Source organism: Camelus ferus, chromosome 35 (assembly GCF_009834535.1).
Source record: "Camelus ferus isolate YT-003-E chromosome 35, BCGSAC_Cfer_1.0, whole genome shotgun sequence".
Lineage (NCBI taxonomy): Eukaryota > Metazoa > Chordata > Mammalia > Artiodactyla > Camelidae > Camelus > Camelus ferus.
This window is the reverse complement of record NC_045730.1, coordinates 5,407,871-5,479,959: the sequence shown is the minus strand read 5'-3', so window position 1 is coordinate 5,479,959 and position 72,089 is coordinate 5,407,871. Positions and strand designations below refer to the sequence as shown.

The following is a 72,089-nucleotide window of genomic DNA, read 5'->3' as shown; positions in this document are numbered from 1 at the left end:
GGGCATGGGTATGGCCCCGTGCATTTAGGCCCCTCTGAAGGGGTAGCTCTCTATTTCAACTTACAGATGGTTAAATGGAGGTTTGGAGACCATATGTTTAATGAAGAGCAGAAACCAAACCAGATCCAAAAATGTTTGGACTCTGAGGCTGTCATGACTATTCCATGCTAATAATAGTTCAATATTCCCTGTAGGGCCAAATGATGTTGATCATTATATTTGTGAAATTACACTCTGTTTCAAAATTCATCTGTTTGAGTCCTGGCTCTGAGGTACCCCAGGATCCACCAATCAGAGTCCTTGACCGTATTCTGTTCTAATTTTCCAAAGTTTTGTGACTAATTAGGGCTGTGTAGACGGCTCTTCAGTATGTGAACATCCAGCGCTGAGGTTAAATGTGTCAAAGTGTGACAGCCCTCTCTCTTTCCCCAGGATTGCGAGGTTTAAGCAGTAAATACCTCAATATGAGAGAATGTTGATGTCTTCAAATAATCTTTTGAGTTTCCCTTGCAGGATATATCTCAAAACTGCCAAAAATGAGACAGTGTGAAGAACAGAAACCAACGCCATGAGCGGCCCCGGATGTATCCCGTGATGGCTTGTCTGTGAGCGGAAAGATGAAGGTTACTCTCCTGAGCCCTGCACGTGCAAGGCTGGCCCAAATCCTTCCCGATAAGCATCAAACGGAGACAACCAGCTACAAGAAATCCCTCCAGCAACAGAATAACTATTGGCAAGCCAAGAAATAATCCATCGATGGGAAGAGAGGCACTGAAAATCATCCCGTGGGTAGTCAACCCCAAGTTCAGCAGCAAATCCTCATCCTGACACAGTCAGGAAGATGTCAAAGCACATATGATTCCAGTCAATATAAAAACAATTACCCCTGGGCTTTGCCTCCTGTTGGCAGTTCTGTGCTTTTTCATTCATTGCACCAGAGTTGTTCTTGCCACATATTTACTCTGGTACTAAAGTTGCTTGAACTGGGTTATTTAACTGAGTCACTGGGTATTTTCTGACTGGCCAGTGGAATAGTTTGCATAGCCCCACCCCAAGATTGCCTGGAGAAGTTGTTTTGCAGGGGCCACAGTCCGCTGTCGGGTAGGAGGCATGACTTTTCTCTGTGGAATGAAGCATCGTAGTGCAGCAAAAATAGACCGACTAGAAGTCAGGAACCCCCAAGCCCTGTCTCAGCATCTTCACAGTGTTGTGTGGAAATGAATTTTGCTTTGCCAAACTCAGGCTGCTAATGTGGGTAGAACATGGTATCTTGGGGGGAACCGCTTTCAAGATGATAAACTCATATGAAAATGGGCATTGGTATTAAATGTACATGCTTCATGAAAGCTATTTTTATGAGACTGTTGGCGTCATTTCTCTCTGAAACAGACAGTATCATTTAAATGGTTTTGTATTCACGAAGACAGACGGGTAAAGAGCTTGGCCATTCCCTCACAATAATCCCATGGACACTTGCAGGTACTGAGCAATGACATTTTTTAGCCGTTTCCTCTTGTTTGCAGGCCTCTCCATGTTTTTGGGCCGCTTTTACGTTTGCAGCCAATGTGATTGAGAAACTTACACCACAGAGCTAGCTTAGACTTTGCCCCCGGACAATAGGGACAACAATGGAATGTGAACAACCTCAGTCTTTTCTTTGAAGCTGTAACTATTATTCAGGTAAATAAAATAGTTTAATGTCTTGGCCAAGACAAAAATGACATTTGTGCCTCCCCATCTTATACTAAATCCGACTGATTTATGGTAAGCATTTAAATATAGTCTTTTAAATATTATTTTATTGGCTGTGGATAAACACTGCTCTTATTTCCGTGCCCATGGGCCTTGTGTCATTTAAGGTCCATGATTCCTCGTCTTCACTAAAATTAACATGCCAGCCAGCAACTAAGAGGCAGAGCTGGGACAGGCACCCAAACCCAAAGTTTTCCCAATATGCCGTCTTCCCCTTGTAAAAATGCTTGTTAGAATCATGCCATCCTCAGTGATGGCAGTGAGACGCCCTAAGAACTAACCTTTTTTCCTATCACATGTCATTTTGACTCATTTTCCATTAAATAGTAAACACTGATCACACACAGTGAGGGAGTGGCCTAATTCATGTCACTTCTGCTCAGAATGTTATTTTGTCACCAACCAGCTGGGAACAAAACAGGGCTCCACCTTTCCAGTGAGTTGTACGTAGACAGACTAAATAGAAACACACGTCGGCAGTAAGTTAAGCTTCAGGAGCAGCTGTGTTCTCATCCGCTGTATCTGTAAGGACCCATAAGGATGCCTTTTAAAAGGTAATTTGCTAGAAATGAACTGTTAAGAGTAGGAAGCTGACTGGGATTACTCAAGGTTTAGTGTGGAGGACGGTGTGGAATAATCGTATTGTAAAGATCATTGACCACACAGAACACAAATTCTTCCAACAAATTTTAGAAGGAACGCTAACCAACCTTCAGCTCACTATGAATCTTGAAAATTTCACTCAGCATGTTTTAAGTACCCTGCTCTTCTTGAAGGTTTTGAAACAATAATTTCTCTCTCGGTCTCCTGTCTCTGTCTCTGTCTCTCTCTCAGCTGCTCCCTCCCAAACAGAATCTTACAATGTCACCCACCCAGTTTCTGTCAAAGTCAGAGATATCTGTGGATCCGAGGAATGTTCTTTTTTACCTTTTTTAATATCAGTGTATATATCTCAAATAAGAACTTAGCCTGCTAGAATATCCAAGTAGTTCTATTAGAAGAACTATGTTTTGCTCATGAAATGTTTTAGTAAGTATGCATAACCACCTGCTGTGCATCAGCAAATTCCCTGAGAATAAACTCTGTCAGTACTTCAAATTTTGTTGCATCAAAAATAGGGAAATCATTTCAAAATTGTAGAATAGATAAACAAGATTATACTGTAGAGCACAGGGAAATATACACAAGATCTTCTGGTAGCTCACAGAGAAAAGAATGTGACAATGAATATATATATGTTCACATATAACTGAAAAATTGTGCTCTACACTGGAATTTGACACAACATTGTAAAATGATTATAAATCAATAAAAAAGTGTTAAAAAATAGGGAAATCAGCAAGGTGGATGTGGAGGCTGAAGAGGTACCAAGTGTCAGGTATAAAATAAGCTACAAGGATGTGCTGTGCAATGTGGGGACTAGAGCCAATAGTTTATGTAATAACCATACCCTGACCTTTAAAAATTGTGAATCACTGTATTGTATGCCTGTAACATATATTGTACATCAGCTATACTTCAGCTTAAAAAATATGATATTATAAAATAAATGCATAAAGTTAAAAAATAAAACAAAAAATTAGGGAAATCTGGTAAGCATTCCACTTTTCCACTTCATGGCACCTTATGCTAGAATCATCTACCCTTCCGGAACTGTCCATATGGAGCGTCACATCAGCTTTGCCTGTATTGTTTGTAAACTGTCACTTCATCTGTGATCTACTCTGTCTAATTTCCTTTGCTTTGCTGTGGATATTCACTCCCACAGCTCAGCACCCTAAGTCCTTCTATCCCATAAGACATGCAGAAATCTGGGTTTGCATTTACTGTGACCTTGGTCATATTAAACACCATTGCCAACCAACAGAGAAGAAAGTGGAGAAAATCAGTATTTAATATTAACTGAGCATTTTAGGAAGTTGACCTGAATAACCAGTAGAGGTCTCTGCTGCTCTATGTAAATGTCCCTTAAGGGCAAAGCAAAATGCCTTCAAAAAAAAAAAAAAAAAAAAAAGGAGAAGAAAAAAAGATAAGCCTTTAAAAGAAGCACAGGACCAAGCTGTAGGGTGGTCACCTGGAGTGTATTAGAAGAGGAAAATGTATTGTTTTAATGGTGGGAAGAGGAGAATAAAAGTGAAAGCAGAGCTCATGCCAGATTTTGGGGGGAGGGAGTGGCAGCTTCTGATGAGGAAGTGTCTGTAAGGCGAGGTGGGAGCTTGAAGCAAATTTTATGGGAGGATTTAAATGCCAGGCTCTGAGTGGGGAATGTCATTAACTCAAGGAAGTCCAGCCGAGATCACATCAGGGCGGTGGGGATTCAGTGCTGGAAATAGCCCGGGAGGCCGCTGTGGGAAAGCCTGGTGCCTGGTTTGCAGACGGCCAGCTACCATGTTGTCCAGCTTCAGTAATTCTGTCCCCGGGAACAGCGACGTGGAGCACGCAGCACAGCAATTCTGAAGGAACTAGGGCGCCACTGTGTATCGAAGCAGGACTTAGACACACAGGAACAAATCAGGGACTTAACTATGGCCCTTGTTCTATAAAATTAGGATCCTGTTATAGAAAGAAACGCCGACATCAGTTGTTAGATTTGAGTGTAAGATCAGAGCCGCACTGGCTAAGATCCACCAGAAGCTGAATCACCCGAATGACATATCTGTAAACTCCCTCCGCGTGGGAGTAAGACTGAATCCTGGGCGTGTGGGAAGTCTAAACCTGCGTGGGTGCATGGAGTCGCTCCAGCTGTACCAGATTAGGCCCCGAGGCAGACCAGTACAGGCCGGACTTAAATCTGGTTGTAGTGGTTCCTCTATGATTTTTCTTTAATCTTAACTGTGAATTGAAATAATCTGCAAGATATTTATTTGGGATCAGCACCCATGAAAAGGAGAAGAGGAAGCGGGACTGGGCAAAAAGAGAAGCTGAACTAAGATGTAGACTCAACAAAGTCTTGGCAAGCCCAGCGGGGAGCCCAGCGGGCTGGTCTTGCCCTCTCCCTGCCATTCAGTCACCGTATGCAAGTTGCCCAGTAGGGGCACAGCTCTAGGTCTTTCCGATGGAAAATGACAAGCTGTTCTTTAAAGGCCATTGTTATTCTAGGAAGACAGAGGACAAGGCTGTGAAGGGATTCAACCAATGAATTTGACAAGGAAACATTGAGAATCTTGGTGAAAGTAATTGTTCTAGATTAACGAAGTCCAAGTCAGGATAAAACAGGTTGTACAAATACTGTCTGTGGAATGAAAAGCTTTGTTAACATTAGGATACAATCTTTTTGGCATCCAAGGACTTGTTAGAGTGTGTGGATATTTTCTGATTCTCAGTGAGCCAGCACAAAGAGACTTTGGCATCTGTTTATAACACTTCCAAGTGTCCTAAGGGAGCGATCAATAACCAGTGGGTCAGTTCCTTTGGAATTTTGTTTTGTTTTGATTGGTGGCATGGGGAGTGGGTGTTATTGAGAAAAATAGGCAGACAGCAAAAATAATATGTGTGTTTTCTAAACACATGAAGCCTCAATTAACAGCCTCCTCACAAAAACAAAATTCATGAATGTTCAGTCTTCCCTTTTACATTCCTCCGATCTCTACTTAGGCTGAGCCACCTTCCATGGGAGTCACCACCAGTGAATTAGAAATGGAAGTTTTTATCAGTTTTAGTTAAAAGTGGTCAGAAATCTTTGATCTCTAGCTGTGAAGAAAAGGGAACCCTCCTACACTGCTGGTGGGAATGCAGTTTGGTGCAGCCACTGTGGAAAACAGCATGGAGATTCCTCAAAAGACTAGGAACAGACTTACCATATGACCCAGGAATCCCACTCCTGGGCATATATCCAGAAGGAAGACTACTTCAAAATGACACCTGCGCCCCAATATTCATAGCAGCACTATTTACAATAGTCAAGACATGGGAACAGACTAAATGTCCATCAACAGATGACTGGATAAAGAAGAGGTGGTTTATTTATACAATGGAATACTATTCAGCCATAAAACCCGACAACATAATGCCATTTGCAGCAACATGGATGTTCCTGGAGAATGTCACTCTAAGTGAAGTAGGCCAGAAAGAGAAAGAAAAATACCATATGAGATCGCTCATATGTGGAATCTAAAAACAATACAAAACAAAACAAAAAACCAAAACTTAAATACAAAACAGAAACAGACTCATAGACATAGAATACAAACTTGCAGTTGCCAAGGGGGTGGGGGTGGGAAGGGACAGACTGGGATTTCAAAATGTAGAATAGATAAACAAGATTATACTGTATAGCACAGGAAAATATATACAAGATCTTGTGGTAGCTCACAGGGAAAAAAATGTGGCAATGAATATATGTATGTTCATGTATAACTGAAAAATTGTGCTCTACACTGGAATTTGACACAACATTGTAAAATGACTATAACTCAATTAAAATAATGTTAAAAAAATCTTTGATCCTTCTACTCAAGATGAAGAGTCAGAAAAGACTAAGGGTACATATTCTTAACATTATGCTTTGAAACTTTGATTTCTTATCTTCAAAGAAGCATTGCTATCTGTGCAGGATACTCTGGGACATATGATTCAGGCGGTAGGATGTGGTCAAAAGAATCTGAGATATTCACTCTAGCCTTAAATGATTACCCTACAGCCCTGACTGTTGTGAAGTTACCTAATCCCCTGGGGCCTCAGTTTCCTCATCTGTAATCATCTGTAACATGGTTAGTCTGGAATAGTTCTGTCCAGTGCCATTCAGCTCTAAGACTCCATAATTAAGGTTTTTGAAAGTAAACTACATTTCAAAATCTCTTTGCAAGTTAGTTAGGATTTTGTGTTTGCCTTGGAATTTAACCTCCATATACATTATTTCTGTGTGCACAAAGTATCCCCAATCCCAAATAACCAACTTAAAAAGATAGTGTTAACCTAATATATTTACATGGTAAACTTGTACTTAAAAGCGTTTTTTAGAAAACCTTATTAAACTTATAATCGTTTCATCCACCAGATGTCACTGTCTGCCACGATTTGTTTTAAATTGGTGCGCTTGCTTTTTCCCTAGTGCTTAATGGTAGCATGCCCCACATTCAGTAGAGTTAAGAACGTTAAGAACTAAATCCTTTATGACAATTTCTGTACAATTAGTGTATGTCAGAGTTAAATATACATATTTCATGACCGTCTGTTCTGAAAAAAGTGCTCTTAACCGTATCTACTGATTTTTAATGTAAAATGTTTCTGATATATAACTTTATAAAAGAATCATGGGAAAAGAATCATGTCAAACACAGAATATTTAAGAGGGTGAAGATAATTCTTGTAGCAAAACACACTGTCTTCAAGGAAAATTAGAAGGGATGTTTGTTGTACCTTGCAATGGGTCTAAAATGACAAGGCAGAAGGTTTTGGCCTAATGCAGAATGCTTTTTGCAGTAGCGTTTGCTGTCACCGTGGTACACAGAAGGCACCTGCCATTTCTATATATTTATATAAGACTGACGGTGCTGCAGACTTGGCTTTTCCCAAAGCTTTTATGCGATGCCTGTGCCTTGGTATAGGAGGCTTTTCTCATCACCTGTGCCTCATTAACAACACCAGACCTCAGTTGCACCATCCCTTCTGGTTGAGGAACCTGAATGACAGTGCTGCAACCTCGCTGGAATCGTTCATGTCGCCTGTCACCGCAGAGGGGAACCTGTGAACACCACTGTATGACAATTGTGCTTGTAAAGCACTCCGTTGGCATAGGCTTTGAGGATAGTGTCGGTAAAAGGTCCTTACTTTTAATTGCCTGGATAAACCCAGATCCCAATTATCCATATGATCCGACTCTTAGATTAGAGATTCAACACGTTCATCTTTATGATCGCTAATGACTGTGGTCAGATTCTACAAAAGGTTTCCTAATCAAATGTGGAGAATTTCCTAATCATTGTGGAGACTGACATAACAATCAAGTTAAAAAAAAAATCTCTATTTTCAGATAAACATGTAATATTTCAAGAGGCCACAGGATGTCAGGCTTCACTCTAAAGCCATTAAATGAATTCAAAGCCATATTTGTTTAACTCACATTTCCCTAGATTTGAAGTTATAATAGGCAGTTTTTATATTCTACTATCTTTTGGAGGGTTATTGATTTTCATCTGAGTCTAATATTTTTCAATGAATGTATAGGTGATTTTAAAACAAAGCATACATTTAATTTTCTTGTTTGATATGCCCACATCTTTCTTGGTTTAGATTACTTTTCTATTAATGCAAATAGTTCTACATTAAAGAGAATGAGTGAAATATTCAGCCCCTCCTCCCTCTTCCCATGTGAATTTTGTTATTTGACATGTTACTTGTCTCAACAATAGTGTCAGCCTAAAGAGAACTGAATTTCTCTACTGTTCTCAAGTTCTTTCTGTGGCTTGCGCTCTATCAGCCTTGCTAAATCTATGTCCAGTAATTTGTCTGGGCTGAATCATAAGCGGTCGGACAGAAGCAGTAACAGTGGGACATACTAGAAACAAGAGGGAACCAGACTGAAGAGACCTGGATTCAAATCCTTGTTCCACCACTTGCTAGCTGATTGATGTTAAGAAAGCCTGTTTAGTCTCTCTCGGCTTCAGATCTGAATTTTACAAAATTAACATCATATTGACTGATCTCACAGAACTTTCATGAGGGCAGTAGTATCTTCTTATTGCCAGTTGATAGCCAGCATCTCAGAGCGGTGTTAACATTTCAGGAACAGCAGTTTCCATTTTTCCGTCAGCTAGATTCCCAGCTCCAGCCCGGAGAAGCTTCATCCACTGACCGTCTCCTTTACCAACAGGATGTTTTTGCTGCTTGATGAGGGACAGAGATGAAACTGCCTGAAAAACTGGCCGTAAGCCATTCGCTGGGCCCAACTCACTCAACCGGATAGAAAGTTGGGCACCAGCACAGCAGCCTAGAGCACGAGTGTGGCGTACAGCTTGTTGCCTCCTTGGCCCGGAGTCCTCTCGCAGCCTGCTTCGGCACGTACTGGCTGTATTGTGTCACTGTTCCTTGCCGTGGGCACTCGGAACATCCTTGGTTAATGTGCTGCCGGGCCAACAGAAGGCGCACTGTTCTGTTCCTGGTACCACTGCTGTCCATTTTTGGTGCCACGAGGATTTGCACCGGGGTAGTTGGTTATGTGCTGTTGGTCCTCTTGGTCCTCAGCATCAGTCCATAAGCAGGTAATGGCTGTGGGAAACAGTGATGTCCCTGGCTCACGTATCCTTAAAGAACCTAGACACCAACAGACGGCAACTTCTGCATTTCTTTAGGTTTCCCAGAAATCTTAGGACATAGTCTTAACATGGACCTTGAGCATGCTTTTTTTTTCTTCTCATTTTCTAATCTTGTTTCAGAAATCAAATCAAAATGAATCTTGCTCTACTGCCCTGGTGAGGCAGATAGTTTTAACTTTAAAATACTTATCAGCTAACCACATCTTACCAGTTGATCGTGGAGGAAAATAGGAATGTAGTGACCTTTTTCTTCATGACCAAACTCTGTTGGCTTGGAGCCATCAAAGCCCCTCTACGTGATAAACCTAACTTCTAAGTATTGTGGTTTCTCTGGACCTTCTGCTCTTGCCTCACCTAAAAGATCCCACTCACCTCTGTGTCCCTGTCATCCTGGGTGTGTCCAGCCATGAAGAAACTGAGACTGCTAATGTATATACAGAGTCTATAGAGAGTTTTTTGGATGGCCAAAAATGTGGCTGTAATTCAAGTTATTGTGAAAAGCGATGGAGAGGCGTGTTGTAAAGATTGCTGTCTGTCATTAACAAAGATATCCATCTTTATTGAGAGATGGAGATGTGTGTTGTAAAGATTGCTGTCCATCATCCAAAAAGTATACAATAAAAAGATTATTTAAGAGATCATGAGCAGGCATGTTATTTTAATTATTTTACCAAGCAATAACTAACCCTGTGTAGAGTGTAAGCATAACCTTGCAATATGGCAGTATTATAATTCCTTCAGTATATTTCAGCCAAACATTTGATTGGAGAGATACATTTTAATTGTTAAAGATTGCTGGCAGGGACGGTATTTTCTTTCTGCTTGTCTTCTGTCTACTATGTTAACATGTGCTTTATAGCCAGGCTGGGATTCATTTATTGATCTGGGTTCACAAAACCAATTTTAATTCATTACATTTCAGTTCTTCATCTGTTGAGCTAATAGTCCACGCACTCTAAAGAAATTAAAAGGAAAAAATCTGCAAGGCTGCAGTATGAAGTATCAAGAAAGAATCTTCCTCCCCATAATTGTTCAAGGCAGTGTTTACTCATCTGCTCAGAGCCTTGGTCCTGGGAGCCCATTGTTCTGTGCTGCCCCATCCCTGTTCACCAGTGGCAGACTCCACCTGTGGTATTTTTATTTGTCTGATGAGCTAAAGAAAATCACGGAATCAGTTTACTTGGTTAAAGGAACACAGTGATGAAATAGTTCATGTCACTCGAACTCAAATCCAAACCTTTACTTTCAAAAATATTCAAGTCATTAGAAAAAGAAAGAATAGCTTTTTATATATGAAAATTTCAGAAAAAAGATATATTCAGACAGTATATAATTCTCTGGCAACTGTCTGACATGTATCATTATTTAAATTCAAATCAAGCTTCCACCTTGGGTTTGTGAACAGTTGTCATCCACCTGCTAGTTAACCTCTTGTCATCAACCCATGGTGGTTTTATCAGGTTAAAAGACCATAAATCAACCCTTTGCATGTAAATTTCCATCCTTTTCTTTTTGTTTGTTTGTTTCTTTTTTTTTTTTTTGGTTGGGGGTGGAGTTTTACTTGTGTAAGGATTGCTGGAGTTAGCCTTTTAACAGCTGGAGATGAAATGGGAATAAACTTTGGCCAATAAACAGTGAACGGTGACTTAAGGCATCAAATTAGAATTAAATTCATGGTACTGTAAAACAGTAACCTCACTGAGGATCAAAGTCATGCTTTTTTATCCAGCGCTTCTTTGTGACAAACACATTATGTCAGCTCCACTAGCTCATTTGTCTGCTGCAGTTCCACTTTATCAGGCTGGAGTAAAAAGAATTGATGTGTCTGGATAGATAAAGTAAATGGAAACTCAGGACTCATTCCAATATGCTGTACTTTGATATATTTTGCAAACCTGAGAGCAGCTGGTGTAACACTAGTTACTGTTTGTATTTAAATATTGTGCATTAGAAGACCTTTGAAAAGGTGTTTTATAATGTTCTCTTTTTTCTCCTTTTTAGCACCTCTTGGCTTTCAGATTGTTCTTTTCTCTTTCATTTCCTTATTGTGTTCACAAATATTTTCAGAGCCTGCTGTTTCAGAAACGTTTGTCTCATTACCAAGTCAGAAAGAACAAGATTCTTTACAAAGTGCTAATGGAAATATAATTTTAAATTGTAATAGTCACTTCCCTTTGCCATATAGCCTCATTCTTTACTGTATTAGATTGGGGCTTTTTTGAACTGGTAAGATTTATTTCCCCAAATTTCCTGGTTTCAAATCTCAGTCCTTCTGATTGAACTCCAAAGTGCTACCAAATTTAGCATAACAAATGTATCTTTTAAAATTCTATATCAAGAATTGATAATGAATACAATAAATGTATTTTCATATAAAATTATATTTAGACATTAAATATTTACATCAAAAGAAAAATCTTTAATATGTTTTAATGAAACCAAAAGAGCTACCAAATATTATAAATACTAGGACCACAATTCATTACAAATTATTAGACCCAAGCAAGTATTAAAATGTGGATATTGACACTAAAGTTGCTGATGTTTTATGGGTTTGGATGGCAGACAGGTTTAAGATTATAGATCAAGGTGCAATGGAGAAAAATAATAATTTTTGATAATGAATAAATTACTGAAAATTAATTATTCATATACTTTGTCCTTTATTTTCTTTAAAGCTTTTGTGCCATCAAATTAAAATGAATTATTTGGAATATGACTTGGATAATTTAAACCCAAATATTTCTGTTTCATTATTTGGCTGCTTTGTGTATTTTTTTTGGGGAGGGACAGTTTTGTTTTTATTTATCTTAATAAATACTCTGCTCTTTTATTCTGAACTCAGTCACACATGGTTAAAATCTTGGTTTAGAATTAGGAGCAGGAGCACAATTGTGAAACCTCTCAATGAGGTTGAACTGGTACAGATACTGCGCCTGCTAAGTACATTAGTAGAGAGAGATGGGGGCGGCTGCTGAGACAGGGAGGTATCAGGAGTGAGTGGCTAAAATGACCCGCAGATATTTCTTTTACCAATACATTTAGGATGAGCTAAATCAGCTACTGATAACTCTGCTGATTATGGGCTTTCTCAGGCTGCCTTTATGAAGCACAGGGAGACAAGATGAGCCACTCTTATCCCTGAAGAGGAACTTGATCCTGATGGAAACATCCTAATGGAAAATGTGGTGTTGGGATGAGAGTCTGCGACGGAGTGGCAGCTTGGCCATGCCACAAGTCACTCAGTATCATCTGTGTGCCTCCTAACTCGAAATTTTCAGACATGGGAAAAATACAGTGATATAAAACAGCTAACAGAGGGCCTACATTTTTCTTAATCCCTCAATCACATATCAATTAACATTTGTCTTTAGAATACAATAGAACTTTTGAGAACATGAATGAGAAAAGGAAGGTATATTCATTGTTCTTCTTAAAAATATGCATGGTTATGTGTTTGATTTTTATTGCAGATGTGATTGTCGGAACATTTTAATCCGGGGGAGGGGGGCAGTGTGAAAGAAGGCAGAACAAGCAAATTGATATGTAAAATATATCCATGTAAAAATAAATGAATTTAAAAAGTATGCCTTAACATTAGCCATTTCAAACATGGATGCTGAATTTTACAAGTTTGATTAAATGGAGTTTTTTTTTAACTAATAAGAAAATGTACAGACTCAACATTTTTGAAAAAAATTATACTTCTAAAAACTAATTTACAGAGATGGCCCTTGGCACGTACACAAGATCTATAATAAGCATTTGGGATACATTGACAAGGACAAGAATGTCATATGTGACAAATACACACACACCTCTACACTTTCACGCTCAAACAAAAACAATAAAGATTCTAATCCTAGCAAACAAGAAGGTCTTTCTTTGTTTGGAAGATTATTTGAAGAGCATCTGGATTCCTAGCTGTCTGTTTATGTGAAAAGTAACAATGAAAAAAGAGAAGCAAAATAGAAAGAAAGTGTTCAAATGCTGTAAAGAGCATGAGGATTTCATGTTAGTAACTCTCTCGGTGAGTTGAGCTGATGAAGGGACAAAATGTAGAACTGAGTCAGCAGAAGAAGTAAGGATGCTTGAGCGCAAGCAGGAGAGGGGAGGGCAGGACAGGGGTGTTACTTAGGACGTGTGTAGTGTAGCTACACACGAGTGGCTTGCTCTCAGCAGCTCAAAATGTCACGCCATTGTTCTGTGTGTTCAAAATGCCACGTATGCCGCATGGTCTGTGCAATGACATTTTCTAAGTTCTATCAGTGGGGAAGAATGGTGTGTAGAGTGTCCTGGGCCCTCCAGGATGCGGTCCCATGAAATCCAAGTGCACACGTTCAGTGATGTCACCGAAACCCTACCTCCAGCAATAGATGTCAGCCAGTCTATCTTCTAAGTGCCTCACCTGATACGGCGGGGGTGCAGTCAGTATCCTCCCCTTTTATTGAGCTCCCTTCTCTGCAGTTGGCTAGAGCCCATTCCTTTGCAATACAAATAGGTTAAATAATTCTGCACTTGCCAACTCTGACACGTATCACCAGGTGGCCCAAAGAGTGCAGGACAGGCTTCGAGCCTTACTTGGTGTGGAAACCAGTGAAGTGGGGTGGCTGTGAGCAAGCTGGAGCGAGAGTCCTGAGCACGGAGGCCTGGTCTGAACCCTTCCCCGAGTCTCTGAGTTGCTCCGAGTGTGTCATTTAATCTCTAGGAGTCTGGGTTTCTTTACCTGTAAGGTGATAATGATGGGCTGATCTTGACCGTGGTTTTAGTTCTAAAGTTCTATGAGATGTGAGGAAGAAGATGTCTTAATTTCTCTCCCATGGAACCTGATTTCTAGCAAAAGACCAGTTGAGAATTCCAAAATCTGCTGCTGCTGCTGCTGCTCTGCTGCTGAGATATAATAAAGTTGATATACTTGCCATTTGGGAAATAAAGATTTTGGACAGGACTTTGAAATGGAAATCCTCAGGGAGAGTTTATTTTGTTTATATGTATGTGTGTGTGTGTGTGTGTGTGTGTGCATAGAAGTGTAGTCAGTTTACAGTGTGTCAGTTTCTGGTGTATAGCATAATGTTTCAGTCAGTCATACATATACATACATATGTTAATTTTCATATTCTTTTTCATGATAGGTTACTACAAGATACTGAATGTAGTTCCCTGTGCTAGACAGAAGAAACCTGTTGTATACCTATTTTATATATAGTAGTTAGTATCTGCAAATCTCAAATTCCCAATTTATCCCTTCCTACCCTTCAAGAAGAGTTTAAAATAGTTTTTTTTTTTTTAACTATAGCTTCTCTGAGCAGAAATGTTGGAAGCTTTGTCACACTTAGGTTTCATAAGAGTCCCATATGGTGACAAAAGATGGTTCCATTTTACAGATCTGAACCTCAGAGAATTGCATAGCTAATTGGTGCCAGAACTTGAACAGTCTTGTGGACTCAAGCTCATGTGATTTCTGCTACATTACCGCTGCTGGTACCACTGCTGGGAAGGGAAGAAAGGCATGTCTTGCGTGTCTACGATGTGTCAGATACTGTTACATCATTATTTAATTCTTATTCCTAAAAGAAAGGCAAATTAGTCTCATCAATATTTGAAGTGTTAAAGATCCAGCCCACCTCCTGTTTTTGTAAATAAAGTTTTATTAGAACCACAACATACCGCTTCATTTACATGTAGCCTCTGACTGATTTCAAGGTAAAACAGGTGAGTTGTGTAATTGTGGCCAGAAACAGATGGCCCACGAAACCTGAAGTATTTATTATCTAGACCTGCACAGATAAAGTTGTTTGATCATTGAGTGAAATAAATTCTTTGGGAACAAAAGAGATCATTGATTACAGGAGAAAAGACATTAGATTGGTAGCCTTAAAGGAAACAGAAAACTTCAAAAGAGATAAGCCAACTGATTAATAAAAAATGCAGTGAAATAATTAGGTAGTTATTAAATTAACACTACTGATTTCTTCTTGTAGCTCAAAATTGACTCAAAGCAATTCAAGAAAAAAAGTTCTAAGAATAGCTTGAGCAATGGCTGCATTACTGGAATAACTGAATAAGTTATTTATTATGTTTCATATTTATTATGAGTTTATAGAAAATTTTTATTTGGCTATTATAATTGAATGGAGATGTTTACTTTGAAGAAAAACTTACATTTATGTGTGCAATTTCTGGTGAGTTATTTTTTTTTTAATGCATATCATTTTCAAGCTTCTTTTGTAAAAATTATTCCTGGTAGGATGGGGTAAGCGAAAACGTGACACAAGGAGATAAATATACATGTAAGGTGTTGAAATTCTTTTAATCTCTAAAAACTTCCTCGTTACGTCCTCATGCGTCTTCTGTTGCACGTGAGGACACAGGAAGCGGACTGTGAGGCCTCTGCAGGCCCAGCAGTTCAGTGTGTGCCTCCTGTCAGTCCTCTCCGATTGCCACCATCCTCCAAATCCGCCTTCTCTTTTCTGAATTATTTTCTTGTTGTTTTCTGAGACCCAGAGCTCCCCATGATAAAACTTTACCGAGATCTGCTTCTCATGCTTTCAAGTTGGAAGGTCCATTTTCTTCAAACTCGCTCCATCTAAATTTACAAGGATTGATTCATCTTCACAGGGGGCTGTGACTCGCTAGCCATCGTAAGGTCTCCTACGTAATTGCTACATTTTCAGCGTCCCAAGTGTGCTCACTCAGTAGCGGCCAGCAGATTCGTTGTGCTCGCTGTGTGCTAGTCGCTGCTCTGAGCGCCCCACGCATATTCTGTGTCTCTCATAGTCACCTATGCACAGTTAGTTACTGTCGTTATTTCTGCTTTGCTGGTGAGGTGCCTGAACACAGAGAGGTTGCCAGTCAGCACTCAGAGCCTCGGTGGAACTGGAACGCAGGGACGCTTGGTCCAGGGCCTGTGCCCTTAGTCACCGAACAATCCCACTTCTCTTCCTGCACCTGCCCTCACTTACCTAATACGAACAACTGCCCCATGAGGAAGGTAGGTGGGGCAAGTAGGTTTATTCTGGCCTGACCGACAGAGAGGGGAGGCGACTTTTCCTGTGCAGTAGCTGGAATGTGGGAGATCTAGAAAGAGAGCCAAAACCTTCTGTTTCTAAAAACATGCTCTTTTCCACAAAACCGTTAGGTCCTTCTAGGAAATGATGGAACTAACACATTCTTTTCGAGAAGGTAATGCTTTGTAAAGTGTTAATATATTTTGGGATAATTGTATTCTATTAGGTGATAACTGGAAAAAAGGCCCATTCATAGGAGTAAATCTCTAATAGAGTCACATAGGGAATTGTGTTAGATTAGTGGAGACAAAAGTTTTCACAAAAGATATCAGGGATCCAAACAAGGTAGAAGGTACGTGTTACCTGGACTTCCCCATGCAAGTTAGAAAATACAGCTACAGATAATTCTACTAGTGTTACCTCGGGCACCTTCAGAATTTGTGGAACAATCTATTTAGCATCCTGAAAGGGTAATGACATTCATCAGTTCAACTCCTTCCCCAGACTGCACCGGCAGTAATTAACTGAAGGAGTACACAAAGTTACTGAAGAACTGAATTGCTTGAAAGATGCCAGCAGTGAACACGAGCTGACATCCACAGAAGCTGTCTGCCACTAATCAAAAGACTTTATCAGTGGCTTTCTAGCACAAGTTAGCAACATGGGCATTGTATTGGGACCTAAATGACATGGTAATTATGTCTAGCAATGAAAAGTAAAGGCAGTGGGTGAGATTGAGGAAAAGATCATTTCTTTTCTGCCTCCAACTAACTTTTTAAAGGGATGTAATTCATGTCAAAACACCAATGGATTCAGAACAAATGAGAATATGGTTAAAGCAACTTTCCTTTTCAGTCAAAACGAACTAAGAAGAGAACAACAATTATGAATGGGAGAATCTGTTTGGCTGTGTATAGATTTTTGATCGCAATGTTTGAAACAAGTGGTTAAACCCAGAGTTTAGCAAATTCTGGAAAAAGTGTGAAGTCCTGAATAATCATTCACTGATGTTGACGAAGGTGCCCAAGATAAAAGACTAGAAGGTTGACGAATGTAGATGGTGCCGTAAAGCCTTTCAGGACAACAGATGGGACACAGAACTCTGTACTGTGATACCAATGCAAGTTGGCCTTTTTTTCCCTTGAGGAAAGAAAAGCCAAATTTATGCCTAGTTTTCAAGCAAGAAATATATTTCTGGTTTTGGAAAGACAGTGGCAGACTCAGCCATGTATGAGAAAAAGTCAGTGGAGAAATCACCTGCAGGAGCCATTTCAAAGAATATCAATTACTTTGCGGCTTCCATTATCATTGCAGACCCAGCAAGAGATCTTTACCAAGTGATTGACCTCCATGGCCCAGAGCACCAGTGTCCTAACTATTTAGAAGAAAAATAATTCTTCCCTCCAACCACTCTCAATTATCAGTGCCTAAATGAAGTGTTTTCTTCCAGCTATTCTGTTTCCCAAAATAAGAATTACATCCTCACTCAACATACATAGCCACATTAAAAATGTTCCATAAAACAAAGCTCATACTTTCTCCAGGCAATGCAGTTGATATTTTTCACCTCTATTCTATTTTATTCTAATACGCTTTCTTTCATTTGGGGAAAAAAAAAAAACTAGTCCTCACCTACAAAATTGATTTAACCACTCAATGATGATTCTCAATCAGAGTGAAAAACAGCAAATTGTGGCATACCTTCTTAAGTCTGTGAATGCATTTTCAGCTAGAGAAATTGGGTGATACAAATACTAATGTAAGAAATCAATTTAAAAAAAATTATCAAGCTTGGTTGAGATACCTTGGCTTACCAAGCCCCATTTTCATCAAGTCCATTTGAAGAGATTTTTTTTGTGCTGCTCACTTAAAGCATCACAAATATTAGAGAAACTTCCTGAATATTTAGGTCATGAGAAACTGTTTTTCAAAAATATCAGTTAGTCTTGCCATAAGGGAAGTACTGGATTCAATGCATAAGAAACACAGAAAGACATAAAGAAAGAGAGACGGAAAGGGAAGGAAGACCAATTGCTAGTATTCGCTATCAATGTACAAAAGATTTTTTTTTAAAATTCTGTGAAATCTGCCTCCTTTAAGAGATTGGTTACAAAAGAAATGTTACAAACTGATCTAGAGCTTAGCTAAATTAATTTCAAAATTTGCGGTTCATACTAGATCATTCTAGAGTGAAAGTTCTCTATGGATTGTGATTTGTCATGATTAGCTTAGTAAGAGATTTTTTTTTTTTTTTACTAAGCTAGTTGAAAGACTGCCCTACATAGATGATGACTTCTCAGGGTCAGGGATTATATTTTATTCATCTTTGTACGACCATCGCTTAGCACTGGGCCTCTCACACCGTAACTACTCAGTGAGACTCCGCTAAGTGAATAGATCAGCTTAGCATCACTTAATATTCTAAAAAATAATTGGACCACAAACTCATGAGTTGGTTCTCAGGAGGACGGTAAACCATAGCCATCCCAACACAACCAATTCAGTTATTTGGTTGAGTTAGTTACAAAGTTAAAAAAGCGGAACAAAACTGAGCATCTTGTTTTTTGAGGTCATGCTCAGTCATATGTATAGGATATCTCTGGAAAACTTTGAAAAAAAATTTTTAAAAATCACTAAATGAAAAAGAGGCTAAATCAGAGTTCTACCGCTCTATACCATTATCATTAGAAAGGATTTCATGGATAAATATTCTCTGGTAGATTCAGTGGTCCTCATGTACGACCATCCATACCATGCAACCACCTACGTAGCTATCACAAATGATACAGATGCATCCAGTATAGCTGTTTGGGGAAAGATGAATGCTTTTCAAGAGTATTTACTATTCTCTGAATGTACTGTCCTTGTGTTTCTATCTCAATATCTTTGAATATGCTGTCTTGTTTATCAGTCATAAACTTCCTGTCAACTCCTGAACTTGACTTGTAGACATTCAATCTCTTCTGCAATGTCTAGCTCATTTGTCACATCTTCAAAGAAGACTGGGGTGAGTTTCTCACATGGATGGCATCTCCTTCTCCGTTTTGCACTGACAGCATTACAACTTTTCTCTTAAGTATTATTGTGGCATTATTTGTACAATATGTATTTTCCATTTTAGACTCTAAGGCTTTATGACTTAAGAGAGCTTATACCCTCAAAGTTGTACCCCAATAGGATCCAACAGTGTTTTGAACACAATAGGTGTCCAACCATTAAACACTCAATTATTCATTCAACAAAGTTTTATTGAATGTTTAACCCTGTCAGCAGTGTTTAAAACACTGAGAATGTCACTGTAAATAAGACAGATGAGGTCGCTGTGCCTTAACTGCTTATATTTACACATGAATGTTTAAATTAAAAAATAAGAACAAATGGCTCGTTCCTCAGCTGCCGCCAAGGTGCTCGGTTCTCCGAGGGAGCTAGGGCCGCGATGGGGTGAGGCCCTCACTTCCTCCGGCGACGAGCACCGCGCCCGGCAGCGCCCGCCTGGAGCTCTCCCGCGCCGCGGCCTCGGTCTCCGGGCTCGCCTGCATCTACTCGGCCCTCATCCTGCACGATGAGGAGGTGACCGTCACGGAGGACAAGATCAACGCCCTCATTAAAGCAGCCGAAGCGAACGTCGAGCCTCTCTGGCCCGGCTTGTTTGCAAAGGCTCTGGCCGGCGTCGGCATCGGGAGCCTCCTCCGCACCGTGGGGGCCGGTGCGCCCGCAGGGCCCCGCCCCGCAGGAGGCCACGCCCCCCGCCCCGCCCCCGCCTCCCCGGCAGAAGGCCCCGCCCCCGCCGCCGCCGCAGCCCCGGCTGAGAAGAAAGTGGACGCGAAGAAAGAAGAGGCCGAGGAGTCTGATGACGACATGGGCTTTGGTCTTTTTTTACTAAACCTCTGCAGGAACACATCCAATAAAAAGCTGAGCTCTTAAAAAAAAAAAAAAAAAAAAAAGAAAAGAACAAATGAATGAACGAGTAGTGAATTATGCTGCTATTTAGAACAAGTTTTGGTTCTGGATTTGGACTGACCTAGGTTCAAATCCTGGACCTGCCATCTGTAAGCTGGGTGAAGCTGGGAACAGTATTCAGGTGCGCAGACACTTTAACAATAACGCTTATCTTACAATATTATTTGGAAAATGAATAAGCGTATGAACTGTTGGTACAGGTTTGTCGTTCATGTAGTGTGAATTCCCTTCCAGTTACAAAAGGGTAGGAAATCCTTTTCTAGTTGTTCTTTGGAATACATCAACAAGAGGAAACAGATGAAGATCCTCTCCTTGGTGTAGATTTATTCCAGTGTGGAAACACAGTAAGCAGGCAGGACTGTAAATGAATAAGTTACAAAGTGGGATATAAAAACAAAATGCTACGGAAAGAAACACAAGTGGAGCAAGGAGAGGGGTGTGTGGAGCGCCAGTGGGGTTGGGTAGCTTTATAGAGAGGACGCCATTCCTGCAAAGTCTTCTCAGACCAATCAGTACAAATGCAGATATTAAACAGCTTATGCATACTCCCTGAAAAATCAGTCCTGCTTGTAGGCCACATTAAATATTTTTCACTTTAGACATAAGAGGGCGTGGCCATTTGGGAGGTCCCAAAGCAGTCCTAGGGTTCTAAAACCTCTGCTTTAGTATATGCTTGTCTTAGGTCAAGTGATTTTTTTGACTGCTCAAAATACATAAACAAATAGGGATTTATTTTGTAAAAAGTCTCCCTTTATCTCAACTGTATACGCATCTCGGTGATGATTCTTTGGGGTACCATTTGTAAAACATCACTTCCTGAAAGGTGATGAGTATTTGGCTATTCACTGCCAGAATATTTATGGACAAGGTAAGTCATTCTCTCGAAGCTGTAATTCTGTCTTTACTCTGAACATGCTATGTAGCCATCTTAGGGTAAAGCTAACCTGTGACTATCAAAGATACCCACAGATATAGTGTTTTAAATCATATAAATGTTTATTTTTCACACATATAACACTTGGCTTGAGCTAATAAGTCAAGGGCCAGTCGGACTGCTTGGCTATAGGCCATCATTTAGGGACCCAAGTTTTTGTCCTGTACCCCACATTCCTATATGTAACTGCTGCTATATTGATTTTTTTTTGGGGGGCCAAGATTAGGGTTAGAGGTCAGGATGTGATTGGTGTCAATGCTGTAATGATTGTTGCCTGTGCTTTAATTATTGTTACCTATTTTGAATATTACTCCTATTTCTAAGTCCCTATACAATATGACCATGTTGGTCTTTCAAGACTGATTTTATGTAGCCATGCTCTCTTTGTGCACCTTGCCTTCTCCTTTTCCAGCATCTCTGTCCCTCAGTTACACCTGCTTTTTTTTTGGCTTGGAAACTCACCATGCTCTTTCTTGCTTATGCCTTTCTATCTAGAATGACATCCTTGTGACCCAGCCCTTTGCATATCTAACTCCTGTTCTTTCTGTGGCCCTCACCTTACAGGCCAGTTCCTTAGGGAAATCATCTGTGATTCCATAGGGGCCTCGGCCCACACTGGGTTGAATTCCCTTTTACATACAGATATGGTTCCCTGAATTTCTCCTTTGTGATGTTCGTGATCACAAGCTTGTTGTTGGTCTTTTCTGAGAGATGGAAAGCTTCCTAAGGTCAGGAGCTGTTTCTGTCTTGTTCACTGTTCCATAGTTTTACCCTTAACGTGTTGAGTTGAGCGGGCCATACAGGAGGTGCTCAGCAAGTCTTTGTTGAATGAATGAATGAGCAACTATGTTCCATTGTCAGAGAGGAAGTCTTCTCATAATATTTACATCTAACTTCTGAGATGAATTGAGTTTATTTTGGCTTCTTCATAACACCAACAACAATAACAACAAAAAATCAGCATTCAACGAATAGCTATCATTTACCAAGCATTATATGATGTGTTGAGAAACATACAATGACAAATAAGGTGATTTTTTTCCTTACAGAAATAGTTCAGGCATTTCGGAGCCTTCATGGCACTTGGACTTGACTTAATCATGAATGAACATGTACTAGAAAATGTTTGGTATAAAACTCGTATCAGTATACACTTAGTAAAATTTGAAATAAAAATTTCTGAATGGATATGTGGGGTTTGTTACCCTTATTTTTAAGAACCAATATGTCTCAGTTAAAGCTGAGGAACCTGGATTTAATTTCCCACTTGTGTTTAGTTTTCAGGTAGCCATCTTGTTAACAAAATCTGAAAATGGCTTACTTTTGATCCCACCATAGGTACATCAGTAACAGAGAAAGAGGCAGCTTAACATGATGGAATAAGCTCAGAGCACAAAGTAAATGGCCTGCTAGGAGCATCTTTAACTCTTCGACGTTACCTTTCACATCTGCACAATTATTAGACGAGACTAGATGAGCTTTCAGGTCTCATGAAAACAGCCTTGCTTTCAATTATTCTCAGTGCCCAGTGCACAGAGAACTTAAATGTATAATAATTCTTGCAGTGGGTTCCAGATTATTTATCCAAAAGCTAGGTTATGTGTTTGAGAATGTGTTGTATAATATTTGAACCGGAGGTCATGTGCAGGCTGTAAAATTTCCAATTTGAATCATTTCCATATCCACCAGGAAGCTTATCTGGATGAAATGAAGCCTCCATTTGTAATTGAATTCAGTACCTTCTTTAGATATAGATTTATGTAAATAATAAATTATTGACTGAATACTTTTCTTACTTTTATAGAATCTTTACTCATGTTTAAAACTTAGGCCCATCATTTTTATTAATCATCCCTGTAATGCTGATCACAGACCTCAGCAAGAGCACGAATTAATTAAAATTAGCTGCACTAACAATTTTTTAATAACCTTAACTTAAAAATACACGTGAATCCCTAACATGATAAAGCTTAAAGAAAATTATTACCAATTCTTAGTTGTTTTTTTTAAGTAGTGTTTTGAATTTTCATCTATTTATTTATTTATTTTTGCTTATTCTCTCCCCTCCCTTTTGCTCAATGTGTTCTGTCTCCTTTTGCTTCATCTTGCGTCTGTTTTTCAGTTTATTGCTCTGGTGATAAATTTTAATTTATATTTATGTTTTATTTCCAGAGTATTTATTCTGTTTGTTCCCACTGACTCACAGGCCAGGATGGTGATTGTTATACAGTAGTTTACTTTTTAAAAGAAATAGGACTGCTCAAGCAGCTAATACGGGAAGATGTATCGCCAGCCTGAATAATTGTGACAACCATAGACCGTATCAGTGTCTGTTTGTTTGCACAATACCCTCCTGCATTAAGAAAGCCGTCCCAGCTGTCTTGGGCTCTGGAGTCGCCCATTTCATCACTTGACACTGTGGCAGATGTTATGGATTGATAACAGACTTCACTTCATTCACTCCACATCTAAGATTACCTCTGGAAAAAAAATCTAATACATTATAACCCTCCCAGCCATTTGTTAAAAAAAAAAAGATCAGCAGTTTATTCCCCTCCTTAGCATTAAATTGTGTTTTTTCCCCCTCTTTGGATGTACATAGTATTTTAAAATGGCCATTTAACACATTCATTGCATGGTTTTCTGTAGGCAGGAAAATCAGTGGAAAGACAAGAATGTAATGATTTAATTGAATTAGGACCAGATCAGATTTAGAGCTGATGACTCATATTCTTTTTATACAAGAAAGATCCTGTTTGCCTTTAATGACAGAGATATGTGCTGCATTCACAGTCTCGTTGGAAATAAGTTCTTCTTGGTTTCTGAAAATCTGAAAAAGAAGAGCTCAGTCTGGGATTTGAAAGGAGGTATAAAATCTGTATTAAGTTGAACAGATTTCTTAGCCAAACAGCAGATTCTCCTCTTTAGTTTAGGAAAGTCAAGGATTCCTGTAAATGTAACACAAATAGGATTGACCATTGCTTAAAGATAGCTCAATGAAACAGTCTGAAGAGTGGGCATTTCCTACATACAAATAGATTTTATGGAAAAATGTGGATAAAAGTGAATAAAAATGTACAATGGGCCTGTTTCTTAGATGTGAAAACTCTTTGTGCACGAACAGTGTGATTTTATTGTTCAGGCTGCAGGAAAGTATGTGACTGAAGTGCGTTTCAGAATGAAGTGTGGCGAGAGGGGGAGTGTGGCTCAAGGACACCGTTTTTAATCTCAGCCTTGAACTGGGGTGCAGCAGCTTCAAGTCCGCCTTCCGCATTCAGGCAGTCTCACCTTCCTCCCATCTATTCCTAACTTAAAATCTGTTCCTCAGGGGCAGCTGTCAGTCTGTGAATCCTGCACGAATCCACGCTCCACCACCCGTAGGTAAGGTCATCAAATCCCAGAGTGGCCGGAGAGACTTAAGAGTACTGGGGCCAGGAGAGAAAAGAAGAGGGCACAGAAAATGGACATCATGTGACGAGACAGTCCCCATTAGGATGATTATTTCTCATCTTTTTCAGGTGCGTGGCATCTGAAAGTTCACAGGTTTTTTCACGTTTATGATGTCATTTTTATTTTGATCCTTCGTCTCACTTGAATGATGCACACAGGGCAGATTCGGCCCTTGGTTTCCAGGGAGGAAACCGAGTCTCAGAGAGAGGAGGCTCCTTTACGGTCTCCTGGATGGTCAGCAGCAGTTGCTAGTTTCAACCCAGGTCTCCCAGCGCCAAATCACTGTTCCCTCTCCTACAGTTTATGTGCTCTAAAGAGAGTGACAAAAGTCTTTTAAACAAAGGGAAGATTGCTCTTTTCTTCTTCTTCCTTCCTTCCACAGAGACCCAGGGAAACACTGGCAGGGCAGGAGATAGGGAGATGGGGCCACCCGAGCCCAGCTGGATCACAGCAGTGAAGTCCACACACCACATTGGTCTACACTGATGCAAGGGAATTCTGTGTTAGCAGCCGAGTTTTGAGCCCGCACTAAATAGAAAACAATATGCTGCGAATCTGAGGATCTTTGATCTGGGAATCTGAAAGTGTGCAGGATAGACGAGCTTTTTATTTATCTTATTAACATTGAGTTCTGACCAGTAGTTCAGAACCTCATGTTGACGGGGGTGGGAGAGGCAGTATTCTCGTCATGCTAACCGCCAGGCTCCGGCTTGCCCCCAAAGGCAGGCTGTCTGACACTTAGAAATGCACAGTCTAGCACTGCTGGGATGGTTGCAGGTTTCAAGCACTGCTCTGGAGAAGAGTTGATCCCTGGCATTGGGAATCCAGCAAAACAACATAGGACCTGGGCGAGTGGAACGATCATAGCTTCGATTCTAAAACGTACTGATCTCTGAGGAGGTGGATGTGGGGACTATGAAACGGAGGCACCTGGCAACAAGCTGTTCTCTTAAGTGCAGCCTCGGTAAAGTACAGGATTCTTCCCAACTCCCGTGCTGAAGGAACTAGAATGAGCCCCACAGAATTCTAGGTTTCCAATCCAGACAGTTGTCATGGACTGAATGTGATCCCACCCACCCACCCGAAATTCATATGTTGAAACCCTACTCCTCAATGCGACGGTATCAGGAGATGAGGTCCTTGCCAGGTAATTAGGGTTAGGTGAGGTCATGAGAGTGGAGCCACCTTAAGTGGGATTAGTGCCCTTGTAAGAGTCAGGAGAGAGCAGGCTTCCCCTCTCTCCTCTCTGCCACGTGAGGATAAAAAGAGAACTCAGTGGCCTGCAGCCTGGAGAGGACCCTCACCAGAACCCCACCGTGCTGGTGCCCTGATCCAAGACTCCCAGGCTCCAGAGCAGAATAAATGTCTGTTGTTGGTCAGCCGCCCAGTCTAAGGTATTTCTGTCAGAGCAGCTCGAACAGACTAAGACACCAACGTGGGCTTTGTACAGTCTCGATGAGGAGGCTGACGTGCCAAGTGGGAAAACAGAGACAAAGTTGTTATGTACAAACAAAAGCAAACCGTAATGTGATCAGAAAGGGAAAAGGGGGACTTCTAAGGACACAGATTCCCAGGACTAATCCTGTTTAAGGAAACTAGACTTACCAGGACTCCACAACGGGTGGGGCAGAGATTGTTCTGTATTCCCAGTTATGGTAAAGTTGATTTAGAAATTAGGAACAGTTGATTATGAAAGTGGCAGGCAGCAAGCTGTTCTAAGACTTGGTACCCTACAGGCGTAAAACTAGCCCTGAAGTTTCTGTGCTGTAAGCTGGGAAATGCTCGCTTCTGTATTTCATCACTTGTATATTATCGATGCTTTCACATTTGAGCACTGTAATGAGAGTTCATCTCAGAATCAGTGGTATCTCACAGTGATAGTGGTGCTTTTTTTTTTTTTAGTAACACAGTATCATTGTGCTTGTTGCAATAGAAGGTGTCTAAAATGTGATCAAATGATTGTCAGGTGTCTGCTATGAAATCAACAACCAAAGTAAACCCCACAAAAATCGAATGAATGAATGAATGAACAACTCTGGTGAGATCTCTAGATCCAGTCAAAAATAATCCAGAATCTCCTAGAAAAGTGGGTCTAAGAAGGAAGTAGACAGGGAGTGCCGATGGTGATGGGAGAAGTTGCTCAATCCGTTGATGTCTGAAGGTGAGAGGGTCCTGAAGAGGCAGCACCAGGCACATCCCGTGTGAATGTGATCTTAAAAAGGGAAATGCAGACTGGAAACTGGCTTAGATTGCATTCTCCACTTTATAAAATTGTGTGTGTTCCTGAAATGTCCTATGCTATGTTGATAAAACTTGAAAGAATGAGAGATGTAATAAACCCTGGGCAGACCTCTTTTGTAAAGTGAGTAAATGTTCTCCGTTTATCTATCCTATAAATTTGAATTGTCAGGTTGATATACACCTACACTTAAAATGGTAATGATGAGGATGATATGAAACCACTAATTAGCTCCAGCTCTGTGATCAGTCTTGTATATAACATAGTCAAAGATAAAACTCACGGCCTTAAGAAGTTTGCACTGTAAGACAGAGATAAAATGTAGAAGAGGGTTTGCTTTCTTAAGAGACCAGATGTGGAATGTCCTGGAGGTGAAAGTAAAATTTTAAATTGTTCTCTGAGTTGGCATGAGAAGGCACTCCTATTTTCCTCTGTATCAGGAACGTAGAGTGTTCTTTAACCCTCCCAACTAAGTTCTAAGTTTCCCTTGCTCTTCTCGGAAACACTGTGGTCTCTCTTCTGGTCCCTGACAGCAAGCTGTCAGTGGCAGCAGAGAGCGTCCCTCTCTAGGGTTTAATGGCCACACACAAAGTCTCTGGGCCCCTTAGGGAAAAGTTTCGTCTTCCCAACACATTTGTTTTGTCTTGCCCTGGCTGTGATTCTCTGAGCTACGTGATCGCAGTCAAAATACAGGGGATTTAACTGGTGATCTGAATTGCTCTCATTTTTTTTTTTTAAACTTCAGAGAAGGCAGACACTTGCTCTCGGAGAAATGGGGAGCTAAGGATCCCCATTTCCATAGTACTGCACAGAGGAAGAAGGGTTTGTCAGTGAGCACCTCATCAGTCTGCCGAGAGCAAACTGTTACACTTTCTCCCGTGCTTGAGAAATGCAAATGACCTGGCCTTTAGGGGTGGTGAGGGAATTGAAAACATTGATTAGGCAAAGGAGAATTACCACCTGGTTAAGGGTCTCAGTGACCTAAGGCAGCTTGTAGCTCCAACTGAAGTAGAATTAATTAGAGAGTCACATGATAACTTTGACAAAAAAGAAAAAGTAATGCGACTGATCAAGTAGATGTATGTAGATCACACACACATCCACATCCACCCCCTCCAGCCCCCCTACAGATATTTCCTCGAGAAGTAAAATGTTCAAATTTAAAAATTTAATAGAGGAACTGAAAAAAAAAAGATTGTCAATTTACAAGATGAAGTAAAATAAACCTTCACAACACAAACCAAAAAGCAAATACACAAAGAGACAGAAGAGATGAACAGCAGAGGGGAAAAGATAATAAGAAACTTGCAGGAGGGACCCAGGAATTACAGGAGTGAGAGGTTTGTGAGAAAAAGCAAATGGAATAGATGGGGTAAAAGTTATAATTATAGTATTAGCAAAAAAAAAAAAAGAAAAAAATCTGAACTGAAAACACAGAACAACACAAATACCCGTTAGGAGGGAGCAGTGAATAAATTGTAGGATGCTTACTAAATGAAACACTATATAACAGTCAAAATAAGTGAACGAGAGCAACACAACAGCTTGGATAAATGTCAGCATTATTAGTCACAGATTTCTGCATACAGTATGACATCCATTTTATAAATGGAGTAACACATTCAGTTTTTAAATTATGTATTTCAAGTAATGTATATTGATGCAATTAAAGTCTACAAAAAGGAAAGCAAGGAAAAATGAACACAGATTTTAGGATCATGCTCCTTTGGGTAGGGAAAAGTAGGGAGATGGGTTGGTAGGAGGGCAATATGATTAAATGAAGATTATTGCCAAGATCTTATTGCCAAAAATTTTGCCTGGTAACTTTGTGGGTTCTTGTTGCTTTATTAATTTTTCTTAAATTAGATTTCAGTGTGCCATGAACCAATGATAATAATTAAGTTAGTTTTCCTGCAACTGAAAATCTGTCACCACAAATTTTTAAGTAAAGATTGGAATAGATGACATTAGCAAATGAAAATGAACAAAGACATATAGAGTGGCAGACTATGAAAAGGTGGGAAATAGAATTCATGCCAAGAGCTTTAAACAGAATCAGGAAGACGTTCACATGTGAAAATCGCCACCACTCGCCATGACTGTAGGATTGTAAACTTTTGTGCACCAGACATAAAACAAAATGCATATGGAAGGTTATGCTAGTGATTGATGGAGAAGTTACCTACAAAATTATAGAGGAAGATGCCATGTTTTTTCTTTGTGAATGAACAGAAAAAAAAGCAAACTCAGAGATTTAAATAATATAACCAACAAGCTCAATGTAATAAATATTTTCATATAAAGCACTGTCCCAAGCAAAGAAAGAATATAAATTCTTTTCTTAGAGCCATGGAAGATTTGCAAGAATTGCTCACGTACTTAGCCTCAAAGAAAATTTAAATACATTCCACAGAGTAGAGCATTTAAGACCCACGTGGTGTGAGTGTAATCCCAGCTGTTAGAAATAAATAACAAAAATAAATGAAAACTTCTTAACTGCTTGGATTTGAAACACATCTCCCAAAGAATCTCTGGACAAAGAGGAAATTACAAAATAATTTTTTCAGGAAAGTATAATAAGAAGAAGAACACTTTATACCAATGTTGGCAACAAATGAAACGTGTTAAAAACAAAACCCAAATCTAGCGAATGCCAGTGTCACTGATGAGAAATCAATGGACACTGAACTGAGTGGCTGGGGAAGGAGTGGTTTCAGGAGACATGCTGCCAATGGTGTTGCTCCGTCAGGAGCGTCAGGGGAAATAATGTCAGGATGGGTTTTACGAAAAAATAGCTCTTAAAAGCCATGCTCTGAAGTGTTTGGAACAGCTTAAAAAAAAAAAAAAAAAAAAAAAGGAAAAGAAAAGAAAAAAGAACCGTGAAGAAACATGAGAATTGTTTGAGAAGGAGCACCTATAAGACGTGGGGCCACCTTGAAAATGTGGGTGAGATGACAGGTTGTAATAAAGCATGAGAGGCCGGGGCTCTTGGTGGGACAGAAAAGCAGCTAACGTGCGGCGTCTGTCCTATCTCTGCACATCTGCTGACGGCTGGCTTCTCAGACCCTCCAGAGCATGACCACCACGCAGCAGAAGGGCAGAAGGTTCACAGTCTTTTCCCCTCTCCTTCGCTTTCTCTTTGATGAACGCTTTGTGGGTGGGGAACATTAACAACAACACACACACACACACACACACACACACACACAAACAAGAGAGGCCGCACCACGGTGGTGGTGGAAGAGGGAGATGCTGCTTTTTTCCCCCCAAATCTGCCTTTGGTTCATTTGCTGAAAGCTGCAGTGAAGGACACTTGGAAAAGAAACCAGATCACCAGTTAAACTCCCTGTATTTTGACTATTTCAGTCTGCAGCAGTTTCTTTTTGACACGAGTGCCGCGGAGGTGTATTGTTGTGTCTGATAAAAGGTTGTTACTGGAACAAAAAAATGTGTTTTTTTCCTTACCATGTAATACGTAATAAAACTACTCTATGAAGTCTCAATGAACGCTCTCAGTTGAGAAAAATACAGACAATTTTCATTATAAGTGAACGTCTCCAATTCATTCCTTTTCTATGGAAGGAAGACATGGAACAGTAACTTACTGTGGGCCACATTTCATGAGATATCATCTATTCCATTATTCCTGTGTATGTTTCATATGAAAAAATGTTATGAAGTTTTTTTTTTCCCCTCACAAAAATACATATTCCCTTATCTCATTAAGTCCTATCTCACACAGCACCCATTCCCCTGCCGCCGTCCAGCCCCCCTGCTCCCTCAGCAGGGTCTCCCCAGATTGCATTGCTACTTAAAAAGTATAAAAGAAACGCATGTGTTTTGCTCACACACAGTCAGTCCATTATTCAATTTAAAATCTCAGGCAAATGTAGATGAAATTCTGAGAATGAAATGAACCTGGGTTCAGCTGACTGTGCCTGGTGAGATTTTGGAATTATCTCCCAAATGCCATGACTGACTTTTCTTGTTGGATGTAGAATGCAATATTTGTTTCCATTGGTTGTTGTATTTAAGCTTGGAGGTGACCTTATGCTGGTCAGAGCTGCCCATTTTTGTTCCCATTTCTGTGGTGCTGGGCACTCACGTGAGACGTGTCTGGGAGGATGTTACAACCTGGCAAATTGCATTTCATCTAATACATTTAACAATTTTGTGTGGTTGGGTCTTTATGTTCAGTTACAACATTACTACATGCATGTTTATGAAGATCTAAGTGCTGCAAAGCATGTAAACCAAAAATGGAAGGTTTTCTATTTCCTCTCTCTCTGCCAATTCACAGGTTACTCCTAGATAGTCACTGGTAAAGCTTTGGGATGTGTATTTCATACAGACACACACACACACTCACATGCAAATATTCATTCTTCTTTTTAAAATTATAGAACAATACTTTACATGCCTTTCTGCAAAGATAGTGTCTGCCTAGAACTTTATCAATTTCCATGTCACTACCTGTAGGGCTATTCCATTCTTTTGAATAGCTGTATAATATTATTTTTTCTTTCAAAATCAAAGCTGCAGTGAACATCATTTTTAAAAAAAGTTTAAAAAATATTTTAAAGAAATATTTTTAGTGTTTTTTCAAAAATATTTTTACCTTAAAAAATCAACTGCTTGACCAACAAATATGCACTTTTAAAGTTTGATAAAAGTATTTTTAAATTTTAATAAGATAAAATTTTGCTTTAAAAATGTTTAAATGATGTATAAAATTGTATCAGTTTACATTCTCTGGTACTTACTCTAATAGAGTTAATCAATGAATAAAAAATTTTTTCTTCTTTCTGACTCAATATAAATATCTTAGTGTTGGGCAAAAGATCCACCGGCTCATTTTAATGAATAAAAGTTGAAACCCTGTTGAAGAGGGTTTTAGTTATAGCTCTGCCCATCACTTATGTGCACAAGTGGCCACATTTATCCTCAGCATCCATGCTGTTCTGGTGAAGTTGAGAGCATGTGATGACCTGAGTACTCACAGAATCTCAGTGAACAAAAAAGAAGAAAGGTCATGTCCAATTAAAAGCTCAACAGAAAAAAATGCATTTAGCTGTTTATAACCTGCGCATCAACTCACATATCAATGAGATAATACGTCATAAGTAAGATGAGATGAGACGCAATCTCATTGGTGTCAGTTCATGTATATTAAGGTTGAGCCAAAGAAACGAAACTTTGTCCCCTCATCGTCATGATACTTAAAAGATTTCACACCTTGTCTCACGTACGTAGGCCATTGAGACATGAACGATTAAGTGATACAGTTCAGTACAATTTATAGACATTAGTGAAATAAAAAAGTTCACAGCAGCTGTGCTCATAAGAGGTCAGGGTCACGTTCGTGGGCAGGGGGCCCCCGTTACTGATTTACATGAAGACCTTCTGATGTCTTAATGCCTAAGTTTACCTGGAAAACTCTGGCTCAGGAAATACCATTTAAGAAAATTACATATTTTCTCTAGATGTAATATTAATTAGTATGCTGCCAGCAATATTGTATTTTGTGGAAGAAAATATAAAATGTTAAAAATGGAAGGTTTGTTACAATTCAAGAAAAAATTATATTGAACTCTAACTATCTGGTTTAACCTATAGAGACACAGTGGCCTTATTTAACCACATGTATGCTTTCCTGCTAATATCAAAATAGGTTCTATAAATGTCAGTGAAAGAATATCATTCACACATTCTTACACATCTTAAAAGCATGTGTGCAAAAGCGTCATGAAGTGCTTCCTTTGAGGAATCAAAACAAAAACATCATTGATTTATCTTTGTCATGTATAAGAGGAAAGAAACTCAGCAAGCTTGGGAGGCCAAATAGCAATCATAAAATCTAGTCACTGAGTGACTGACAACGTTGCCCAGCCTCATCACTGAAAACCATGACCTGTGGTAAGCCATGATGCGGTAGCCATCTAGTCAATAAGGACGTTTTGAATTTCTACGTTTGAGGTCGAGACAAATCTATTTTCTTAGCAGCTTCCTTGAGAATCTTTGTTATTAGCCTGTATTGGGATGACACTTCAATAAGTTAACGACAATAATAATATGACAACAATAGTAACAGTAAACCCTTTTGTAGCACTAACTGTGAGCCAGGAATAGCTATAAACATTAATTAATTTAATGTTTCTAAAGTTTCTTTACAGGTGAGTGAGGAAAATGAGAAGAGAGGTTAGGCAATCTTCCCGATGTCACACAGCAAATAAGGGACAGTGTAGATTTAAAGCAGACTATCTGGCTGCAAGTCCTTGCTGTTATCCACATCACCGTATAATCTCTCTTCTATGCCTTGACAGACAGGTTGAGCCCTTTAACATGTAGATATTAGCTAGTATCAATTTTTCAGAGAAGATAGATACACAATTGTTGGATAGAAACACAATTTAACAGCTTTCCAAGAAAATAGTTCTAGTTAACATTGAATGGCTTTTTTTTTTTCCTTTTCATCTCTCAACTCATTAAGTGACTAATTGGAATAATCTTTACTATAATGATGGATTTGATAACTTGGTCAATTCAAAGATTAATAATTTTGTTTCTAACGAATATATACATGATATCAGAATCTATACACATGCTAGAAAAATGAAATAGAAACTTGAAAATTCCATAGTTTCATTTATGCAAAAAATACTGTTATAAAGAGGCAAATGACGCATACAAAGGCAATTACTCATATGCTCAGAAGTCAGGTACTCTTAGCTGGAATAGACGTAAATCTGGAGCTGTAAGGCTTATCTATGTTAATATCCTAATGTGCCCTGCAGATCCTCCTATTAGCTTCAAGACATTCAAGAATATCTTGAGAGTGAAGGTCACTCATATCATTATCACTTATCTGGAGAAGCTTCTTTAGAGTGTATTCTATTATGATCCATTGAAGATTGATTATTGAGCCATCAGATAGGCGCTCTACCAATTAGCCAAATATTTCTCTCTAATCCATTTGCAAAATAACAAACAATGCAGAATCAACGTGGTTAGGCATCATGGGAAATACAGCCCTGTCTTGTTTATCTGTGGTCGCAGCTGTAATGCCAGTTATGAGACTGAGTAATCGTAGTGGTTCAGGAGTCAGTTCCCAAGCTGAATTGTAAAAATTGGAGTTTAAGTTTTGATTCTGAGCTTCAAAATGTTTATAAAATTGCACTTATAAAATCAGAAACAGTAGGGAAAAAAAAGGAAGCATCGAACTATTTGTCATAAACTCTAGGAGTAAATATGAGTCCATAGTATGGGGAGAGGAACCTGAACTAGAGAAAGCAGAACTGAGAAAGAAAAATTTGGCTGTATATTTAAGGTGATTTAAAACCTTTAAGTAGCACTCCTGTGGGAAAGCAAGTGAAGCTGAGGGAGGCATTTGGACATTAAATCCATTAAATTGCACCAAGCCACACCCAAATGAATGAAGAGCAAATCTCTTTAAGAATCCAGAAGAGCAGTAGTGTTTAAGGATTTTGTTCCCCCAAGTTACTTGTCTGAGAGTACAGGAAACGGTGACGCAGTGTGTACATTTGAGTTCTCGCATCGTCCTCCTCTTGGAAATTAGAGTTAAAAAGCAAGTCTGCAGTCACTGTGCCCTTGGTTAGTGGCTCAGATTCCATGACGTGCTTCACCCTAACCAGCCCCCATCAAGCTGAGCGTCTGCCTTGTTGGTTGATGTTCTCGTATTTTCCCACCCCCTCTATACACCATGTACTTCTTCAGGTTAGTCCATAACTGTTTTCTTTTCTCCTCTTGCTCCAACTAGAAAATAAATTTCACTCACATGTTCACGTATCCTAGGAGAAAACTGCATTTGAGTTCAAGATCAAGTGAAATCACTTACATTTCTCTCCCTCTCTGTCTCTGTCTCCCTCTCCCTTTCTCTCCTGGGCTTTAAGATTGAACACCGTGGGTTTTCCTTTAATTAAAGACTTTCCAGGAGTTGTTTTTCTAAAGCCTGGTCTCATATACGTAACCAATCCCAAGCACATGTATGTGTATGTATATATATATATATATGAAAAGAGAAGCAGTTCACTTGTTGATATATGTATGCGTGTAATATATAATTTTGGCACCAAAAATTATGGCAGTTAAGTCCTTCTCTGACCAGGTAATTCTAACTAAATAATCTGGAATGGCCAAGTGGCGTCTATCAAAGTTAGATAACTCACTTATGTAGCATTTTTTTTTCATGCATAGGCAAAGCCCAATGATTAAAGCAGCTGGAAATTCTTCTTTTCTGAGAGTTGTAAGAACACAATATGGCCCTTGTCACCTCCACCTGTGAAGAAATCATGTTCTAAAATAAGTGAGTACTTTTAGGACGGAGAACACTGGGTGCAGATTTTGCTAAAACTTGGTACTCCAGTCGACAGCAGCCTGGAGATACCAGTGTCATCTGTGTGCACACATGTGATGGTGTGCTCCAAAGCTTGTCTCCCCACCTCCCTTCCCTCTTGGCTCTCCACTCATGCCCATCCCCGCCCCAGCCTACACATCCAAAGAATAAACTCTGAATTTGTCTTTTGGGTATGGCAGAAACACTGTGTTGTTCATCCATCTCTGAGTTCCCACAGCTGGATATACAGCAGATGTGTAATCAGTATTTTTCGAATCTTGTGTAGCTAAATGAAAAGTTAGATAACCATGTATAGCAATAGGTTTTACGCAGAAAAAATGTGCATTGCAAAGAGCTTAGGAGTAAGTACCAGATTCCAGAGGCCAACGGGGCAGGGAGTCACAGGATAACGTAGCCCACTGCGGACCTTTGTGCAGTCTAGTCTGACTCTCTGCTTCTCCCTCTGGCTTCATGTTTGCTGAACTCATATATTCTACAAACACCATCTTTTCTAATGCTAACAACTATATTGCAGCGAGGAATTACTCTCCACGTTTTACTACCAGCAAAATGCTCAGTGGATGAATTGCAGTCAATAAAAAACACCCCTCTTATCCAGCCATTAAACAGTTTCCTGTTTAATCCCAACTGAAAGTGATTTCTCCGTCCACACAGAACGGTATCTCAGAAGTTGCTGGTATTTTTTTTCCCTGCATTTCCCCATCTAGTATTGAAAATACCTTTTCTCACAGGTCCAAGGGGTTCCCCCACGAATAGGACAGTTGGTCCGATAGCCCAGAGTTTTGTAGCCTTGTTTCCCCATGACCCTTGATTGTAGCAGAGATACTTGGATGGATAGAGAGAGAAATTTGAGTATGTACAGTATGCGAAAATGATGGACCATGACTTCTGTGCATCTCTTGCTACCCCCAGGTCTCAGTATGACTGTGGCTCAGTCTGATGTGTGCACCTGTTGCTTCATCACCCCATAACCTTCTTACATGGTAGATTAGTTCATATTCTCATAGTTTTCATGGGTCAGAGAAATAAAAGCTAAGTCAGTGAGTGACCCCATGTTTCAATCTACTCCATTGCTCTTCTTGTATGATTTAATGCAATTATTATCTATAGCATAGTTAAACTTTGCAGAAACTCTCAATTCACCCTAAAAACACCAGAGTCTAGTTTTCCATTTGAAATATAAATCAAATCCAGCAAATACAGGGACAAACTATGTCCCCTTGGCACCCATGTTTCATTACTCTGCTGAATTTAATTGAGCGGAGTATTTTTCATGTCCCTCTGTGGTCTGAGAGCTGTAACCTCACTTTGTCAAACCATATCTGGTTATACAATATTTTAGATGCAGACTTTAAGGAAATCATTACTGATATGTAATATAGAAGATTTAAAAAATTAATGCATGGATTTTAACCTGGGGTGAAGATCATACAATTCCATGTAGGATGAGTTAATGTATATGCTATTCAAATTCCTACAGTTCTCTTAGGGTCTCATGACTGAGAACTAAACACCTCTATTTTACTTTTTAAATAATTCAAGGAAACCACCCATCTCTAATCAGAGATTACAGATTTTATTAGACCAAAGGCATGAGGGAAAGCATTTCAACTGCAATTAGTAAGTTTTAAAGTTTAGTATTGGGTCAATCTGTAAGAACATATCAACAATCGGTGATAAATTCTGTTGTTAACTTTCTAACTTTTAGCTTTATTAAATGATAAATGTTTACTTACAAAGGATTCTGCTGTGGCAAGAATGAACAAAGACTTAAGTAAATTCAGTTCTTATACTTTCACATATATCTGATATCAAACTCAACCAAAACCATTATTTAAAAACCTTAAACAAAATGAATTATTTAAAGAAGTATTTTACTAATGTGAGAAAAACATCCAATAACTTAAGTGATGGACATTTTCATGGACTTTTACACACGAGGTGTCCTGGCTGCCTTGTTATTTATCTGGTCTGTGTTTCCTGCGTAATGATCAACTCTCAATTATGTAAATATTTTTTTATCATCATTTTATGAAAAACTGAGAATTGAATTATTGTAGTAAATCATCAATGTTTATTTTTTAGCAGACCATTCTTAAGGCTTTGCTTGCTTTTTTTAGCTGTGGTCAAGTTGAGCATTGTGAAAATAGTATAAAACTGTTACGAGTTTTTAACATGGTTTTTGTGATAAGACATTTGTTTTCCTTCTGATAGTACAAGATAAAGTATACTTATTAATAGCATTCATCTTTACTTCTACTTTTGAAAATATGTAAACCTTAGTACATAACTGGAATTTCTTCTGTAACCCCTATAATGTTGGTTAAAGAGACTTTGCATTTTCTATCACTGGAAAATCATTTTTAAGTTGTTGACTTTGCTTGTTCACTATCTTTTAATCGTACCTCCCTTCAAAAAATTTAATATATCTTAGTGATTTGGCACAAAGCATAGCTATAAAAATACAACAATTTTACAGTAATGATTTTTTTTCTTTCTAAAAATATTGGGTTAATGTTAGATGCACAAATATCGAGCATATTATAATAAAAAAGTTGGTGTCACGAAACTATAAAAATGAATGAATCAGTACTTATGGAACTATATGTAGTGAGAAGGTTGTAATTCTCAGCAGGAATCAGGGACCAAATGCAGTAATAATAAAAATAAAGAAGATCTTGTGGTAGTGCACAGCGAAAAAAAAAAAGTGACAATGAATATATGTATGTTCACATATGGCTGAAAAATTGTGCTCTACACTGGATTTGACACAACATTGTAAAGTGACTATTACCCAATAAAAAAATGTTAAAAAAGTAAAAATAAGGAAGAAATTTTGTCTTTGGAGAAACAAATTATTCTAAAAATTTCAATCTGCCAATCAAGTTCATTTTTTTGTGTGACAAAACTGTTAGTAATCTAACATCTACTTAATTAAATTGTTCTTGCAGTTTGTATAAACTCTGATAGTAGTGAGTACTGTATGTACTAGAAATAATGCTTGTCTGTTTTAAAAGCCACTGGAGATAAACAAGATTATACTGTATAGCACAGGGAAATATATACAAGATCTTATGGTAGCTCACAGCAAAAAAAAAAAAAAAAAAAAAAAAAAAAAAAAAGGGACAATGAATACATAGATGTTCATGTATAACGGAAAAATTGTGCTCTACACTGGAATTTGACACAACATTGTAAAATGACTATAATTCAATAAAAAAATGTAAAATAAAAAAAGTCACTGGAGATTTGTCTTTTCCATAAAGCTTTCCTGGGCATCCTTATTCATTCTTAGATGTATGGTGAATAGTCCTCTCCTGATCTTTATTACCATCTTTATTACATAAATTCTATGTATTTCTGTTATTGATATATGGCAATAATTATACATTTGTATTTGGGCTTCTAATTTTTGTGTTATCTTAAAGCTTTAAATCCTATATTTTTATCATTCTGTGTGGGTTTTTTGATATATACTTACTCTTTGATTTCATAAATATTTCTATTAGCTCTCTAACATATGTGTGTATATACACACATATATAATATTTCTGTACATCCACCACATAGATAAAGCACACCACTCTGAGAGGCAATGGGATGATTTAGAAATAGCTACTGCCAGCCTCAAAGAGGTACTGCCCGGTTAGGAAGATGCACTTCGGATGAGGAAGGTAATGCAATATAGAATATGTTCATGCTGATAGAGAGGAAAGTATGAACTCTTTTGTATATTCAGAAGGGTACAAGTCTCCTTATGTTGAGATGAGCAAGAAAGAAGTGGCTTCTGATTTACATTTTAAAAGAGAATAAGAATTTGGCCATGTAGAAATATTAAAGAATGAGGCACCAAAGAGACAAAACAGAAAATCCCCTGTGCTTGGAGATTTCGATACAGGGACAGCAAATATCTTGGTTTGAGAATTAGGTTTTAGTAAAAGGAGGACTCAGGGGGAAATGGCATGTAGCAAGTTTGAATGGAGTGGAATTTGGAGGCTTCTTGAATACAGGGATACAAAATTTGGACTCTCTTTGAAGGTCAGCAGGAGAGCCAAGCATTAGCTGTTTGTATCTCTTGCTGATTCTCTGAAGCTACCTTCTTTTTGGAGGTAAAACTATAATTTTATACTTTCCATATAATTTTTGCACATGGAACTCATATAACTTGGGATCCAAAACCTTCCTCCAGTGATATAGCCAAAATAGTGGGGGTTCTGAAGGGTCAACCCAATGCAGCACACAATATTAAGCAATAATTATCGGGTCAGACCTCCAGTAGTCGGCATCGGTATGCCTGCCAAAGACGTATCTAAATATATCCAACCACTTTGCCCTACAAGTTAGCTTAGAAATCTTGATAAAGCAGGCTCTCTGGAAGTTTGTTATTTCCTTTCTGACATGCACAAAGCAGAATTTACTCAGAATAGCCTTTCCCCTAGTATTTTGATATATCTGCTTCTGAAACTAGGAAGTCGCTGTTATGTAAAAATATTCTTCCCCTTAAATATCCGTATGGCATTATTAAAAAAATCCAAACAAAAGCAATTAAGTAGCCTTGCTCTCCCCCCCACTTATTTAATCTCCCTATCCATTTGATGCTAATTGGGCACCTACTGTATACCTGATATTATACAGCATGACTGGAACACCAAGAAGAATACATTTTTGTCCTCCAAGAACTCTCGTCTGCTAGAGAGGACACACATGTTACAGTTGCGATGAATTGTAAGAAATGCTACAGCAGAGATAGGAAATACTCTCTGAAAGGCCCCCAATACCTTTTTTAATAATAACATTAATCAGAATAATGCAATCCACTCATTCATATAAACTGCCTCTAGCTCTGTGCTCATAGCGCAGTGGCAGTCTGCTTTGTAACTGTGCTGGTTCAAAGCCCTTTCTGTTGCATTACAAGGTCAAGTAGAGATTCCAAAGGGAAGCCTATGTTTTCAGTGCCCAGCCCCCAATTCTTCCTGTCTGTGAATGAGATTTTACACGCTGTGTGGTCTATTGCCTTGGAGAACTAAATTGTGATGGACGGACGAATCAGACAAGGAAAGTTCTGGTTTATTAGCAGCTTACATTATGAATTCTGACTGCCAGTCTCTATGCTGTTGGACACAGGGGTTTATGCAACTGTTTCTATGCATTTGCTGCAAATTTTAACATAATTCATCATTTTAGTGCCTGAGTTCTTATAAAGCCTGATTTAGAAATAACAGTCCCAAAGCAATGAAAGTCTTAGTCATTTGCCTTAGGTCAAAAGGTGATCTTTATGAAAGTGGAATTCAGAATCGTAATTCTTCTATTAGAAAATGAAATGAAACTGAAAATTTTAATACCTTCTCCTCAATAAATTTCCCCACATACAGGTTATTTTGTTTAAAAAATATTGAATGGCAGGGAAAACTTTAATTAAGACTGTAATCTTCTGCTTATTCCACTTGAACGATCCTTACAGTTGGCAAATTCCTCACATTATGATTTTTTTTTTCTCATTGACTCTATTTGTGTGGGTCTAACACACCTTTCCACAGTTAAAAAGATAGCAGAACTATAGAAGCTGACACGCAGACTTGCAATGATCCTTATCTCCCTTGTGGTAATATGATTCTGCTGTGTGACCAAGACTCTGGGAACCTTACCTCAAACCCACATATCAACAAGATACTGGATCTTGAATAACAAATTAGGAGAATGAGAGTGAAAAGCAGAGAAAGTGTCCTCTTCAATAATAGAAAAATCACTCCCACACAGAGGCTTGTCCTCCGTGAGCACAGTGGTCCCCTACGGGCTATGCCTCTTTAATTTTGAGAAAACTTTTAGTTAACTTTTCCTCCCTGAAGTCAAGGTCCCTCCAGAGAGAGAGCGTTTATGATGTTCTCATATTCTTCCGGCGACCCCTTCTGCCTTGTGGTCCGAGCCAAGTCACGGGGGTGATGCTGGTCGGCAATGGGTGTGCTGCCATCCCCAGAGTTCCCAGGCCCCCGCGTGTCTGTCACTCTCAACTCAGGGAGTAGGTGTTCTCTCCTTTTGACTCTTTTATCTGTTCTCTAACATCATTCCTTGTATCTGCCTTTTCTTCCCTATTCTGAGGGGTTATGATTTACGAGCGTGAGAACAGAGGAAAAAGCACCTTATCCCTGCAAAGTTTTGTGAGATGTTATTGAGACTTTTCTAGGCTGACCAGTTCCAAAGATCCAGGAATTCATGCATGGAGTGTATACCCAAGGCAAAGCAACCCTGAACCCAAGTAATGGGGTAGAAGATAGTCCTCTATGGACCTTACCTTAACCAGATGCAGATAATGTGGTCAGGTTTCTATAGGAACAGCCTGCTTCTTCAATTCAATAATGAAATGAATGAGCTCCTTGAAGGAAAAGAGACTATGGCACAGACAAAGCATCAAAACTTTTTTTTCCCAGAACTTCTTGGATTTTTCCAATTGACTGGATTCCAGCTTTCCAAGCACATGCCATGTTTTCTGTGGTAATCGAGCAATTTGTTATCAAACGGTGTTAATCCATCAGAATCCTGGGCATAATACCATTAATCTAAATAAATCAAATATAGATTTAGACACGAAACTATGTCATAAAAACCAAGATGGATATGGGAGATATTTTCTGTTTACGGATTGCGTATCTGTTTGTGGTGTTACATGGACTCAAGTTCTAATGAGACGTTATTTTTTCCATACTATGTTGTGTTGCCTGAATCATTGAAATAACTCATAGTGTAATTTAAAGGACAATCTCATTAAATAATTTTTTTGATGCAGGATTCTAGGAAAGTATACAGAAGCACCTAATACACAAGGTCAAGGCAGCTATAATACCTCATAGAAATGTTTCTTTGTAGTCCCGTGTATGGCCTTTGATTTATGCTATCTGGCACTATTTCCAAGTGTCTTCTTTTTTTCCGTCAAAATTGCTTTATCCCTACACAGAGCGGCTTCTACTTACTAGTCCTGGTAGTGGATGGAATTCTTCCCCTTAAAATAAGTGGTAATTTTTAAACCTTTTTAAGGGACGACTGGAAAAGTACCATCCTATTAGCAATAGTTAGGGAGGGTTGGAAAAAGTGTGGCTGAAAAAAACCAAATCAATATCCTCGAGCCTTTATTCTTGTGCTCTTTCCCTTCCCCTAATGACACGGATGTTACATGGCATCTGTTAGTTTTCACTGGGAATGTGAAGATGGAAGATACGATTTCAAAAAAATACGATTCCCCAAGGAAATACTGAAAAGCAGTGCAAACCCAGCCAAGGCAGAAGTCATTAAGTGAATCCCATAAGCTACGTATATAAGACATTGCAAGTAGAGAGTATATATGAACACAAAGAGGGACACTGTCTATAATGTCCGGAACATTTGCAAAATATACTTCACTAATTATGCCAAAGGGAAATTTAATGGACATTAGACTTTTCTTGTGAAAGTAAGTAAAAAAAAATCCATTTAAACATTTTATTCTGTATTTTTATTGGGGCAGGGAGAGGAGATTAAAAAAATGATGCAGAATTGGAAAAATGAAGTAATCATTTAAGCATCTTTGTCTTGCTTTTAGACTTGTCGTTCCTACTGAAGTGAAAGTAAACGTGAAACATGGCTTGGGTTAAGAGGTCACAGAAAAACAAATTTAAAGTCTTAAGGCCAAAGTATTCATGGCAAAATGCTTGTGGAGTTCTATAAGAATTCAAAATCCTATTGAAAGTCTTGAAGACCCCAAGAGGGCATAGAGGCAGACTGCTCAGGTCACAGAACTCAGAAGAAAAGGCTCTGACTGAAGTGTTCTAGGGGATTTGCCAGGTCCCAGGCCACCGCCTATCTGTACATAGGGGAAAGCATTTCTGTTGTTACCTTCAGGGTCAGTGGAATCTTCAGTCTGCTAGTGCTGGTGGGACCATCATGGGACCATCGTGGGAGTCAAATGGCTACAGCATAGTAAAGGGGAAACAAAGTTAGCCTGGGAGAGTAGAGGCTAGGGGCAGGCTCACACCTGACTTTGTGGGTCGTGGCTAAGAGTCTGAATTTTATTCTAATGGGAACACACCCTAGGTTCTGAGCTGGGATGGGTGTGTGGGGAGCAACATGGTCCAGTTTGCATTTTAAGAAAATGACCCTTGGTGCAGTGGGGAGCAGTAATTGGAACAGTCAGGTTTGGAAGCTAAATGCCCAGTTAGAAATCTGCTTCTTCCTATCACCTGTTCCAAGGACTGCAGCTGTGGTTTGCTGTATCCGAAAGAACAGAGATATAAGACTGAAAATACAGCCTTAGATTAGATGCAGGGGAAGAAGGAACAAGAGGACAGAAAGGAAAGCCTAGATTCTGACTTGAGTCCCTGTTTGGGTGGTAAGGCCATTTATTGAGATGAGAGCGATGTTCGGTGGGTTTATAAGCTTGAAAAGTAAAAATCAAGGAGTATATTTGGATGTACTAATCGGAAACACCTATGGATAACAAAAGAATAGGTAATACTTATCATGGGCTTCACCATGTGCTGCTCAGAATTTTAATCTGTTTTAATTAACATATTTATACTTAACAATAACTTTGCTACAATTACTGTCCCCATTTGACACATGAGAGAACTGAAGCTTAAAAATGTCAAATAAAGCATTCTTATGTGACATAACTAAGAAGCACTGAAGTTGGAATTCAAACCTATGTAGTCTGACTCCAAAATCCTTGTTTTTAAAAATTTCATTTATCCCACCTGTCCATTGACTACATTACTTAGTTAAGTAAGCGGCTGTGCATATGAACTTGAAATTCAGAAGAGAAGGCTCTACTGTAGATATAAACTTAGGGAGTCTTGATTACGAGGACGGTTTCAATGGAGCAAAGACAGCGGTAATGCATTTGAGAAAATAAGAAGACATGAATAAGAGGGCAGCATACATGGATGATCCAGCAAGTTTATCTCTGGAGGAAAAAAAAGAAACAAATTTCCCTGAAAGGACCTTGGAGTTAGGGAGGTTTTGTGTTTTACTTCCTTACTGGTGTCTATTTTAAAGATGGAGCATATTTTGTATATGAAGGAACCAAGGCTGTCTAGACGTTTATTCAATCATTTAGTAGAAGAGGCTTGTGATGCAGAAGAGAAGGAATAACTGAAGGAGCAAGCCCCTCCGAACAGCACGCTGATGGAGCTAGGACTGAGGGTTTACTGGTAAAACTCAGGGCTAATCTCTTTTCCTTTTTTTTAATGATGAATGAGGCAAATTCATTAATTGAGAGAGCTGAGTAAAGACGAGATGGGATGAGATGAGATACTATACTACAGCTCTGTTTTGGTCCCAGGTACTCTCTTTAGGGATGAGACTTAATTCTCTGAAATGTCATAGTAGTGATATAATAGAATTCGGCACAGTGAACACAAACACACAAGAGCACAGGCATGCACACGCGCACACACACAGCACCCAGCGTTACAGAATCTAAGGATGGCGAGAAGCATGGTATTGCCAACTGCATAGAGAACAGCTGAAAAGTTCAGAAAAGAATTTTTTTTTAAGACCATCAAGTTATACTTTAAAAAAGATTGTTAATAACCTTTTAAACAATGTAACCCTGAAACATCAGGTTTTTCCTGAAGTTCTGAGTACAATATCGCTGGCTGAAAAATGAAAAGAACTCTTGATCACCACAAAGTCCTTTTTTTTTTTTTTTTTTACTTTAGTTTTCTTAAACATTTATGTCCAGTGGAATTAGAACGAATTCCAGCAGAAAGGTTACATTCACTCCCCGGGGTTTCCTGGAGAAGGCTTGTCTCAGCTCACCAGTATCTTTCAAAAACAATTGTGTCCCATACTCTCTTTTTCCCTCCACATGCTCTTATTCTCTAAATATATTTATTTAGCTATCCTGAAATATTATTTGCCAAGTTCTACCAGGACCATCCATCCTCCAGCACTACATTAAAAATTATAAAAAGTAGATATTAGTTCTCATAATCTTACCACTGCCTATTCCAATTAAATTATCCTTCACAGGTCACAAGGGCCTTTTGTCCTTTCATATAAGCACACCTATGTGTTGTCGCTTTGGAAAGTGCCAAAGTTCAATTTAGTAATTGCCTGGTATCACTGTGTCTGTGAGTATGTGTGTGTGTGTGTGTGCTGCATGCTAAAAGATAGTTTTGGTCTAATTGATACTTCAAAGAACAGTGTCATGATAATCAAGCTTGAAAAATATACATAGTGTTTATTATCTGGTTTTTAGAAGAGAGCAAAGGGGAAATCAATTCTAACACTGGAAGAATCAACAGCTTAGAATGATGCACATTTAAAATGTCTCTTCATTAACGTATTCCTTTATTTGTTCAAGAATACCTTTTGGATACTCAGCAACATTTATATTTTGTTGAATAACTATTATTTTAATGAATGGATAAGAGATGTTTAATAACTCACTCCTTCGAGAACAGCTGAACACTTTTATGAGGCATTCATTTCCTGGGCTGGATTTGTGTACACTTTACATCCCCAGCATAAATGGGACACCAGCTTTGCCTTCAGAAATTAACTGAAATGACAGGAGTTGATCAAAAGTCACTTGAGTAAAAGTCAAAATGAAAAACACTTCTCCGGCCATCCTTTTTCAGTTTGTGTTCCTAGGTAGCTAATGCACTGTACTCTAAGTGAAATGATCCATCCTGATTCCACTTTCCAGGATTTAAAAACTTCACCGAGGAGACAGTTTCTTCCCACCTACACCATCCAATTCTGACATAGTTCCTAAGAGCTATCCTGTAACATGCAGAAGAAGTTTCACTGGTTCCCATTTTTTGTTTTAGAGGAATGATTAATGAGTGCACCCTCTCAAACTTATTTTGCCCCAAGGGATAAAAGATAGAAACTGGATTTTTCCTTGACCTTGTGATCAAGACTACACTATGGCTCCAAGAGTTGGTTCCTGTCTTATTTTTAACCACCTGATTCCTTTTCTCCTTGTCTTTTCATATTGTCTACAATGATCTAACTCTGGTTAAATCAAACTACTTGTAATTTCCATTCCCATCTTTAAATTGCTGGCCCCCTTTCAAGGAAATCACTCAGCTTTCGGATTGGTGCCACTGCTGATGGATGACAGGGAACCCTTAGTGGTGCTGGGCAAAGGTTTTATTTGACATCCGGGCTCAGCATCCTCTGCCACTTTCCTCATTGTAGACTGCAACCCTGACCTCTCCTCCTTGAGGCAGCTTGACTATCACTCTTACTCTCAGTCTCCCCTTGTATTAGGACCTTTACAATCCATCCCCACTATTAATGATGAACAATTTTATAGAAAAAAAATTAGAGCTATAATAAAGGAAGCTATCTTAACCACTCCATCCCCCCTCCCCTCGACCCCAGAGTTTGGTATTTCCATTTATTCCTAACTCTTTATCTTAGTGAAAGTTGTGTTCTTATTCTTCTACAAATTATTCCACCTACTTGAGTCTTTCTTTTCTTCTGTCTCCTCTGTGTATTTAGTCCACCAATTACTCTGACTTGCCCCCATGCCAAACATGTATAGATACTTCTCACCTTTAAATCAAACTCTCTTAAACCTGCCTCCTGTTTAGCTGTGTCTCTGGCTAATACCTACATCCTCTTTCACGTGTTGAACTTGTGACTTCTCTCCTGAGAAGTGTCACCTGATTGAGAGAGTCCGAATGGCAAGCAAGATCATTCACAGTCTGACCCTGAATAGTATCTGATCCCACCTCTTGTCCATTTTTTCAAAGTACCAGGCTCCTAATTTTATTGCAACTCTTGTGTTTCTAACATAAGTTATAAGTACTCAGGCTTGCTTTCTTTTTTGCTCTTGATGTTCTCTCTGCGTACAATGGCTGTCCCATCCTTCTCTATTCAGAATGTTTTTAACTCAAACTCAAAATCTATTCAAGTTTGCCATCTTCCTTAGACCTAAGACCCAAGCTCATATTCACCATGTCCCCTCGGACCCTTTCATCTTACTCCATTACATCGCTAAGCACACCGTGCTCTGTTGGGCTTTCCTGTCTGTCTCCCAGACTAGACTGTATGTCCTTTGAGGCTAGGGTCTCCAACCCGTACATGTCTATGTCTGAAATGTGATTCCTAGAAATTCTTGTCAAATGCAAAATGAAGGAAGGAATGAATCAATGTCTAGACAACCTTGGTTCCTTCTGTACAGGGATTTTTTTTCTTCTCTCTTTACAAGTTTCCAGTTACTAAAGGTTGATTCTTACATCTCTACCTAGAGATTAAGTTTGTGCTTTCAGTGGTTAGACCTCAGTAGGATTAACCACCTGTCTCTCTAGATCTCTGCTTTTTGACTTCCCTTAGACCCTTCCCAACTCCAGAGAAGCTAATTTAACGCACAACCTGTTTAATGGGTGCCGTACTCTTCCGATTTTCACTCCCCAGGATACATTTCCTTCCACTTCCTGTCACTCACTCAGCCCAATTAACTGCCCCTTGTCCATTTTTCAGACCTGAGACCACCCTTTCTCACTACCTAAGCGACCTGTGGTACTGGGCACCACATTTACTGATATGTTTATACTATTGCTTTACAGTCCTTTTAAATGGAAAATAGTTTAAATAAATAATACTATTTGGCACAAGACTCCCTAACTGCTTCCTCATTGATTCTGTGGAAAGACAAGAAATGCTCCAATTTCTTCACTGCGTCCCCCTCCCCAAAATGTATAGATTTTTTTCTTTGACTCCAAATACTTGCTTAAGCAGTTCTTGTGCTTTCTGTAATATTTTGTGGAATGATGGCCTGGAGCACAAGATGGATGGCTTTTCCAAGCTATTCCCCTGGAAAAATGCCAAAAAGGGAGAGGCCAATAGTCCATTAAAATGATATAGTGCTGTGCTATTTAGGCAATAGGATGACACTGACAATGCTGTACAGGGTGTGAGGGCAGGTGAACAAACTAGATCAAAAGTCAAAATTACATTGAGGGATAGAATTTTTAAACGCATATTCATATTATTATTTTCGCTTCTGAAATATGTGCGGTTAATCATGTGAATTATCGTAACTATAAGGGGAATAATCGTAAAGAGAGTAAGATGTTTCTTACGTGGGTCTCCTTCAATCCCTTTTAGGAAGTTAAGAAAAAACATTTCATCGTTACCGTGCAGTAGAGGACATCTGCACTGGTAAATCGTAAATAATCAGGATTAAAAACCTGACGTACAAAATAGCCTGGCTCAACTCTTCAGTTAACGACTATAGATGTCATATGTGGCCGAGTATTGGGAGTATGAACACAAGGCTTGAGATCCACTCAAATGAGATGCAAGCTCTGGCCCTTATTTCTGATGGTAACAGAATTTGTGAAGGGATTTGTTGTTCTGTGTGGATTCAGTACTTCTTAAAAGAATAAACAACTTCAGCAAATATTCTGGGAATGCTAAATTTCAGCCAACTTTGTATACATCTATATAGATGTATAGATATGGATATTTTTAAATATAAAAATATTTCAACATCATTCCTATGCTTTGTATTTGATCTGATGATAAGTAGAGACAGCTTTTTCTGTTTTCTTTTCTTCTTACCTCCCTGTCCGTCCTTCCTCCCTTCCTTCCTTTCTCTTTTTTTCTTCCTTCCTTCCTTTCTCTCTCTTTCCTTTTTCCTTCTCTCTCTCTCTCTTTTTTTTTTCCCAATATTCATGCAATGAACGTGTCTTATATCAGGTATGGATTTCCCCAAAGACAACCGAATTCCAACACTTCTCATTGTGTGGAAATAAATTTTATCCCATCGTAGAAACAATTGAAAAATAATTGTGAAGAACAGTCTTTATAGAAATTATTATTTTTTTCCTTATCTGCTGTCACCGCCCTGCTGAATTCGGGCATTACTCTGTTTGACTCTGTTAGAACTTAGACGTAGTTTGATTATTTTATCTACTCATTCAGGGTCTAACTCTCTGTAGAAATTAGGATATTTCAACCATTAGGTCCGTACAGATCTTACCCCCTGAAATATCAACCGCTAAATTAGCACTGTTTTTTGATAAGTTTATTTAGGATATCTATCCATTTCTACAAATGCCGAGAAACAAAATGCAAATTTAAATCTTAATATCTACTTTCAAAAAACTTATTTAGGCAGATTAGTATTAACTTTCTATTCAAAAAGCCTGTTTGCAAAATTCCTTTGTGTTTTCTCAGAGTGCCGCACGTGTTGCAGCATAGTGAATTTCTGAGGTTCCCCCTTAAAAGACCAATGTGGGGAAGAATGAAGCATTGAAAAGCTGGTTTTCCAATTAGAAAAAAAAAATACTGGCTTGTAAATTAGGAAAAATAAAGGTTTTTTTCTGAGTCTGAACTCTGTTCTGAATTTCTACCACAGACGTTGTTAGGTGCAATGACTCGAGGTAAATATTTGTCTCTTTCATAAGCTTTTTTGGCAAATGCCCAGCATCTGATCCCAAATTAATACAGAGAAGGAAGGGTGTGTGTGGAGAGGGTTGGGGGGGCACATTTGTTTCATGTAGCCCCAATTAGAACCTTAGGTAAAGACCATAAAATTTTGAAATGATTCTGTTTGACAAACTTCCAACATGCTATATGTGTTGAGGAAAAGTAGAGTTTGATTTGATATAATTAAAAAAATAGGGACGGTAGTGTCAAATTTAAGTCTTCCCAACCATTAACTTTGTTTAAATACTGCAAAAAAATTTTGTTTGATGTCAATAAATAAGAAGAACAGAACTTTAATGTTGTGGGTGGATATCTCTGTCCAGCTTTCTTTGTTAAAGTTCCAAGTGCTACTACAATGAAAATACTCGTTTGCCAAAGGCGACTGTTCCGGTAAATACACAAAGACATCAGTGAGGAAGAAGCAAGAAGGCACGGAATTGACTTTGTGGGTGAAAAGGGACAAAACCTCATTTTTTTTGTGGCATAAGTGTTCCAAGGACAAATTTTAAATTTGCGGGAGGATCTGGGAATTTTTGCTCCCATGATTTGTCTCCTTAAACTATTTCACAGCAACCTATTTGAAAACCTAGAATTGCAAAAGGATTTCTTCTAAGTTTACTTTGTTTTGAACTCCGTTGTCACACATTTACTGGACTTATGTTAAGATAGATCACACATGATATGCTTCATTAATATTCTTCATTAATAATTAAATTTTAATGAAGTTGAATGTGCAAATAAGTAAGAATTACAAAATCAATTTGCCTTTAACATTTAAAAACCAACTAAGGGTTGCAAAACTTATTACATAGACGATTCCTTAATTTAGGTGATGTATTCTCATTTGAAATATGTTGTGGGATTCATCACCTCATATGATCCATGACGACACTGGTGATGAATATAAGCAGTTATGAGTTGTGCAATCATGTGTGTGTGTGTGTTTGTGTGTGTGTGTGTGTGTGTGTTGGGAAGGGTGGTTGCAAACGAGCTGAGTTCTAAATAAATAATGTGTGATTTATGTAATGCAACCTACCAAAGCTAAGTGGCATTTTTGGTTCATATCCCCAAATCATGATGTTTGGTAAGTTTGGTTTACCATAATTTAAAAAAAAAATAAATGAAGAAGCATGGTTTTACTGTTATTTCACATCACCATTCAATGGACGATTTGACCTGATTAGTCTGTTATCTTCACAAAATACTTAATTGGCTTCCTGGATAATAACCTGTGATACTTCTGGAGACACAAAATGTTCTAAGGCGCACAATTAGAAATAATTTGAAATACAGTGGAAAGCAAACCAAAAGAAAAATATGTGTTTGTAAGAGAGGATTTTAATTCAAATCTGCAGATACAGAGTTTCAGACAACTGTGACACGTACCAGTGGAGTTGTCAGGACGAGGGGCTGGACATATGGACGTGAGGCTCTGGGGAATGTTGGGAGTAGTCGGCGTGTGGGCCTGGGGAAATGCCTGAGATCAGCCATGGAGAGTGTCGATTGAAAAGAGAGATGAACAGTGCCCTAGGAAACTCCAATTTTTAAAGAGAGAATAAGGGTATTATCTAACCAAGGAGCCAGAGAATGGTCCAAAAGGAAAGAGGAAAGCAAGAGAGATGATGTCATAGAAGTGAGGCAAGTTAAGTATTTCAAGAACAAAAGTGGCCAGTTCTATTACATGCTTTCATAAGATGCTTTAGTCCACATTCATAGCACTTATTATACCTGGAATTAATGCTTCTCAAGCTGGACAATAAACTTTATGAAGTGGACCATATATGTCTGGTCCAGGGCTATATTTTCCGTGCTGTGAATGGTGTCTGGTATGTTGAAGAGCTTAATAAATGTTTCTGAATGAGTAAGTAAATTAGTGAATTTATAAATAAATGTATGAATGAGGGACGGATGAATGAATACTAGAATGGAGGACAGTATTGAGGACAGGATTGTGTCCATAGCGTATGAAACATGAATTCCTGGGTGAGTGAGGAAGAGAAGTTTTACTGACATGTGGGGCATAAACTGATGGTCTGCAGAATTGCGGTATCCCATGTGCAAACAGCAGATCAGTATGTTTTCATCATTAATGTGTTTGAAATATTACTTTTAGAAAATTGAGAATTTTTTCACCTCATCTAATGGTGGCCCATATGGCTGTTTTATAGTATGACAAAATGGTTAAATTATACCTGAAATACTGAGCATACCAAAGTGTGAGGCTTATGTGCTGTTGGGGAACTATGCTATTAGCTGATGAGAAGAACCCAAGTAGATTTATGTTGGACAGCCTGTGAAATATGCTGACACCTTCTGACTTGCTAATATATCCGTGAGGTATTGCCAATAAACTATGTTACAGATACGAAGAAAGGGGTATATAAAGACTGGATGACACTCAAAGGGCACTCAACTATTGTGGCAGAATGGAAAATTGTCACAATCACTTCTGGCTCCCAAATCCATATTATACCATCCCTTAATAGATTGAAATGAAAAAAGAATTTGTTTTTCCAACATCTGCCTATGACCATATACTAGACCATGAATACTCAATTTAAAGTTTTTAAAAGAATATGGAAATTTTAAAAAGAATATGAAAAATTTAAAATTTTAATGGAATGTGAAAATGAATATATGTATGTATATGTGTGACTGAAACATTATCCTGTACTCCAGAAATTAACACAACATTGTAAACTGACTATACTTCAATAAAAAAACTAAAAATAAAATAAAGAAATAAAATATCTCATTTTTATAGGGGATAAAATAACTAATAGTTGATTAGAATAAAATGAAAGAAACATATATACATTTATACTTACTTGACTTAATGGTAATTATTATCTACCCATAGGTACACAGAATTTGCTATTAAACATATATATTTGATACTGCATCTGTCTCTTTCTGCTATTTTTTGATTTTTGATTTACAAATTCTGTCTTTAATAACATACTGAAATCATTGAACAATATTATAATCCTATGTATGTATAGAGTGAAATTTTCTAACAGGATGATTGCAATAAACAACTATTTCAACAGTTCACTTTAGAAAGTTGTAGTGTTGACATTTGGCAATGATATTTACATATTGTGGGTATCTGAATAGCACGGACAATGCCTCATTCAAAATGATATGTAAGGTATCTACATATGTATTTACTGAATTTAAGATAAACCGATGGTTCAAATCAGTTTGTTATGGAATTGAAGGTTACTCCTACCTCCCTTTCATTCTTCCTTCTTGCACATTCAGAAAATTAGTAACTTTTCTTTTCCTCACATTACTCTTTTAGAGAATAGAAATGATTACTCCTTCCACCAATCTGTTAAAAATTATTTCAAAAAAATTTTTAAGAACAATTTTGTGAATAAATGCTATATATGGGATCTATAATGAAAAAAATACAAATTCAAATTATTTAAAAGTACTTGAAAATCGTAACTTTTTTGATGCTCTCTAGTATGTTATAATAAAATGCTTAGTTCATTGATTTTTAATGACTGTTAATAGGGTTGGATCTACCATCTTGCCGTTTGTCCTTCACTTGTCCCATCTGTTCTTCTTTCCTTCTTTTGGATTAAGTAAGTGAATTTACCTGACACAGAATTTTAGCTTTACTTTTCGTCCCTCTTAAAGTAAATTAATGATATGATTTCATCTCTTCTTGCATTGTTTTCATCGAGAAATCTGTTCTAATCTGTATCTGTGTCCCTCTATACTGAATGTGCCTTGTCTGCTGACTGCTTTTAACATTTTTCCTCTTTATCATTAGTTTCAAGCGATTTAATCATGATGTGCCTCGGTGTAGTTTTATTCATGTTTCCTGCATTTGGGGTTCACTGAGTTTCTTGGATTTGTGAGTTTATACTTTTCATTAAATTTGGAAAATTTTGGTCATTGTTTCCTCAGATATATATTTTTTCTGTTCCCATTCCCTTTGCTCTCTTTCAAAGACTCCAAATACACATGTATTAAGTCACTGAGAGTTGTCATACCTCTTACTGATGATGTGTTAATTTTTTTAATCCCCCTTTTCTCTGTGTTTTACTTCGGATTCACAAACATTTCCTTTGGCAGTGTCTAATCTGCTGTTAATTCCATCTGTAATGGTTTTCTATTACTGCTATCACACAGTATCACTATCTTAGACCCCTAGATATTTATAATCTTACATTTCTGTACTTCTGAAGTCCAACACAGGTCTCACTATGCTAAAATTAAGGGTTGGCCAGGCCACATTCCTGTCTGAAGGCTCTAGGAGATAAGTGATTTCCTTGCCTTTTCCAGCTTCTAAAGACCACATACATTCCCTGGCTTTTGGCCCCCTTCCTCCTAGAAAGCCAGCAACACAGCAACCCTCTGACCTGCTTCCAATGCCACATTTTCTTCTTCTGCCTCCCTCTTCCACTTTTAAGGACCAGTGTGATTACACTGGATCCACCCGGATAATCCAGGATAATCTCCCCATATCAAGGCCCTTATCGTTATCAGATCTACAAAATCCTCTTTGTCATGAGGCAGCACGCTCACGGGTTCTGGGCTTTGGGAGGCGGACAACTTTAAGAAGCCATTATTCCACATGCCACACCATCTGATATATTGCATATAAGTTTCATCTCTAAAAGTTGGATTTGGATCTTTTCAGTATCTTCTTTGCCTCCACTTAAACATCCTCAGTTTATCCTCTGCCTTCTTAAGCATATGTAATATAGTTATAATCACTATTTTAATGTCTTCGCTTACTACCATCTGTGTAATTCCTAGTTCTGTTTCTATTGACTGTTCCCCCTACCTTCTCATTTTGGCCCATATTTTCCTGATTTCTTGAATACCTAGTAATTTTGACCGGGTACCAGACATTGTGAATTTTATCTTGTTTGAAGCTAGGTATTTTTGCATTTTTGTAAAATTGTTGAGCTTTGCTCTGGGAAACAAATAAGTCACTTGGAAACAGTTTGAATCTTTGGAGGGCTGCCTTGAGCCATTTTTAGGTCTATCAGAGAAGCCTCATTCTAAAGCCGAAGTTTTCTCCACCCTATGAGGACTCTAAGCAAAGTCCTTTGAATTACAAAGTGTTTTCACTCTGGATGACTGTAAGAAAAAGCTATTCAGGCTTTTTGGTGTTTCTCTGCCCAGCTTTGCATAGACACCTTCCATGCTTGCCATGATCAGTGCTCGGCTGAGCCTTAATGGAGACCTGCTGTGGACCCCTCTTCCCACCACTCTTCCAGGAAGGCCGTCAGGCTCACCTGGATTCTTCCCCGCTGCGCTGTGGCCTGGAAAGTCTCACCGGTCACCTGGAGTAACCTTAGGGCTCACTTTGGTCCCTTCTCTTAAGTATTAACTGCCCTGTGCTACCAGATAGCCATTATCTGGAAAAACATTTTTCATCTATTTGGTCCATTTTTTATTTTCAGTTCTTTCAGGCTGATGGGCAAATTCAATCTCTATTAGTCCATCTTGGCTGGAAGTAGAAGTCCTTCTGTCTTTTCACTACAATGTAAGATAGATCACTTTAAAGACGTTTGGAACACCACATTAAGACCCCTCTGAGGAAAGAACATACATATATATGTTCTGCCCCGTTCCGCCCTCCCTCCCCACATGTTTCTGCCACATCCACCTTAAAATAGATTTATATATACTAATTAGAGTCTTAGGAGGATTTTGTTCCATACATAGTATAAATTTAATAACTTTCCATATTAGTACATTTTTTTTAGATTATAAATTCAGACTTAAAAGTCATGCCAATCAGGAAGCTTGTATCGTGGAGAGTAATGAGTGAAATGGAGGTATTTGTACTAGAAATATTTGGATACTGTTACTTTAAAGGGGCGCAGGGCAGTTGTCAAGGCTGGCGCTGGGGAAACAGGAGGGAGGGGCCGCGGGGAGGCCGGTGCCAGAGAGCTGGGAGTTGGGGCAGCTGCACTTTTTGTTTAAGCTGGCACGGCCTTGCCAGCTCACGGGAGCCTCCCACAAATCATGCAAATTTCAGGGCCTTTATGACGCCACCTTTGAATCGTGCAGGCAATGTGAGAGAGAGAAACACTCATGCACATATGTGCACACACACACACACACACACACACACACACACACACCATTGCAAGATTTGCCAAGGATTTTGTGGCTACTCAGTCATGTGCAAAAAAGTGTATGTCTGTTCCCACACCTCTGAGACTGATGACCCGAGGAAAGGGGACAGTTTACATTTCTCCTGCCAAAGAAAAGCAGAATTGGGGAAATGTGTAACCTTGAATGGCCAGCTGCTCTGCCCACTGGGGGATCCTGGGACCCCTCCCCTGTGGGACGTCTTTCCCTGGCCATGGCAACGCTCACTCATTTTCCCCTTCTGAATGCCTTCTGCACTTATTGTCGTCTGTCCCAGACAATTTAGGACACACACAACTCTCATTTTTCGTTTTTGTTTTTCAGTTGGCATTTCCTTTTGAGAAAGGCATTTCCTTCAGTCGAATTGAGTGCTTCATGAAGACAGGACTTCGGTGTGATACATTCACGATGCGGCTGCGCTCTGACCCCCACCCTGATATTTGCTCTCCCTCTATAAAGCCAGAGTGTCGGTTGTGGTCCAACAGGCTTGCCCCATTTTTCCAGAGGTTATCTGTGTATTTAGTAGTGACTCTTGCCTGAAATCACCATCATCATAACAGTGAGGTTGCTGGGGTCAAGGAGAAGGAAGGGACCAGAGGCCACAAATAAGCAGTCTCTGGCAGCCTTTCACTGATGCCAGGCCATAAATCAGACTGCAGTGATGGGAAAACTCAGCCCCGTTCTGCCCTCCCTCCCCACTTCTTTCTGCCACATCCACCTTAAAACAGATGAAGTGTTTTACAGCCGTAGGTAGCAGAGAGTCACTGTTAGGTGAGCTTCTGGACCACTTTCCTGTGGTGTCTGCGCTTCTAACAAAAGTTCAGTAGGAATCCAACTTAGAAAGGGTCAGTATAAGACCATGTGACTTCATAGTTAATTCTGACTCTACACAGTCAATGAATGTCCTAAAATAAGTGGAAGGGACTTTGTTTGATTGAGGACAATCCTAGTGGCCCATGTAAAAGGAAACATTCGGAAGTTTATTCTCGTCTCTCAAACTTGGAAAGGGGAGAAAACCACATAAGGCACCAAAAAATAAAAATGAAATAAAATAAAGCGGAGTTGTTGTTCAATGGGTATAAAGTTTCAGTTACCCAAGATGAGGAAGTCCTAGAGGTCTGCTGCCCAGCACAGCGCCTGCAGTTAACAGTGCCGTGCTGCGCACTTCACCTTTATTAAGAAAGTGGATCTCTAAGTGTTCTTACTGCACACACACACACCACCAAGAAGCAGGAGGAAGCTTTTGAAGGTGATGGACATTCCTATTGCCTTGAGTGTGGTTATAGTTCCACAGATGTTTACGTAGGTCCAACCTCATCAAATTATATACATTAAATATGTGCAGCTTTACATTTTAATTTTAACTCAGTAAAGGTGTTAGATTTATATACATATGCATAAGATTTATAACATTTGATGATTTCCATTTCAGAGAGGATGAAATGCCTTTCCAAAATATAATTGCCATGATAATAATGAAAAAATGATCATTCTAAATGCAACAATCCCTCTGGGCTTCAGAGTGGTTTTGTTTTGTTTTTTCTTTTATATGTCCTCCTCTTGGGTGTGTACGTAAGAAGAGGTTGAGGGCAGAGGGAAATCCAAGAATGCAGAAAAATAGAAGGATGATGGCAGATTTTGTTGTTGTTATGTTTTTGTCATTTTAAAGTCCATTGTAATGAGGGAAGGAGTTACCCATCTCTCTGTGAGTCTGTTAGAGCAACTTATGTGCTACAGGGACTCAAGAGATTAAATAAATCTTTAAATTTACCCCAGTCCTGGTTGGGGCTGAACAGTAAGGAATCAAGATCTGACTACCATCGTGTAGCTGTTGATATTCATTCCTGGTCTTATGAATTACAAACGGATTTTTAACAATATTTCATTCATTTTGAAACTAATTGTTGTACAAAGGAACTGAGCAGGGATGATCTTTGCTCATTCTTGATCAGTCATAATAATGACCTTGCAAGCATTATTGGTGCTTTTAGAAAATAATGCTTCCAACATGGCCTTTTGTTTTGGATCATACCCAAAGCTCCTAATATTTGCTCACTGCCTTTCAATAATATGAAAATATGTCTTTTCTGTAGAAAACACACTGATTAAAAACAAGGGAAGACATTATCATATCTAAATATATTTGTTCTTCTAAATTCAAGGAAATTTTAATGAATATTTAGCACTATCCATCTGGGAATAAACTATCAGATTTCAATTATCTTTTTTTTTTAACATTTTTTATTGAGTTATAATCATTTTACAGTGTTGTGTCAAATTCCAGTGTAGAGCACAATTTTTCAGTTATACATCAATATATATATATATATATATATATTCATTGTCACATTTTTTTCTCTGTGAGCTACCGTAAGATCTTGTATATATTTCCCTGTGTTATACAGTATAATTTTGTTTATCTATTCTACATTTTGAAATCCCAGTCTGTGCCTTCCCACCCCCCATCCCCTTGGTAACCACAAGTTTGTATTCTATGTCTTTAAGTCTGTTTCTGTTTTGTATTTATGTTTTGTTTCTTTTTTTTTTTTTTAGATTCTCATATGGTATTTTTCTTTCCCTTTCTGGCTTATTTCACTTAGAATAACATTCTCCAGGAATATTCATATTGCTGCAAATGGCATTATATTGTCAGTTTTTATGGCTGAATAGTATTCCATTGTTTAAATATACCACATCTTCTTTATCCAGTCATCTGTTGATGGACATTCAGGACATATTTCACAGAACTAGAACAAATCATAATAAAATTCATATGGAAACACAAAAGACCCAGAATTGTCAAAGCATTACTGAAGAAAAAGATAGAGGCTGGAAAATAACTCTCCCAGACTTCAGACAATACTACAGAACTACAGTATTCAAGACAGTGTGGTACTGGTACAAAAACAGACATATAGACCAATGGAACAGAATAGAGAGCCCAGAAATGAACCCACAAACTTTTGGTCAACTAATCTTCGACAAAGGAGGCAAGAATATACAATGGAATAAAGACAGTCTCTTCAGCAAATGGTGTTGGGAAAACTGGACAGCAGCATGTAAAGCAATGAAGCTTGAACACTCCCTTACATCATACACAAAAATAAACTCAAAATGGATCAAAGACTTAAACATAAGACAAGATACAATAAACCTCCTAGAAGAAAATATAGGCAAAACGTTATCTGACATACATCTGAAAAATGTTCTCCTAGGGCAGTCTGCCCAAGCAATAGAAATAAAAGCAAGAATAAAGAAATGGGACCTAATGAAACTTACAAGCTTCTGCACAGCAAAGGAAACCATAAGCAAAACAAAACAACAACTTATGGAATGGGAGAAAATTTTTGCAAATGAAATCATTGCTTACTTTAATACTGTTACTACAGACAGTGCCATTTACATCACTATTTTGACCTCTAATTTTACAGTTTGAGACTCTGATCCTTTTATTTGCATTTGACAGCACAACATATCATAATGATAATAAAGAAAAAATATTTAAGAAGTATAAGCAATAACTCAAAAGAGATGCCAAAAACGTTAACTGAACTAAAACGTATCTTGTTTATAGCCTGTTAGCCAGGGTTAACTAATCAAATCAGTCTTCTTAGCTTGTGAGTAACTTTTAAATATATGAACTATTGAGTGTTTTTTTTTCTTTTATGACAGCAGATCAAGCACACTTCTGTATCTTGACTCACTCCTGAGATCCCATTATAATGATAGTAAAGAAATAGAGTAGGTGCAAAAAATTACTTAAAAAAATCTTTTGTAGCATTCTCAGAGCAGTATGAGAAGATACACACATGCATGGATGTGCGCGCACACACACGCAATACACAAAGTGGAAGAGCAAATGAAAGAAAATGGGAGCTGTGAAAAAGGAACTCATAGAAATTTAAAGTAGATTGCCAAATAAAAGCTTCAAACACAGATTTGGAAGATAAATGCAAGATATGTGAAGTATTAGAATATGAAGGAGAGTCTGAAAATACAAAATGAGAGGTAGAAAACGTAGGCGATCCATCTGGAAGGCTCAACATTACGCTACTAGGATTTCTAGGAAGAAAGAAGGGAAAATGGATAGGGAGAAAAATATCAATGAAATAATAAATATTACTCAGAGCAGAAAAGAAACTTGAGCATATGAATTGCAAGGAGTGAATAACAAGTTGGATGAATTGCATACAGCTGAATCATATCACTGTGAGCCAACTGATAGACCACAGAGAAGGTCAATAGCATATAGTAACACACCATAATATACTGCACAGTGAGATGAGAAATAATTGTGTTAAAAAAAGAAGTCTATGTCACATATAGCACAGAAAACCATGTCAGTTATATATATTAGATACCTCAAATAGTAATTTATATAAGTATCTGTGATTATTGCCCTTTCATTGCAAATATGCACCTTTACCTAAAACAGTGATTAATGGTTTTCATAGAACTTTAAATAGTGATGAATGGTTTACATAAAACTTTAAATAGAGATGTAAGCACAACAAATCAATTTTTCTTGTTATTTCATATTTTTCACACTAAAGTTTTCATGCAAACACATTTTATGAAAAGTAGGGGAAAACTTCTCTGAGTACATATGCATAATATTTTACAGGTGGAAAAGCAGAATTTAAGTAACTGCTTTCACCGTGCATTCTGAAACTCAATTTCTTTATTTGCAAAATGGACGGAATAAGGATGCCTATCTCACTCATATGGTGACTTTTATAAATAATTACACTAATACATACAAAGTGTTTGGGACAATGCTCGGCACAGAGTAATTGCTCGGTGAGAGTTAGGGCCTACTCGTGGGATATTGAAAAGTAGACCAATATAATTCAATTTTACAGGACTTGGTGATGAAAAATAGAACTTAAAAGCACATACACTAATAAAAATAGAATGCATGAAAACTGATTGGTTATGAAGAACAAGACTGGGGATTTACAGGACACAATTGTTTTACCTTTCCATGTAAGTCCTTTTGTACTATTTAATTTTTAAACGTATTCATGTATAGGAAAAATGACTTCCTTGAAAACTTGCTTCCATTGTATGTGTTTATTCTGGGTCTCTGAGGCCTGTACATAATAGGCATTGAGTCAATACTCATGGGACTCATCTGTGGAATCTTAATATCTATCTCACTCTCACCGCTGACTTTGAAAATAAGTTTGTACTACATTTTGAGAGCCTAGATTAGCAAACCTTTCATACGCCAACAATAACTCAATTATTTCCCTCTTTACTTCAGCAATCAGAACGTCGTATGGAGACAGTAAAAATATTATCAGTTCATTTCAGCCAACATGCTGTGTTTTGTTTTGTTTTGTTTCAGAATTGAAATCATCCACCATTTTCCTATATCTCTTAGGGATCTTTCTGAGAAAGGAGTACATTACATGATTGAAAATTTGGTCATCGTCTTTGGGTTCTGCCAGATGCTGCCACTAGCTTCCTGGTTTATCACTATGTCGCTCGCTAGTTTTTGCACATGGATTTGGGAATAAATCGCTCTACGATTACTTACCTAAAGGAATGTAGCGAAAGTGTCCAACAGACCTTTGAGGGGAAGAACCGAGCTGTGTGTCTTTATCATTTATGGAATAGATGATTTTAATAGAATGTGGGCATAGAAAGGAGTAAAGAAAAAAAAAATTACTCTAAAGAGTTGCAATGGGCCTTAAACGAAATAAGCACGTGCAAGTGAATTAGAAACTACATCAAGCACTACACGGAAGGCACCACTTAGCCCAGACTTAAAAGGAACATCGCTAATTATTATTCTGCTTAGAGAAGTCATAGCAGTGAAATCTGAAAAAAGTCATAATAATAATTATCATGCAACACCAAGTCCTGAGCACTCCATCTGTCATCTAATGTGTAACGATGAGTAATAGAGACTATTAGTGAGACAGAAAATTTTAACTTTCATAAACTTGATTTAGTAATCCATGTCATGTTTTATCTACCTGAAATTATTCTTTTGGAGAAAACTGGAGGTGATATTCAATGAGTTTAGGGAAAAATATTAAGCATGAAGCAAACCTACATTGACCTAGGAATAATGATCCTTGCATTATAAGGAAACCTTAGAAAAATTAGCTTCCAAAAGAATATGGTGTCCTTGTTATGATGCACATTTATGTGCACAGAACACTTTAATGAGATGCCTCTTTAAAAATTATGATTTTGGGGCTACTGTTTTATAGATAAAATGAACTGATCATGGCAGCATTCTTCATCAGAATTTATTCTAAGGGCCTTGTCTTGGGGAATAACTTTGTAAGATACAATGAGGAAGAACTCATTTTTCTTGCAGAAAAAAATCAAATCAAATCACAGCCTGCTACCTATGCTTCCACCAAAAAGGAAAACGCATTACTGTGTTTAACCCGTATCTTAGATTATGGTCCTGAATGATACCCTGGCTTTTGCTGCAACATCCGTCAAATCAAACTTCAACTATTTATAGTTTCTTTTCCCCTTAAAATCGCAATAACAACTCTTTTCCTGGGGGTAGGAGAGAGAGGTTATGCTGTAAAAGCTATCTCAAAATGGGCATTTTATTTATGCTGTTTTTATTGAACCTAGGAAAGGTTGGAAGTGTTGAAAACTATTCAGGACCTTATGCCATCTGCCCTTATTTCATATGTTCCCTCCTATGAGTTGGAACAAAGGAGTGGGCTGGATGGAATTAAAGAATGTATATAAAAAAAAAAGGAAAGTAGTGATCAAACGCTACTGATAAGGGAAGCCAGTGTGCTGCTGGGTGATGTGTGTATTCAACTCCAGGCTGACTCCTCTTATGCTAATACAGCCAATTTCCTCTTTTATTTCATTTCTGGAGCCTGAATCTGCGATCTCTGATAAGGTTCCCAAGGATACCGCCTTCACTCACAAACGAGGAGGGGGCAGGGGGAGTGGGTGATGGAGATGTGTAACTCGGAGAGAGCACTAGTGGATGAATAATTTAAAGCTCTGCCCGGAGATTTGAGGCAAAATGCAGAGATAAGACACACCACAGGGTCTTCTCTGTTTATTCAGAGCTTCATCTTCCAGTGACAGCTGACCTCCAAGGTCAAGGGTATGATGGGAAATGGAACCAGCAGTGGGAAAAGGTACCGCACATCCCAGAAGAAAGTAATAATTTACTTTGTGTCAAATGAAAAATTGATCTTTTTATTTAACTACTCTTTTTTTTGTCATTGCTCATCAATGGAAAACCTGTGACTGAAGACACTTTGCATAAACCACAATATACTCCCGTGATAGCAAGGCCGTCCCACAGGCTCTTTCCCAGCAACTTCAGCTTGACATGTTTTAATACTCTGTTTCACAAAGAAATTTTTAAGGTCAGAATTAACTTTGATCGAGCACCGAAAGTGTACATGACTCAAGACCCCAAGTGACAAACACAATATCTGGATTCAAAGGCAGTTTGCTCTTAAGTTTCTCTTAGGCAGATGCTATGTGTCCTTAGCTTCCTACCTTTTTAAATTCTTACCATGAAAGGCCCCGCTTTCCCCCTCATTACGTTTTCCTGGAGCCTTACATAATCCCTTTTGCGGCATAACGCCGCTTTACATACGTTGAGTCTAATCAAATCTTTGTGTTTTACTAGTTTGCTGCCTAAATCCCTGAGCCGAGTAACTCGTTGCAGTTCAGAACATTTGAAGCCATTTGTCCTGCCTGGGACCGTGTTGTTAGTTTTAGGATCCTACAGATTCTGACAGCAAGGCGGGAACCTGGGGAAGCTCTGCTTCCCTCTATCAAAACCGTCTGCCCGGTCGCTCCTATTTGTTTCAACAGAACGTAACCGTGACCTCTGCGGAGGGAGCGGCAATGTCAAATGCTTCTCAGGGCTGGTTTACATTTCCCTCATCGTCCTAAACTGCTGTTTCTGCTTTCCTCTGGTTGAACGTTACCCGTGTTTTCATTCCTGAGGAATCATACCTTTTATCTTTTTTAGATAAACATGAAAATATACCAAGGTCACCGCTGGGTGAGAGAGAGGCAAGATGTGCGTGCCTGCCACCCAGCCTCGCCGAGGCCTCCTCCCTCCCTCCCTGGGCAAACACTCCCCGGGGGCTCCCGGGGGCGATGACGCACCAGCTGGCCGCATCCAGCGCAGGTACAGGTTGTCCCTCCGAGGCCCCATTACAGTGGCGCCAGCCTGCTTGGGTTTCAGCACGCACTTCGCCCCTGTCCTCTTTTTTTCTTTTTTCCCCCTTCTTTTCAACATTCTTGTTTTTATATTTAGAAGCGAATGCAAGGTGCATTACATTTTATTGCTTCCTGGGTTCACTTTATGCATTTTTGCCAAGGCTTAATAAGAAAACCATCCCCATTATTGTCGGTCTGGCCTCGTTTTCCTTTCTTCCCCTTCTTCTCTCTCTCTCTTTTTTTCTTTCCTGGGTTGTAGGAAGAGCAATGGGAGCGAGAACACATACTGACAAGCAAGCTAAACTGAAACACAGCGTCTCAGATGAGACGGCTGTAAAGGAAAGTAAAACATGGACTTTCGGTGTTTTGTGGTGGAATGCAGGTCTTCAAGTCAGCCCTACAGCAGTCTCCTTTTATTGACTTAGAAACCAGACATGCAGTTTAATTTTGACATTGAGCATAATTAAAAAAGGAAAAACAGGTATAACTTTGATTAACCATTAATGAGAATTACTGTTTGTCCCTTTCATAGAGATTCCAGTATGTTTTTATATTTCAACAAATTTCACTTTACCATAGCCATTTGCCACAAACCAATGGGAAAAGTGCTCATTTTGCCAGGTAATGTTCACTGTATTACGTTTCTAAAATGCAGAGCGCAGTGTCACAGTAGGCGGAATATCGCCTATACCACCCCCACCCCCGTACTTGTTATTCATTTTATTCTAATAAGTAACTTGGTTTGTTACATTATTGGCTTTCTAGGGGCGTTTTTCTACTCTTTTCCCCTCCCAAACTACCACTGTATATAACTTATCTTATTTCTATCTTTAAAGTAGCAAGTGCTCAAATATAGAAGCTCAATTTTTCAATTAAAAGTGATATTTAACTTGAAGGAGGGCATCAATTAAAAATTAAAAAAAGCAAATTTGGGACCATAAGCAGACTGAACTACATAAAGAAGATAGTCTTCAGCTAAGAGACCCCTCTTCTCGAGTCAGTTTTTAGAAGTAGGTTTTCTGTTCAGGAAAAAATTAGGACTTAGTCCGTATTCATAAACCTATATATCAATAATCACACCTACTTAGACTTGGTGCAGATATTAAAGGTACCCTAGCACAAACTTTGTTAAGAGAAATTAATGGCAACGTCATTACTGAAAGTTCCCTCTCCACCGAGCCCCATGGTATCCCCACCCCATTCTCAAATCATTTTTCTTATTATGATTAAAAATCAAGTTGCCAATTATCATGACAAGGACATGAAAAGGGCCAGAATTCATTTATGTTCTTAGACTCTTAAAATTCCTGAGCCTCTGGTTGTTCTCTTCTAGAAACAACTCAACTCTTCTATTCAAAGCTCAACGTGGCAAAAAGTCTAAGCCACATAATTTAATACACAGGTATGAATAGGTTAGATAAGTTACCAAAACATCAAGCCTTGACATTTTCTCAACTTTGTTAGCTCCTAAGTAATGTATTTCAGCAACAATGAAAGTTAACGTTGCTGATGACTCTGAGCACACTCGTGTATGAACAGAGGGGAAGAAAATGGGGGAAATTATCTTATAGAACTTGTGGATAAACATCTGTGTTTACCCATAAGTACTTACTGATTTAAAAGAATTAAATAAAAATGAAGTAAAATGAAATGAAAATGGCAGGAGATGTTATTGTTATGGAAAAGGCATTGAAACTACTTTAGCATCAATGAATGAAAATGTTTAAAAAAATGACTGATTAAAAATTTAGACACATAGAGAATATTTAAATTCCTATATTTTAAATTTGAGGTCCCTGATGCTCTGAGAAATTAGAGCTTTGCCCACATCAGCATAGCCAGTTTGCAGTGGAGCTGGAAATTGAACCCAGGTCTCCTGACTCTTTCCAGTACGAATGCAGAGAAGTGGGAGGTTTATAGGCCAAAGATACCTACAGGGACCTTTCTTTATATTCCAGGATCTGTTTGAAAATAGAAATGGATACTGTTTCCTGCAAAGGCCTTTTTGTTGCAGTGGCTTTTCAACATTCATTAATCTGATCGTCTATGCATGCCCCAGATTATCAGCATCACTCCTTCTAGCCCCAAGTCAGCGACCCTAAAGTAGAAAACCATGTAACTTCCAGTTTTAACAAAGGTATTTTCCTAAAACTTAGTGTTACAAAGTCTCTGAATTTATCTGTGGCTATGTCTTTATTTAATTTAAAATTTTAAATTAAATTTGGATATATCAATGAAAAATCACCAGTCAAGATAAAACAGACAAACAAATACACACGCACCAAGCCTGCATTCTCCTTTGGCGTGCATTTTGTTGACACACATCAGTATAGACCCGTGAGTTCTGACTGCCCATTTACCATGTTTTAGATTTGGATTCAACTTACTTAGGGCCATGATTTGCTGCAGAGAAGATCCTTGGGTGCCTAAGAAGCATTATTTGTAGGTTTCTTATGACAGGAGCATTTTTACTGAGCATGACTGTGCAAAGCAGATTCCTTCACTTGTGGGACTATTGACAAGAGGGTGTTTAGTCATTAAATTAAGGAGAACCATATTCCCCTTGGCTCTTTCCTGTGGAAGTGAATCTGGATGTCCGTGCCATACCCTGTTCTGCTTCCCGTGGGTGAATTAATCCATACATAAAACCAAATCGGGGGAGAGGGTTCTCTCTTATCTCCACTATTTAGATTTTGTTTCAGTTTTGGGAAATTGGTTTGATCTAAGAGTTTAACTTTCAAGGTCACTATTTTTTATCTGTAGCTCCCCGCATTGCTAAAACATCAGTCACTGTGTGCGTTTTTAAAAATATCCTATCGTTCATGATGGTTATTATGCACTTTGGTCATTGGTTCTGTGTTAGCACCATAGAATATTACTTGCATATAGTTTTATGAAATATTATTCTACACACAATTTAGGATTAAACTTAAGTCTTACTTCATTTTTGACAAATTCAAAAGATACTCTTTGCAGATTTATTCTGTGTATCTTTGTAACCATTATCTCAGTTTTAAATTTAGTTTTACTTACATGGTACTTGTTAGTTAAAATATTAATTGAAGAGGTCAATGAATCTGGAAAAGAAGGTACAACATTTAATTTTTTTTTAAATACTCCCTCTCAGTAAACTCTTCCACTTATAGCCTATTTCTTTCTCTCTCATAGAAAGAAAAAAAATCACATCGTCACTTAAAAATAAAAATTTTTCTGACAGATTTGATTTGTTTCCTTCTTAAACTAGTACTTTTATGATACACACTTATAAACCAGAGAGACTAGCAGATGCTCAACAACTTTATTACCTAAAATCCTCCAAATAATACTTCCCTGAAATATAAAATGCACGTCATATTTTTCAGAATTAAATTTTTGTGAGTTAAGTCAAGCTAGGAGCTAAAGCTGTACCTGAGCTTTCCACGAGCAGACACTTCCAAAGTTATTTTTTTCATGTTTGGAGGGACATGATTAGGGGGAAATGTTTTTAAATCAACTTTAAAAAAAGAAATTGAAGAGTATGTTTTAGCCACTTTTCATTAAACAGTATGAAAATGTGTCTCTTCTGTTGAGTTACAGGTAAGTCTAGAAATGCAACACCTTCACATGTCTGAACTCTAACCTCGGAAGGGCTCAGTTCTCTCTGTGAAATATTTCCAAGCTTGGTAACCACATGACTCTTCCTAATCTTCCAACAGAAGATGTGTTAGTTTTGGTCGAGATTTAAACCTGGGCTTGTACTGATGAGAGCTCCTGTGAATCCTTCACTGAAAAATAAGAGCCCTCTGTGTCTGGATTCTTGTGTCATATTTACCCACTTACCCAACATCCCCCTGTGTTTCAGTCTCACATTTGGACGCCTTGGGTTTTACACAACAAAGACTGACAGAAAGCTGGTGGTGTGATCAGTGGTGGAGGCTGGAGTGCCTTATAAATATTAGTTTGCCTGTGAGTTATGAGAATATGTGAAAGACTTGGAAAGCTGATTTTAACTTTGTCACATAGCATTGATTGAGGATAAATGAAATAGTGCTGGTTTTTAGAGTATTTAAATGTGTTTCAAAACTTTTCATGACAAAAACCGTAAGATATTTTATAATGTAGCAAGTCAGTTTTGGACTAAAAATGTTCAGATGTTGCTAAACTTACTATCTAAGCTTTTCATGGGAGACAGCTAGAAAGGGGTTTGTTTTGAAACAGTAAATACTACTTTAGACATATATGTAGGAAATAGACACAGAAAAATTATAGATGACTCATATTAAACCTGTTCTAACAAAGTAAAACCATTTTGTTAAGATCTTTCAAAACTTTGTATCTGTCTGTCTACTTAGGCCTTATAATGTTTAAATTTATTGAGAGCAGGAAAAAAAAAGAAAATCCTATTAGGTACTTATGAATAAAGAAACTAAGACAAAATAAGATAGCAGACAATTAGAAAATATTTTCATGTCAAAATACTAAAAGGGAATTTTTTGAAGTACTAAAATGTAATGTATTGACAAACAGAACGATTTTCATCATTTTTCCCTTTCTAAAGCATTGTAAGTGAAGAATAAAGTGAAGGAACGTGTATGGCACTGCATGTGCTATATGAGAATATGGCAGAGAGGGAAGTCTAGCCCATCCTGAAGCCCGTGTAACTAGGTATTGGCTGAAACAGTACAACTTTATTTAACGTGTCTCATTTGGAAAAGCCTTACATGTTAAATTACATAATTAGGCAAATAATTAAAAGAAGAGAAAGGAAAAGTAGATAAGCAAATTAAAAACAAAGCATTTAAAACAGAGTGTGAGTGCCTAATTCAGAGTTTGTTTAAATGTTATTGATCATAAGATTCTGAACCAATACAAGGGACACAATGCTAGATATTAAAAAGAACACTAATAATAAAAAAATGTCGGCCAATATTACTTTCATCCTTTTTCTCTGTACCAGTGGTTTTTTTTTTTACACACCCCAGTGCCTTATTGAGTCAGTGTCATATCCTGTGGAACCGCATGATACATTTTTTTATTTGGTTCCACGGGATGCAAGACTGACATTCTGATTTCACAGAGAAGATATGGATTCATAACAAAGGGCTTAAAATTAGGGTGTTTTTCCCCCTATCAGTATTGCAATTACAGATGACACTCAGTTTTCAGGACAAAATTATCTGCAGTTTAATTTGATTCTGTAACATGTTTAGAGGTTGAAATTTAAGCTCCCTGATAAAGTAACTTCTTGTGGATGAAACTTCAGAGATGAAGAGACAGATAAAGCCCTTGGGCGCTGTCAAGGCAGAGCAGGTACAAATGACATAGATCTCAGGATGGAAGAGCGAAAGGGCCGAGGAGCTATCCTCAGATCTCTCACTTGGGGTCACGCTGCCTTTACTTGACATGATGGTGGGCACGTTTTCTTGCTTATCTAGTAATATGTTTTTATTTGTTTGGAGCAAATCTTAATGTGCTAGTGGTGAGGCACATTTTTCTCTGCTACTGATTATGAAAAGATGGGGAGTAGAAGAAGGTGGAGAGAGCAGGGTGGGGTTTGAGTGACTCAGGAGTCATATCCAAATTGAATAGCCAACCTCTGACCTTCAGATGGGTCAAGGAAGGGCAAAGTGACCATCGGCTTAACCCCAAAGTCTCCCCTCAACTCTGAGCACGAAAGCCCTTCCTTCATGATTGTCCAAGGGCTGGTGGATCTTGAGACAGTGAGGGTGGGAAGATGGGAGGAGAATCATCAAACAAGCCACTTCCTTTCTTATTTTTTTCTGTCTAGATTCTGGCCTTTAGGTCTCTAGGAAGTTTGTACCATGAATATACTAAATTCACCTGTTAGGGAGAAAACGACACTCTGAAAGCCATGATGAATCTTCCTTTGATTACTGAGGTTTTGGTGGTGCTTTTTCTGCCTCCTAAAATCACTGTATTTGTACAGCTTTGAGGAATGGACATGGGCACAATGATCTCATTATCGTAATTTCACAAAATCCTTGTAAAACACAGAGAGATGATGTAATTAACTCCCATTTACGGCATTGGAAGCAGCTAGGCAACGGAGGCTTAGAAAAGTAAGCAATTTCTCACAAGGTTTTCTGATGCCTTTTCCACAAGTTTCTTCTGTATTCTCTGAAAATATGTGTTTCTCATTTCTGTCCTTGACCAAATGATCTCTTTCTCTGTTTTCTGCTTTGGAGATCTCACCTCTTCCAAGATCAGTTTTGACTTTCAGTACCACTCATTGATGGTCAATCGTAAGATACTTTTGTCGACACATTTAAATATTTAACTTGTCTTATAAATATGTTGTGCAGACAGTAAGTATGTTCAAGTAAGTATGTCCCATATCATTTATGTCTTCATCTGTGCTTTGCAAACAGTGGGCACTTAATTAAGCACTAGTGAGCAAGGTTGCTCTACTTGATGGCCATCATAAAATAAATGTGCTCCTTTAGAAGTTCAACTAGAAATGTCCACTAACTAGGATTTGTAACAGCAGAAGTTATCACATTTCTCATATCATGAATGTAAGGAGAGGAACTACACTCAGACTCCAAAGGAGATGCAGCTGTATTTCACAGTGTAAACCGAGCTTCGGGTAATTTTTTCCCTTAAAAAATTAAAGGTTTAAGACTTTAGAAAATTATCTTATGAATATATTCTTAAGAAACAATTCATTAGCAGTCAAATACATTTGGCACTGGGATTAGGGGGAAAAAAAAAGATGGACCTTCAGGCTTTGTAAAAACACAACTTTCTGCTTAAAGAAGGTGATGGTTATCCAACCACCTGCATGACCAGCTTCCTTCCTACCATTCGAACTACCCTCACTTCAACCAGTTTTCTTTTATTCACTTAATTTGTCCTACCTTCCATATTTTTCTGTTTTTTTTCTTCAGTAGTTCTTCACTGAAGTTCAACATAAGACCCATTTCCACCAAGTTCTCTCTCTTTTGTCAAAGGTAGCGCATAACAAATGCTTTCCACTTTGCATTCCTATAGCACGGATGCGTATTATTTGTAAAATTTTATGTGGCAATTGCCTACAGAAAGCAAATGTCCATCTTCTATCCCCTATAATACTGTATACTTCCCCAGAGATTCTGGTTATTTATTTTTATTCCTGAGGACTTAGGTCAGTGTGAGGACTAGAGTAGACACTTCAGAAATGCTTGATGGATTAATACATGTGCAAATAAATCAACCAGTAAGGAACAACTGGATACAAGAATATTTGCATGGAGAGAAGAAAATGTAAAGAGCGGAGGTGAAGCAGTGAGTGTTGTTAATTATCCCGGCCCTGGCTGGGTTGCATTAAGACAAGGAGGCTGGTGTGTGTTAGGATCGGGTAAAGCAGTATTTCCTAATTCAATCTACGCATCAGCAAACACGGAAGGAGACTCTGCTTAATTTGTGATGAAGTATTGAAAGGGACATTACTGGATGTCTAAAGATAGGGAAATCCTGATCTCTGAACTCACAAGCTCTTTGGTTTGCTAAAAAGGATTAGTGTTGTGGAGAAAGGAATGTGGAAGGGACAGCCTTTCCACTTATATCTGGAAAGTTAAGTACACAAACAGAATCACAATTTCCAGTCCAGCAAAGGAGTTTGCAGCTCTCTTTTTTCATGAATTTGTTTGAAATTGAGAGACAGTTGCAAATTATCGCTACTTCAACTAACTACCCAACACTACCAACTCATGTTTCTGTCATCAAAGAAAAACATAAAGGTTAAAAAAAAAAAACAACAGAAAGTGTTAGGTGTAGAAGTCGTCTGTGATTTCCGTGAGAAAGGAAATTAATAGTTAATATTGCTCAGTTTCAATCTCATCATCAAGAATTCATTTGCTGGGGGGAGGGCATAGCTCAAGTGGCAGAGCGCATGCTTAGCATGCACAGGGTCCTGGGTTCGATCCCCAGTCCCTCCTCCAAAAATAAGTAAACTTTATTACCTGCCCCCCTGCCAAAACAAAATAATTAAATAATACAATAATAAATAAATTAAAAAAATATATACTTTATTTTAGTAATTTTAATGTGTATTAGAAATACAAAACATACTAGGCCCTTAAAATACTTAAAAAAAAAAGAAAGAAAAAAGAATTCATTTGTTAGTGATCCTGTGTTGGGTCCTGTGTAGAGTAAATGACGAAACTGTAACTCTTGGTACTGACAGTTTATGATTAAACCAGGATGCTGAAGCTGATGGCAAATTGCAGAGTGACACAGCAAACAAGCACAACAGGTAACGTGCTTCCAGGGCCAAGTGCACTCGAAGGAATGATGATTGACACGGGAACAGCAGAATTTGTACTTTCAGTTGGTGAGGTCAAGTGGAAATCACCACCTTTCTCCCCATGAGTCAAAGGAAGTTTTATTTGTGGTTTGACACCTCCTCCTGCCAGATGTG

At 38.4% G+C, this 72,089-nt stretch overlaps 1 long non-coding RNA gene across 1 annotated transcript; it reads right to left on the bottom strand.

Moving 5' to 3' along the window:
* Positions 1-19,586: 19,586 nt before the first annotated feature.
* LOC116661516 lies at positions 19,587-44,397 on the bottom strand. The gene is made up of 3 exons (XR_004317401.1): positions 44,362-44,397; positions 41,917-41,923; positions 19,587-19,696 (listed from the first exon to the last, which is right to left on the bottom strand). It is a non-coding gene; the product is annotated as an uncharacterized LOC116661516 (long non-coding RNA).
* Positions 44,398-72,089: the final 27,692 nt, after the last annotated feature.